Below are 70,561 nucleotides of genomic sequence, written 5' to 3'. Positions count from 1 at the left end.
CTTCTGCATGTGACGCCTTTAAACTTCAAATGCATTCCTTCACTACCAGAGCAACGTCCCAGGAAGATACCAGGAATCCTAATTTTTGGCAGCTGAGACTAACTCACATGGCCAAGTCAGCAAATAGTTTTTGAGCACCCAGGATGTCCAAGGCGCTCACAGCACATCCCAGATATGTGTGTGTGTGTGTGTGTGTGTGTGTGTGTGTTTCATATATACATGTATATTATAAACATTAAATTCAAACTCTATTTTAAAAGTTACACGGTGAAGCTATGTCTCCATCTCAGCTCCCCTCTGCAGTCCTCTAGCTTCCTTCTTCCAGCTGAGGCTCCTTTCTTGTATATTTTCTGGATATAATCTATGCACGATTAATTTCTTTTTCTTGAACCTTTTAGACTTAACGTATAGCCATGGCCTACCAGGTGAGAGCCCATGTGCCTGGATCCACATACTGGGCCATGACTTTTTAGTACTGTGACCTTGGGTGAGTTCCTCAACTTCTCCACCTCGGTCTTCTCATCTCGAAAATGGGGCTGATTGCTCATACCTGCCTTCAGGGTTTCCCATGAGGAGTAAATATGACCAAACATGCAAAGCTTCTGGGATTTTGCCTGCCAGGAGGAAAATGCAAAACTTTTAACATGAGAATGAATAATAAGTAATCGCGTTCCTAGTGTTGTTGCCCCATTCTCCTCCACTGACCTCCTTCCTGATGGAGGTCATAGTGCCTCAGACCATTGCTGGAAAAATAACTGAGGAATTGAGTTTCTATCATCACGGGAACTCTTACAATTTGCAACATTTGAAAAAGGAGGAAGATGCTACAATTCTCTAATCCTGGCTTCTTCCAAATCCGGAATGATGTTTACAAAGTAGAACTGGTCCTTCTGATATTACTTGTGTGCATGTGTGTGTGTGTGTGTGTGTGATATTTCAACAGCTGAAGGAAATGCCTGAATCCAGAGTCTGTTCACTTTGAATGTGGGTGGATCTCAATAAGGAAAGACATTTGCATTGAACTTGAAAATGTTTGTGGTCGTGTTAAAAAGCAGAGTGGCATTAACAAATTCAAATTTAAAGTTTAAGGTTGCAACACAAACTATAAACTATTGACTTTTCTTTTTTTTTTTTTGGTTGGGGGAGGTCATTAGGTTTACTTATTTATTTGTTTTTAGAGAAGGTACTGGGGATTGAACCCAGGACCTTGTGTATAGCTAAGCATGCACTCTACCACTTAAGCTATATGCTCCCCCTATAAACTGCTGACGTTTGAAATGAATTGTTCTGGATAAAAATTCACTCCCTTTTATGAGTTCATTCCAGCATTGTTTACTTGCATTGTATCCTGTTTTCCCACAACGTATTTCTGTGTGGCCGTTGGCAGATGGCCTTTCCTCTGTATTCTTTTGAGAGACCTGGCAGGTTGGCAATGCAGGGCTTTCTCAGGCCGGGGTGTGTGGTTTAGGGCGTGGCTGGAGGTCTCTGTGCCTTCTGGAGACAAGCAGTGAACGCTGGGTTCCTCCCTGAAGATGTATTTTGAAGACGACTTCAGAGTTCTTTGCAAAGATCATTATATAGTTTGATGGTACATGACGCCTTTTTATTTTTTATTTTTTTGGTTATTAGTAAGTAAAATCGCTCCCTCCTCCCTTCCAGGAAAGAAGCCAAAAACATAGGAGGATAGTGAAATCCCAAATATGCTGAGTGTGAACTTCTCATAGCAACGTAAACACAAACGCTGTGCTTTTTCTTTACACTTTGGAAAAAATTCTTTAAATACATAGCGCATGGATTAATATATCAAATTCCTGTGTACTTAACACCCAGAAAAAAAACTTCACATATTAACATGTGGTCATATCCGTTTCAAATCTTTTTTTTTAATAACAGAAGTAAAATATTATAAAGCTGAGGTGCTTTCCCTTTTCTGAAATCATCTCCATATATTTTTTTTATTCTCCTTAGAGGTAACTGCTATTGTAATTTTGGTACCTACCAGCCCTCCACATTTTTATACATTTATAAAATATTTACTTCTCCAAGAGCAATTCAAAAATTTGGTTTAGTTCTTTTTAAAGTTGCATGAATCAATCTGTAAGCAGTTCTATAATTTGCTTTTTTTCACTCAGTGTTGATTTCTGAGTTTAATTTGTATTGGTAAATAGATCCGATATATAATTGCAGATATTATATAAATATATTTAGTTCATTTTAATTGCTATAGCAATTGATTCTAGAATAATAGTTGTGGCTAACACATGCTTAGCACTCTCCATGTGTCACTCACTCTGTTTTAAGCATTTTATATAATGAATTCACTCAATCCTCACACCTAAGAGATAGCTGTTATTCTCATAATCCAGAGAAGAAAACTGAGGCAGACAGAGTTAAGTAACAAGGCCAAGGTCCCTTTGTCTGTTGCTGGTTTTGTAGAATGTTTCCCTTTTCCACCACTGTAAACAATGATACAGTGAACAACTTCGTACCTGCTTTTTGTTCTACACCAGCCATTATTCTATGTGCAAGAGTTTCTATCCAGTCAATACCCAAAGGAATCGCTGAGACTCATGCACACTGCTGGCTTCGCTAAACATTTTCAACGTCACTTTTGCATATGTGATCTTGGGCAGCCTTTGCTTTCCTGAGCCTCAGTTTCTTCTTAGTGAAACGGGGACATCAGAGCTGGCTCGTAAAAGGTTGAGGTGGAGGTTAAAAGAGCTCTCTATCCATAGTTACCACTCACTCACTCGTGGCTGTGATAGTTAGTAATAAAAATATTATCGCCACGTTAGACTGGCGGTATTAAGCAGACTGTAATCAAGGATACTTTTTCCAAAGTTGACAAGTGATCTTTAGGACCAAACTGAACAATTCTTTTTAGTTTTTATCATTTTTTAGGCTTGAAAATAAGCGACAGGAATGTCTGTTAAGTTTTTATATCCAACCTCACCAGACACCCCAGAATGGGCAAAGTGAAACAGAATCTTGAAACACAGAACTGGGCTATTCTGTGTCAGTTGATGACTGTTGTGTGACCCTGGGCAGATCATTCAAACTTTTCTGGGTGTCTGGTCCTCCAGATCTCCAGGAAAAATAATTATAGTTTTTTAGCCTTGTAATGTAAGGCTGTGATGAAGAAACACAGATGGAGGCGTAGAGGTGACTCCTTTTTGAATTATGGAAAATGAAAGATCTGAAGTGCATTTAAAGATATGACTTTCTGTACCTTAGATTTGGCTGGACATCCAGAAACCATTTTTCTGTTGCATACCCATCCAAAACATTTCAGAAAAAAAAATACATCTTAAACTTTTGAAAATGGTTTTCCTTCAGAGATAAAAGGAACAGATTATAATGGTGTGTTACGGAATTTTTCTCCATGCTGTGCCAACTTCTGGTTTGTGAAAATGTTCAGACTTGGTTTTTCTACGTAAACTGATTAAGGAAGTAAAAAGATGAGAGGGAGAGGAAAATACACAGATGCAACTCCATCCAACCGTTGTTGTGCAAACACTTGGTTACTTGCTGGAATTTAGTTGTTTTCAAAACAGCTTTTGCCTGACCAAATTTATGGTCTCTCCTTTGTCTCTCTGCCACCACTGCCAAGACACTGAGACCCCAACTAGTCGTGCTGGAAATTTCTTCAATCAGTTATCAGCTAAATTCAGCTTCTTTTTATGTCAAAAATAGCTCCCTGGTAGCAGAAGTCAAGCCAGTTGGCTTCTCTTCAAACTGGTATGTCTGAGGCTTGGGGCCACAGGAAATGCTCTGGCCCTGCTCTTAGCTGAGACCCCATTGATGTCAGCTGGAGTTGGGCCATTTTCGTTTGCTAATAAAGCCCCAGAATCCACGGTGAAGAACTGATGAAAGATGCTGGCTGCTGCTGGTTGCCGGGGAAACGATGCAACGTATCCTCTGGGGGAAGGGAGAAGAATCAGAAGTAAACTTATCCAGTGGTCCAAACCCTACTTTTGCAGCCAAGTCCTAATGGTATACTGGCTGGCTGAGTTTTCCAAAGATGGTGTGGGAACAGTAGGGGTGGAAAGAGAGACAGAGACAAAGAATAGGAAAGAGAGAGAGACTGCAAGCAAGGTCAATGATGAAACTGATATTTTTGATCTGTATGAATTAGCTAGGAGGAGAATGGAGAATGGACATTACTCAAAGACGGAAAAGGGGGTTTGTATCCTCTGGTGGGGAGAGGGCTGGCATGCTGTCAGCTGTATTTGGGACAGGCTAGGCAGAAACCCTACTTCGTCATTATCGTGATTTGGGGATTAAATACAGCTGATGTGTGTGGGTGTCCAGCTGACAGGGAGTGGCAGGGTGGCTCAGTACTGCGTTTGTGGGAATTTGTATATTATGAAAGTCATCCCTTACTCAAATCTAGCCATTACCTAACTCACATCATGATTTTTTGCCGTATCCAAGCAAAATCTAGTCAATTTTCCTTTTCATTGACTTTTCTAAACCCAAACATCCACTCTGGGCTCATTCAAAGCAATCGTGAGTCTGGTGGGTTAGTCTTTTTAAAAATAATATACATTAAAATGAATATATAAATATTAACATTTTCCTCCCTAAAGTTTACCTAGTTACACTTAAAACCACCTCGAGAATGGCCAGAGTAGAGGCCACTTGAGGGTGACAGTGAAAAACATAGAGTTTGGTGCCAGTCAGACCTGATTTAAATCTCAGCTCTAACATTCAGCAGCTGTGTAGCTTTGTTCAAGTGACTTCAGCATTTTGAGCCTCAGTTTCCCCATCAGGAAAATGGGGGCAGTAGTGCCACGTTGATGGGGTTGTCGTGAGAATTCAATACGTCGAGGCGTGTCAGGTGTCTGCACGGTGCCTGGCATGTAACTCGGCCCTCATCAAGTTAGTAAAAGCACGCTGTGGGCTAAGCTGTGCCCTTTACAAATTCACATGCTGAATTTCTAATCTCTGGTACCTCAGAAGGCGACTACATTTGGAGATAGGTCTTTTCAAGGGCGAACTAAGGTAAAATGAGGTCCAGCAGGTAGGCCCCAAGCCATTATGACTGGTGTCCCCAAAGAAGAGGGGGATGAGGACACAGACAAAAATGCAGACAGAAGAAAGACAACGTGAAGACGCAGGGAGAAGACGGCCATCCACAAGCCAAGGAGGGAGACCTCAGAAGAGACCCACCCTGCCAACATCTTGATCCCAGACTTCTAGCCTCCCATCGTGGGGGAAATAATTTCTGTTGTTTAAGCCCCGGTCTGCGGTGCTTTGTTATGGCAGATCTAGCAAATTCATATAAAGTTTATGGAGTGTCTATTCAGGGAAGTCTCTAGTTTATAGTCCTGGTGATTAGCCATACACAGACCTGGATTTAGGGTCTCAGATCCAAGACAATGACACGCAAACCACAAAACAGAATAGTGGAAACTGGTTTAAAGTAGTGCCTTCTTGTTGCCTTTTTGGCAAGTTCACAGCACCATTGTCACCCAGAGATGTGGTGATCCCAGGAGAAGTGTGACTAATCCCCAGTGATTCTAACTCATCATAATTTTTAGGGAAAGATCTTAGGATCCTATGAAATGTAGTCACTTTCTAATCAGGCTGAACTATTTTTAAAGAACTTCTGGCCCAGATTCGCAATGCAAGATGCAGTTAATGTTGTCAGATGTTTCTCATGTTGTCTCAGCCCTGAGAAAGAAACCAATGTTCATCTGAGAATCTTTTCTTCAATTATTCTCTCCCGACAAATGTCACGAACCCCTCCCCCACCTCACTCCCACTGGCCCTTCCAGTCACCAGCTAGACTATTTATATGGTTTAATGAATTCCAAAAACATTTCTTAATTATAATTACACACCGGTCTCTATACATGTTATCACCATGAACTGTGAACGAAGTTGGCAAGATTGGGCATGTGATGTCATGTAACGTTCCTCTAGAAATAGGGGATGAAGGCTCATGAAGGAGTTGAACTTGGGCTGTCCCCTCCAGGCCAGAAGGAGATAGGAATTTGGATAGGTAGAGAAAGAGAAGATGCTATCTCAAGCAAAAGGACAGGTGTAGAAAAATCCAGTGGCATTATATTACAATCATTTGTTATATGTCCATCTCTTTATTAGACCCTGGTGAGACCATGGAGAGTTGGGACTTGGTCTTATTCACCTTCATACACCTGTTGCCAAGCACAGTCATATAACACATAACCTAAGATAGCAATGATTGTCGGAACCCACGCAGTTCTCAGCTTAGTGGACAGAAACTCAGTTGTAGTCAGTCCACTCAATGGACAGAAACACAACTCAAAGTGGCTTAAGTAAAAAAATAAAAATAAAAGGAGAGGATTTTATTGGCTTATGAAATTGGGATGTCTAAGGGCATGTCGGCTTCAGGCATAGTTGTATCAAGGACCTCAACAATGCCTCTTCATCTTTTGGCTCGGTTTCCCTCTCTGTTGGATTCATCACCAGATAAGATCTTTCCAGACAGTAGTTACTGAATGTTCTGGGTTTATAGCCAATCAGACCAGTGCTTGCTTCCTCCCTCCCTCCCTCTCTCTCACACATATATAAACATACATTTATATACGGATATACACACACATAATTTTTGATGAACCATCTGAGTGAGTTAGAGACATTCTTCCTTTTTACTCTAAACACAACAACATTTACTAAAAACAAGGTTGTTCTCTCAGGCAGTCACAGCGCACTTACCAAAATCAGAGAATACAGTATTGATTCAATCCTATTACCAAGTCCACATTTCATTTCCATCCATTGCCCCAACAATGGTCTTCGCAGTTATCCTGCCTCCTCTGCTCCAACCAATTCAGAATCCAGCCTGGATCCTGCATTCTAGTTAGGTGACGGGGGCTGCTCTGCTTCAGTCTGGAAGATTTTCTGAGCTTTTCTTTGTCTTTCTTGACCGTGACATTTTTAAAGAGTACAGACCAGTTATTTTGGAAAATGTCCCACTGTTTGGGTTTGTCTGATGTTTCCATGTGCATTTTTGCGAGCATCGTGTTCAATCCTTTGGACGGCGATGACTTTCCTGCTAGACGCCTAATCTGGCATTGTCCCCAAACCTTTGGCCACCATGTGCTCCGTGGACGTGGACTTTGGAGGAAGCCCATCCAAGTTTCTTGTGTTACTGGTTCATGGTTTTCTGAGGTTCATTGGCCAAACTTTTATGGATGCTGGGTTTTCAAACTGTTTGGAGCTACCTTAAGCCCACAGGCCATTCTAGGTCATCTTCAGCTAGGTATGTTTCCATAAAACTTAACAGATTTGGGTCACTCTTAAGGTTTGTCCAGGAAGGCAGCCTTCCTGCAAAAAAACATCAAGGTCTTCAGTTTCCTTCAATGAAACGTTGACACTCAAACCATTACCAACGCTCCATATCCCCACTTGTCTGAATTGACTTCATATCCTCTAATCCATTCCAATAACTGAGATTTCACTTACTGGCTGCACAGACCCCAATTATGGTGGAGTTCTGAGGTCATTCTCTGTTAAATCAGATCACTGTAATTCTCTGAGCCTCCATAAACAGGAGACAATAATTATACCTACTCCACAGGTGGCTGTGAGGATTAGATTTGAGTTAAAGTAAGTGGCGCATTTAATAAAATCCCTGATAACAATGCCGGTGCTCAAATCCTTTTCTTATGCCTCAAGCTATGTATTTGTATGTGTATCTGTATTTCTGTTTACCTCTCCATCTGGGTAGATTCCATCCTTTTACTTTGCAAGTAAAGACCCGCATGGTCCTTTCTAGAATAGCATCTGAGAGAGAGTTAAGGATGATGCAGTGGATGCAGAGTTGTCCAAGCTCCTTATTCCTTTGTGGTTGGGCAGCATGACATTAGAATATGAGCTTCTTGAGGACAGAGATAGTCACTGACTTCTGTCACTGTTGCAGCATCTGGGCACGCAACAGACACTCAGCCAACATTTACTTCAGTGACCAGTGCCTGCTGGGTAGCCTTGGAGGCTGGAAAAAGATGGGGTGAGAGGATTAAATGAATTCCAGGTAGAGCCCAGATCTCTTCCAGCTGGTCCAGAAAAATGGCTGGAAAAGATGTTCTCAGTCTTTGACCTGGGAGGGGGGCATTAACTAAGTGCCAATGTAGGAGCTGAAGGGGGAGCGCCAAGGGAAAAGCAGCGAACTAACGTGAAATCAGCGCAGTCACGTGGTGCCTTGATCTGGCCCATCATTTATCATTGAAATTACATGCAATTTCCTGCTATCGTGCTTTCCTGCTGTTTCAGGCACCCCACAAGCCTCACCTGTAATCCTCAAAATCTCCCTGCGAGGTGGACGTTCACAGCCTCACTGTTTCAGATGAAGTCATCAGGCTGAGGACTCAGGGTTGGTTTCTTCGCCTCCCATTAAAAACTATGGGCTTAATCTCAGGGTAAGCACTGCTGTTCTAAGTATGAGACCAGAATCAGAAAGGAGATGCTTAGAACTTCCTGTGGCAAAACAAAACCAACCAACCAACAAACAAACAAGCCAAGAAAGGCCATAACGTGAAAAAAGCATCCTTATAACCCAAGGTTGGAGAAAGGTTTCACATCCCTGTGGCCCAATAACCTCTTGAAACTCAGTGTTCTTAAAGAAAAAAAAAAAAAAAAAGGCCCAAATGCTTTGCTGTGGGTTAAGGGAAGCAGGTTTTCTCAGTTCTACACATGGACCACAGAGAAGAAGAACAATGATTTGACTACTTCTGGTGGCCCTCTGTCAGTGGCACGTTAAGTGATAAACATGAATATATTACTTGATCCTCTCAGCAATCCTAGGAGGGAGGCACCAGTATGTCCATTTTGCAGAAGAAAAGAATGAGGCTCAGAGAAGTTTAATGACTCACCCACGGTCACCAAAATCCACTGACGCCCTGCACAGGGGACATGGCTGCTGAGCTGCACTGAAAATGCACTTTGGCGTTGAGAATTTCTTTCCCACCCCCAACACCCTCCAGCAAGCTCTCAGCCAAGAGGTTCTGGGTTGTCTTCATATCACACTAGAGCCTGCTAAAAGCTTCCCTGTCCCTTTTCCTTTTTCCTCCCTGTCAATGAATTGAGATGTTACCTAGTGCACGGGCCACGGGCCAAGAGGTGTTGCAATATCGAAGTCTAAAGAATTTTCACTGAATCCATGAATGGCATGTGAATACACCTTTCTGGGCATGGAAACTGAGCTATTGCTGGTGTGAGTGACCATCAGCTCGACCCTCTCTGGCCACCCAGATCCAAACAGATGGTAATGACTTTCAGCCAGAATGTAGACACAGAGATGAAAGGCCTTATTTCAGAATACCCAGCCCTTAAGCCAGCCACCTTGACTTTCAGACCATTCTTTGAACCGCCTTCATAATCCAACAAGAGAGGAACTACCAGTCAGCTCCCAGCAAGACCATCCCCCATGATTGCTTAATAACTTCCTGGGGGTCTCTGGGTAGACTGCACCCCCCCACATGGTTTGCTTTCCTTTTTATGAGTGTGGAAGGGGAAATAAAGGTTTAATATAAATAAATGGAGATTAATGCTCCTGGGGAAAGAGGAAGTTGTCCTTGTGATCTGGGCAGTGCAAACACCTTCCTTCATTGAAATGTAGGTTGTTCCAGGTAAATTCCTGAGGTCTCATGGCAGACAGGTCAACACACATTCATTCAGTGTCTCTTTATGTAAACCGAGGTGTGGTACTTGATGAGCTATGGGGGCATGGGGTGGGGGTGGGTGGATGTTTGGAAGACTGGACTGGGACCACCTGCCGCTGTGTTGTTGTGAAACAATGCTTAGATGTCTGCGGGTATTTGAACCAGCCACACCTTGGCTTTTGGGTGCTGAGCTGCTGAAACATTTTGCAGTCTGAGCTTCATTTACTGCTATGTGGCAGGCACTTCCTTGGGGATGATGGAGCATGGGCCAATATCTCATCTGGAAATTTCCTCTTTCCAAAAAAAAAAAAAAAAGTGCCCACTAACGGTTACAAGAACATACCTGAGACGTGTTATTGTCATCTCACTAACACGATAAGATGAGTCCTGAAACTATCTTGATTTTAGACGTAGAGAAACTGAGGCTCAGAGAGTTTGCTAACCTACCAAGGCCACGTGGTTTGTGATTGTCTATCATGGGGCTTGACCCCAGATCTGTGGATTCTAAGCCACACAGCATGCCAGGTTCCTTTGTTTCCCCTGCATGGTGTCATTTATTTCTGATAACACTTTCTCTCCGCTACCAAGCCTCCTACAGCCCAAGAAGCTGATGCTCAGAGGGAACAAGTAATTCTTCCAGGGTCACATAGGGAGAGGCAGATCCAGAGTCAATGCAACCACTTAGTGTTGTTCTTCCTTTTTCAGAAAGCCTGCAGTGTAGACATCGCCCTCCTAAACATCTGTCTAGTCCATGGCTGTCAACTTTAGTTATCCAGATGCTGGAAATGTGCCTGCAGGTCTGGAAGTGCTCTGTGAGCACAGACGTATAACATTCTTGTTATCAGTTGAATTGGGCCCCCCAAATTTATTTGCTGAAGTCCTAACTCCCAGTTCTTCTGAATGTGACCTTACTTAGAGATTGGTCTTTACAATGGCAATTAAGTTCAAATGAGGTCATTAGAATGGGCCCTAATCCACTCTGACTGGTGTCCTTGTAAAAGGGGGAAATTTGGGTACAGACACACACAGGAAGAAAGCCATATGAACATGAAGGCAGAGATTGGGAGAATGTCTCTGCAGACCAAGGCACACCAAAGATTGCCAGCAAACTCCTAGGAGCTAGGAGAGAGGCACGGAACAGATTCTCAGCCCTCAGAAGGAACCAGCTCTGCTGACGCTTTGTTTCAGACTGGCCTCCAGAACCGGGAGATGATACTTTTCTATTGTTGAAGCCACTCAGTTTGTGGTACTTTGTTACAGCAGCCCTGGAGGGGAGGGAGGCACTGAGGATGGCGCTGGGAATAAACATCACCCCAGCTCAACGGATCTGTAAGCAGTACCTTTGGCAGTGGCCACATCTGTGCCTCTGGCGACCAGGGAGCATTCAGGATGTCTCCTTTCGAAACTCCCCCAACTAGAGCAAGTCAAAGACATGCTTGATTAAGGTTAGGATTCTTTTTGCTTGTAAAGACCAGCTTGGAATTTTACTAGTTCATCTGGGAGTATATGCTATACAGTATGTTGACCAGCATCCACCTACACATGGAAAGCATCATATATATCTGCTTATTTTTAGTTACAGGTTAAATATCAGTTACAGATCTAGGGCAATGGTTGCACCAAATTCATCACAGAAGCTAGTATTTATGTATCACTTGCCTGGTAACTTTTCATATATTATCTCCTTCAAACCCTCCTAATAATTTTAAGAGGGGACACAATTATAACCTCTTTTTACATGTGGAAACACTCAGTCTAAGGGATGTCAGGCGCTTGTCCATATGGGCAGGCTCTCTCCTGGTGCAGCAAGATGGTCATCAGCAGCATTGGGCTTTCCATCCTTAAAATTCTAAAAGTCCAGTGGACAGAGATCTTCTCCCAATACTTCTGGCAAAAGTCCCACAATAACCTCTGATTGGTTAGAATTTGGACACATGATTCTTGTTGAACCAATCACTGTGGCTTGGGGATGAATATGCTAATTAGCCATCTCTCGAGTAATTGAAGAAGGGGTTGTTTCGGGGCGGGGGGGGGGGGGATCAGGGTGCTGTAACCAGAGGAGGAAATGGATGCTGTCCACTCTGGCCTGACAACCCATGCTATAGAAAAGCCTGCCATAGTGATTCTCCGAAGGAGCTCACTCATCCTGCCTCGCTAAATCCAGGTCTGTATGTTTTAGATTAACCAGGAAATTGCTTCAGTGTAGACCTGGCTTTACAGGAACCCTCCCTCACTTCTTGTCTGCTCCAGTTTCTATGGTGTAAAGCCAGAAGCACCAATCTATTTCTCATACTTTAAACAACCAACCCTTGGAAACCTGAGCCTGAAATTTGCAACTGGAACCTTGAAATTTCTTTCCTTAAAAACTGAAATGTGGGGAGAGATAGGGCTGGATTTAGCACAAGACCCTGTATCAGCTACCTACTGCCACAATAGTGCTGTGTAACAAGTAACCACCAACACCAGTGGCTTACAAAAATAATGTTGATTTTTGCTTATGGGTTAGCTGCAAGGGTCTGCCAACTGGGGCTTAGTCAGGTGCTTGTGGTCACCTTTAGGTCAGCTGCAGTCAACAGGTGGCATTCCTGATCTTGGCTGGTCTTTCTTATGTATCTAGGGCCTATCTGGGCTGGCTCACCTTTAGGTCTCATCCTCCAGCAGGCTAGCCCCAGCTTCACACAGAGAAGACAGAGGGACAAGATAGCAGAAATGTACAAAGTATCTAGTTGTTCCGTTGGCCAAAGCAAGTCACTGAGGCCACGTTTGGTGTCAGTGTGGGAAGGGGCTATTCATGGGGGTGGGTATCAGATGGAGGCAAAATTAGATCATTAATTGCAATCAATCTTCCATAGGTCCCAAATCTATCTGTTTAGTTTCCTGATAAGGGGTTGCTGTGCCATGATCAGCAGAAAAACAGAATTCTCTGCCTCTTCACCCCCCGAACCTGGCCTCATCAAATGCAGATGCCAGGACTATGAGCCAGAGGTCCCAGTCTCCATTCACTTTCAGCCATTCACTCCAGGAGCATTTCTTGGTGGTCTGGGAGCTGGGGGACGACAATTACACAGTTCCTGCCCCAGAACTTGTGCATCCTATGGGAACTAGACCTGGGAGTCAATGGCTACAGCTTAAGTCCTTAAGTACCCTGCAGCCCCAGGAGGGCCCTTGCCCTGAGATAACGAAATGACAAAGGAGTCACTCCCCTCCTTTCCTCCTGGGACTAGGGGTCGTCTCTGAGTCCCTCAGATCAGATGGTGAGGATTTCTTGCCTCTTCTTCTGTCCTTGGCTTGCCTTCCTTTCCCCAAAACCTGACTCAGAGGAGTCCCTCCTTCCAGATACCGTTAAGTTGGGAATAATGCTTTCCAGCAGACCAGCTACAATGTGGCTGCTGAATCTGGTCCTCACCCTCTTCTCCCTCCTCCTCTTCCCATGCAGGCTGTGCCTTGGGTAAAGCCTGCCTCATCTCATCTTCAGAGGACTGGTATTCTTCAGAGCATTTATCCAGCCCTACTCTAAGCCCATGCCAGATGCCTGACATAGATCATTTCTTCTTCCCACAAATAACCACCTGAGGCTGGTATTCTTTTTTCGTTTGTTTTAATTTGGGGGGGGGTAATTATTTTTAATTTTTTTTTAATGGGGGTACTGAGGATTGAACTTAGGACCTCATACATGCTAAGCACACTGTCTACCACTTGAGCTATACCTTCCCCCATCCCGAGGCTGGTATTCTTATGAGACCCATTGTGCAGATTGAGACACCAAGGCAGAAAGAGGGGAGAGACTTGCTTGGTTCACATAATCAGGCAGTGACAGGGTCAGGGGTCTGAGCCAGCACACAGAGCTTCCTCTCCAGGCCTTTTCTACCCCAGATATTTGCTCTCTCCCCTGTTCCTGGCCACAGTTTGGGTCTAGATTTAACCATATAGAATACAAAATGTATAAATATAATAGGAGAAAGCCCTTCTCCATGAACCCCAGAGAGAGAAAAGGAGAGGCGAATCTAGAAAAACCGGTTTGAGAAAAGCCCAGCAAAGTTCCTTTTATAAAGCTGACTTTTCTCCCAGCTCCCTAATGCTCCCCTCTCACTGGGAGCCCAGTCCTCCTCCTCTCTGTCCCTGGGAGCCTCAACCCAGGGAAAAACAGGAGATCAGTGGGGTGGACGACAGTCCAGCAAGATCAGCGAGAAACAGCTCTTTTTTCTTCTTCTTCTTTTTTTTTTTTTTTCCTGCCAGTGACGGGTCCACACCCAGGGTGCATAAATCCTTTCTTTTATTTTTATTATTATTACAGCTCAGGGTCTAGCATGGGCCATAAACGGATTTAAGAGGCTGCGAGAATATAGAATTTAATATAGTTGGCACCATTAAATGGTGGCCCAGCAAACCCACGTGGAGAAGTGTGACCCCTCCCTCACCACCCCCCCCTCTTCCCCATCTCCTCTCACCTCCCTCCTGATCCCAAAAATCCTTCTGGCAAAGGTTTCCCCCTTGCTGAGCGGGAAGGGCAGAGGGGGTCGGAGCAGAGGCCAGTGGGGAGAGTGTCCGCCACCCCAGTGGAAAGAGGGTTGGGCAAATGGCCAATTAGGGACACTTGGGGAGATGGGACAGAGCTTTCTAGATAAGCGTGGTTTTTTTTTTTTTTTATCAGCCTATAAAAATACCACTTTCACTTATCTGCTGGCTCATTGTCCAGGCTCCTGGGAACAGATGGAAGGGTGCAGAAAAGGGACAGTCAGGGATAGGGGGCACTTGGGGCAGGAAGAGAGGAAGCAGCTCAGGCCTTTGAGGCTCAGAAAGCCAACAATATGGTGCAGGGACATTTTCTTTTCTCTAAACTTATCACCATTCAGACTTCTGTTCTTCCTCTGTGGCTCAGAGCAGGGAGAGGTCTACAGTCCTGGGCATTGTGTGCATTTCATTGATTTCTTATATGTTTGGTCTACATCCCCACATCCTTGGGACTGAGTCCATCTATTCTAAAAGCTTCCTATATTTTATTCAACCAATATTTATCTAGCACTGACTATGTGAAAGGGCCACATGTTGTGTTGAATAAGACAGCCATGATCTCTGTCCTCAGCCATTTAAAGCCTGTGGTGGAGGCAGGCAGTAAACAAGAATGTCGCAAAAGTGATAGGAGGAGAGCTGGGGGCAGAGGGAATGGCATGTGCAAAGGCCCTGGGGTGGGAACAAAGGTTGATGTAAATGAGGAACAGAGAAGGAGATGGATGAAATGTGGAGGCAGAAAGGGAGCAGATGAAGTGGGAGGGGCAGGTACAGGACAGCTCATGCAAGCCTTAAAGATACAGGAAGGAGTTGGGATTTTATCTTAAGACCTTCGAGTTGTCCTTTGGAGGGCTGTAAGCAGGAATGGGACATGATCTGATGCCTCACTTTTGCTTAGGGGCAGGTAACTCAGGTATCCCCGGGAGCTGGACCGGGCCAGTAGATGGAAGAGTGATGATGGCAGGGGTGGTGGGTGTGTGTCCAGTATCCTTGCAGTGTGGTCTGCATGAGGGGCAGAAGATGGGGGTCCCAGTCCCAGCTCTGCTCCAAAATCCTTAGGAAATTTTTCAGTTCCCTTCCCTATCTTTGTGCCTCTAGACCTCAGTTTCCCCATATATAAAATCAAAGAGCTGGACCAGGGATTGCTAAGGGCCCACTCAGGTCCCACCCACTGGATGAGTCTCTGTCAGAGCCCCAGGGGGGTTGACAGGCAACTAGGGAAATTTTGGTTGCAAGGTTGCAAGGCTGAGGGTGTAGCTGGAAAGAGGCTTCTCCCTCACTGCTGCAGAACCCCACCCATCCTTCCTCCTCCTGAATTGGTGATTCTTTGCCTGGGTGGGGCTGTTGAATCCAAGAGTTCTCCCAGAGGAGCCCCATTATGCCTTGGTAAGTGATCCCTGATTGTGCCCAACAATTGCTTCTGCCAGGCTGGGCAGGGGAGCCCGACTCTGACTGCACCCATGTCCAGGCTACAGGTGAGGAGATGAGAGGGTCCAGGGTGGGCTGTGGACACAGTGATTGAATGCACGTCATGGATCAATGGATGTGAGGAGTGTGTGTGTATGTGAGACAGAATGGCCACACCTGTACCTGCGGTGGGTGGCTGTGCATGGCTGTCTGTGCTATAAGTCACTCCCAAGTGGCTGAGTCTGGGCATCTTGTTACTTGACCCCTTGGGGACAGAGGGCGGGGACGGCAGCATCAGCACGGGGCCAGGACACAGGATGCAGGCAAGCCAGCTTCCTCCCAGCACCATGGAAGGGCCTCACTGCTTTCAGTGTGGGGCTGGTGGAAGTGGGGCTCAGTAGCCCAGGTAACCCCATGTTCCCCCACCTGTACTTCAGGAAGGCTGGCTGTAAGGGACTGTGGTCCTGGCATCTACAAGGCTCCAGGAGCAGATCCCCTCTGGAGTGAGCCCAGCAAGCCCATGGCTTTAGGGGTCAAGGTCAAAGGCACTTGGGGGGCAGCCAGGCTGCAGCACCTGATCCCTTGGAACCAACTTTCAAGAAGTAAATGTGGTTGGGACTTCAACTCCTCTTCCCTCCGGGAGTGGGGAGGGCCCTGGAGGTGTGTGCTGGGTGCCTGTGCACACCTGGGGGTGGGTGCCAGGGGCCAGTGGGTAAGGCGTGTGTCAGCGACCCACCTCCTTAACTCCGCCTGCAGAGGGAGCAACCGCCCCGCCCACTGTCCGGTGTGTATCCAGCCCATTTCCTGCGCCTGACATCCTCAACCTGCCAGGGCGTGGGGGCTTCCCCTGAGCACTGGCTTGGGGAGGTAAGAGAGGGCGTCTCATTTATAACACTGTCCCCCTGACTCCCAGGCACCTTTCGCCCAGTTCCCAGGAAGTGACTGTGGAATTCGTTTCCAAATATAGACTCTGGTGGCCCTGGCTGCCTGTGCACGGCCCCTTTGGCCTCCTGGCTGAACGGCAGAGCCTGTGACTGCCTTCCAGGAGGCCTGGGCGTGCAGACCTCTGCTTGGAGCTGTTGGTAAAAATAATAATCATAAAAGTGGCCCATAAAAAAAGGGATGGTGGCTGAACACTGGGTTATGAGCCCAGGACACCAGCTGCCCTGTGATGATGTTTGGGTGGTGGCTGCCCTTCAGGCTGTACACACACACGGGGCATCCCACAAGACACACAGACCCACACCAGCACACACCACACACACTCAGGGCCCAAACACTGTGGCCTCACAAGTGTTTTCATGTAAGGAGGAACACAGAAAAAAAAATCTGTATTTTAAGTGCACACACTAATGCAACAGCAGAGAGGCACACACAGTCCCGCCTCCAATGACACACTGTCATCCAGAGAGACTTAATGATAATGTCATAATCAGCCACAAAGAAGGAGACCCACAGCCCACCTCCCTAAGAGGGCAGCAGAACGTCCAGCTTTGTTACAAGATGGAGGCTGGGAAGGAGATTTCGGGGCGTGGTAGGACCAGCTCTTACCTGTACTCAGATTCAGGTGGTCTGGGGTCAGGCACTCACGCCTGGGTCCTGGGCACTCACCGAGATGCACCAGGAGCCGGTAAATCTCCTCCTAGGCGGAGCTGTTGTTAGTGAATAAAGAACTGCAGGAGAGGTCTGGGGGGAAATCCGAACAACCCAGCCTGGTGTCTGTCTGCCAGGGTCCTGGAAGTGGGGGGTGCATGGGAGGTACCCGGGGATCCTGGAGATGTGGCAGCCTGATGGAGAGCGCATTTTGCAAGGAGGTGGGAGGAATCAGTCCCTGGAAGGCCGCGGGGGCTGGCAGGTCCAGGGAAGAAGGGATGAAGTTGGAGAGTGAGGACTCCTTGTGCGCCTTCCTTTGGGGGCACTGTCCCAGGGTTTGGATCTCAGAGTCCCCCACTTCCTAGGGTAGTCCTTCCCTTCCGAACTTGGACTCGTGGCAGCCGTGCCAGGAGCTGGAGTGGGAGACGTGTGCTCCGGGGCAAACAGGCGGCAGGCAGGAAGAAGGGTCTAGAGGCAGAAATGCGAGGCAGGCACAGCTGGGAGGCCACGGATCGATGCCAGGAGCAGGCCCTTCTGGGATCCCAGGTCTGGAGCCCCTAAGGGGTCTGGGACCTCCTTAAGAACCACCACTGGCACACTCTGTCCACTCTGAGCATGGGGTGTCTGGGAGAAGAAGGCTGGGGACCACAGGCTGGCTCTACACCCTTAGCAGGTGATGCCCACGGGTCCCACACTCACAGTCATGACCTCCCCATCCACTGGGGCAGCGGCTGAGCCCTTTCAGGTTCCACCTGAAGGCACAAAGCCTAGGGACTGGCAGAAGCTGGGAGAATTTCCCACAGAGGCTGTGTGACTCAGGTGAGTCCCCACCCTCTCTGTATTTGTTTCAAAAAACAGAGCCAGGCATATTTCCTGCCCCCACCCCATCCCACCCACTCTATTTCTCTCTCCCGAGGGGACAGTGTGTGCTGGCCTGAAGCTGTGATGACTATGGGCCAGGGTTTGGGAACAGAACAGGACAGGGAACAGAACACTGAGGTTTGGTGAGGAGAAATCAGCCTCTCTCCATCCTCCCTCCCATCCTGCGAAGTGCTCTGCATCTGGGGCAGTGTGCCCACAGGCCCTCTCCTGGGTGCCTCTGCCCCCATCAGTGAAAGTGGAGGAGACAGAGACACAAAACGTCTAAGACTTTATCCGGGGAGTCAAGGACCAATTGCCTTCAGTTTCAGACTGAATGCACTTTGAGGTGCTTAAAAAATGCCCTTTGCACCCTCCCAATCCAATCCAGAAGCTCTCCCCTTGCTCCTCCTCTTCCCTGGCTTGTTGGAGAAGCCCTGTCTTGTAAAAGAGGAGCTCCTGGCTTCTGGAGTCAGAGTACCTGGGTTCAAGTCCCATCAGAGTGTGACTGGCCTAGAGCCACCTTCTCACAAAGCTATTTAGAACCAGTTGAGCTGAGTGAAACCACATTACAACAGCTCCTGGCCGCCATAAACGTTAGCTATTATTGTTAATACCTCCAATGCTAATGGATATTTGAGCCTCTCTCCTTGTGGCTGTGAGGATACAAGCAGGACCCTTCTGAAAATATGAACGCAAAATGCTAGGGAGGAAAGAAGATGGGGGCTTGGGTGTGCTCAGGGAATGCCGGCAGGCTGTCTGCCAGGCTCAGACTGGAAAAAAAGTGGGTAGGGGCACTGCAACGCCAGCCCAGAACTTGGGGGACATTGGCTGCCCCACTGGAAGTAGAGGGAGAGACGTTTTGTCTTTCCCAACAAGCCGGGAGATGAATGAGGTCCACAGCAGAGAGTGAAACAAGGTGGGGGTGGGTAGGACCCGGAGGAAGAATTGACTGCCCACCCCTCCGCCCCGCCCCAGGGGGAGGCTAACTCTCTCTGGCTCCCTAGATCCAGCCAAACACCGCAGTCCAAGCTGATCAGCATCCTGGTTCTTTCTGAGAGCCTGCTGCCTCTAAAATGAAAATAGAAAAGTCTTCCTGTATTGTCCACTGTCCAACCCCACAAAGAAAGCGGGGGCATTTCCCCTGGCAGTTCCAGGAAAAAAGCAATGCAACCGCGAAATATTATTTTAATGCTCTTTATAATACATCCACAACTGAACATTTTTCTCTCTTAAAGGAAAAGGAGTATAATTTATTCTTTCTCTCAGTAAGACCTTGCAGACATTAATGCCACGATTTTTAGTCCCCGGACTTTTCTGCTCCCATTTAGGAGATGCTATTTCAGGCAGGAGAAAGGTTTGCTTGGACGGATGCTGCGGGGAGCCCGGGTGCCGGTGGGGGTGGGCAGTATATGTGAAGAGACTCCGCGATTCCTCAAGTCCCAGGTCTGCGGCTGAGATGCTCCGGGTGCGGGCTTTGATGATGAAGGTACCCCGCCTGCTGCATTCGCGGGAGTCTCCTTTCAACTCAAAATGCAGGCTTTTGCTGGAGACCCGAATTTACCTGGCAAAAATTCGACTATATCTTGATTTTCTCCTCTGTTTAAAAAAAAAAAGAGGGAAGTTTTTCAATCCTTGCCGTGTTGAACCCAATGAGGAGGCTCAGGAAAGCCAAGAGCGAAGGGTGGAAGGAAGCGCCTTGCAGGCCTCCGAGCCCGAAGCCAAAGTGGCCAATTGGCCTCCGGGCACCCGGTTGTTGAGAGCATTCGAGGGGACTCCAGGGTTGCCATGGTGACCAGGAAACCCAGGGCCCTTTTGGAAACAATTGCGAGGAACTTTTCCACCATGAACCTCTCTGTCAGTTGCTCCCCACGGCTGGCCAGCCTCTGTCAGTTTCACCCCAGCATTTTCTGTGATTGTAGTGGGGGAACAGGGCGTTTGGGGGTCCCCGCTTCCGGACCCTCTGTGGGGGCTGCCCCCAAAGGCCAGAAATCCCGCACCAGGAGGCCAGAGGAGATCCACAGCGGCGCACGGCCGGGCCCCGAGCTGAAAGGGAAGAAAAATTAGAGGTCTCGACCAAGCAATCGTTTTGGTGACGGATCCTTCCAGTTTGGGGTTTGGCCACCCTCGTCATCCGCACCCCCACCCGCCTCCCTTCACCTCCTCAAGGTCATTACTAGAGTTTTCACTCGCAGCTCCATGCACGGTGGCCTCCTCCATCCTCCACCTCCCCACTTCCCCTGCACCGGTGCAGAGCACCTCTCTGGCAAGTTGGCAAGATTCTTCTCGAAAGAGAGGAAAAAGGCATTCGAAGTTTAGCCCTGCAGGTTTAAGTTTGCTATTCCAGCATCCGTAAAACAGCCTTTAAGGTTCTCTTAATACATGTAGGCCCAGAGCCTGATCAGACCCTCGGGATTTCCAAAATCCCTGGCCTTGCGCATTGTGGATGTAGGGCAAATGTGACCGGAATCAGTGGGCTGATTGGGAGATATCAAACTGAGCTTTCTTAAAGGGGGTAATTATTCTCACAATTGCCATCTCCTTTGTTTTCTTTGCTGGTAAGGGTTCTGCTTCTTGGCAGGTAGACAGAGGGGAACCATGCCCTTTCTCCCTTAAATAAAAAGCTTTATGAAACATCAGATTAAATTCTCTCCGGTGGGGACACCGTGGCTCTGTGAGGCCCGGTCTGACTGGAAAGAGGCTCACGGGCAGCCAGCACGGGAGAGTTTCGTCTCTGCTTTTGAATTCGGCCCTTTGAGCAAGCTTAACACGTGTGGATTTAATTTCCCTTTCTTTCTTGCTTTCTTTTCTCCCCCCTCCTTGTGAGCAAACAAGAAAAATAGTCTGCTGTGTCGACAGCGCGACACCGTTCCCTTTGCCAAAGAAAATTTGTCTTTCCAGAGTCCCGGAGAGCAGCGGGCTCGCAAGTTTCCATCGCACCCTCCAGTTGAGGGAGGGGGTATCCAGACAGCCCCCCAGCCCCCTGCCTGCATCCCAGACCTGGAGGTATTGGCCTAAATCTCTATCTTTACAGGGTCAGAGCCCTGGAATGTAGTATATTTCCCCCCACATCTTTTGGGGCTGTGGGGACACTCTGGCTGTGCAGACATGGTGACTAAAGGCGGAGGCCTTTCTGTAAGTTCTGGGCTGCAGATACAGTTGGAGTTCTCAGGCTCGGTGCAGTCTATGGGAGAGCACGGGGCGACAGGTTTTCTCAGCTCAGGACCCTCACCTTTCTCCTCCACTGGGGACTTTCCAAATTGGCGGAAGCAAGAACAGGGGCTCCTTTGCATCCCAAGCGTGGTACTGCCTTCTCTGTTCTATGGGGGCTTGCAAATCTCCAGCGCTGATATCCGCCTCGGCCGAATGATGTTCCCACATCCATTTCTTATTTCATTAACCTGACTGGGGTGCTGGTGGTCATAGGGGCATCTCGTCCGCCAAACTTGGGGGAGTGGGGAGGAATACTTCCAAAGCACAGGAAACAGCATCAACGTGCCTAATCAGTAAAATAAGGAGCAATACTAATTCTTGGTGGAAATATTGGGGAAGATTGGATATTGAAATTAATAATAATAATAATAATAATAATAACAACAACAACAACAACAACAACAACAACAACAACAACAACAACAGCAGCAGCAGCAGCAGCCAGGGTTCCCAGATACTTCTGGTCAGAAGGGAGGAAACCAGAAACTAATAAAACATCGGAAAGGAAGATACTGCAATCCCGGAAAAAATATAATAGAGCCAGATTTAACTAGGCAGCAGGGGAAAGTGACCCCCTGAGAAAGGAGGGAATTTCTCACCCTCAGTCTGACCCTTTCTTTTGCAAAAAGAGTTGGTCAAAGTTTACTTTTGCCATCATTTCTCCTGTTGCTGTAATTCTTACTAATTTTCCCAGTCCTATCCGCACTTATACTTACTTTTGGCGTGCAATAGAGACCCAAGTCAGGCGGGGACACATCGGGAGAGAAACGGAAAAGGGGGGGGGGATTCTTAAAAGAGTTCTCTTTGGGGAGGAAAGAAATACAGTGATTTTTGGGGGATGCGGTTTTCTTAGAAAAGGCAAGAATGAAGAAAAAGATTTAAAAATGGTCACCCTTGCTTTTATTCTGTTTCTAATTTTTAAAAATAGGAATCTCAGCTCTCCAATCCACTGTAATATTAAAATCAGGGCAGGAATTTTGCAAAATGAGGAAAATACATTTCGGGAGAAAACCCAGGCTATGGGTAGGTCTGGGAAAGCATCGATCCTCTGAAGGAATAAAGGGAAGTTACGATCCTCTGAAGGAATAAAGGGAAGTTACGCATCGAAGCCTCTCTTTCAAGTTAACTGTCCAAAGCTTGCGAGAAGAATGGAGATTCTCAAATCTAGTTGAGGTCTTAAGTTTATCCTATCCGTCGTGCGGCCTCCGGACCCTCTGCAGTCCTTTGTGAGCCGGTCGGGGTGATTGCGGGGCCAGCGCGGGGGATGCCAGAGAAAGGAGCCAAACGGAAAAGAGCTCGCCCCGCTCAGAGTTTCGCCTTCCCCTTCCAGCCTCGGCGGGGCCCAGGCCTCCGTTTCCCATCCACCTCAGCCCCGAGGTCAAAGAGAAACCCATCTCGAGGTTTTGGGCGAAGTATTTCGGGTTGCGCTCTTCGGCATCTGAGAGCAACTGCTGCACCCAAAGGGCCTCCGATTGGGGAAAAGATAATTATTAATAACGGGAAACGAAAGCAAAGCTCGGGGAAGTCGCTGCGGCCTGGCGGAGAGGACGGACGCGGGTTCTGCTTGCTGCAAGCTGCGGCGTCTGCGGCCCAGCTGGCCCCGGCGCCCGCGTCCGGCGCTGGAAACCACTGCCCGGTCTCCCCGCGGGCCTGACCTTCGCTCCCGAGGCCGCTCGGTCGGCTGCGTTCCTGAGCTTTCTGCTGCCGCTCCAGCCTCAGACGGGACGCGGCCTGGAGCCAGGCCATGCTTCGGAAAGCCCTGGGGGCTGGGAGCGCGCGAAGCCCAGGACCGAACCTGGAAGCCGGGGGCAAGTCCAGATTCCGATGTCCGGCTCCCTCGGGGCCCCTCGCGGGGAACTTACCCTTCCGGGAGGCCCGGCGTTCGCTGGCTCCGTGCTGGGTAGGCCTAGCTCCTCTCTCGGCGTCGCCCGGGGCGTCTACGCAGTACGTTTCGCAACTGAACCTAGTGCGTTTCCAGCTGCGCGCAAAAGCTTGTGCGCATCCACCACGGGGCTGCTTAGAAGTTATGCGCATTGATGATGGCGATGATGATAATGATAATGATAATAATAATAATAATGATAGCTATTACAAAACAAAACAGAGCGCTTGGTCCTTCTGCAGGACCCAGCGCTGTAATTTTTCTCTGCAGAAATCACCCTTCTCCCCCCAACCCCCCTTCCTTCACCACCGACTTGCACCCCGTCCCCGCCCCTGCCGGGCCAGGCTGGGACCCGCGTATCCCCCGACCTAGTTAAAAGAGGATTAGCAGAAAGGACTTTTTCTCAGTAAGAAAACCCTGCGGACTACTCTCCGCTCGTCCTAACGTCTCTGTCTCGTTTCCCCTCCGCGATAACCCAGTAACTACTTCTATGCATGTCTGCAAGTGGGCGCTGAGTTATCGCGTCCCAAACTTAACCAGCTAGAGAGGCGCCTCAATACTCATTTGCTGAGAGCTCCTCCTGGGGAAAAAAAATTTTTTTTAAATAATAAGAAGATGCTCTTGCCTCCTCCAAGAGACCTCGATTACCACCCCCCCCCCCACTCCCTAACTTGATTTCTTTCCAATCGTTGGGCTGAGGTGGGCTCCCACCTCCCTTCGCCAAAAGCCTCCCTCCCCCTCCCTAAGAAAATCGATCTTGGCCCTATTTGTGTCTGATGTCCGCCACCCCCATTTCCCCCAGAGAGCGCTGGATTTGTTTATTTCTTTATTTGTTCTCGTGACCGAGGCGTCTGGGACTTGTGGCTGCGCAGGCCTGGACGGGAGTGATAGGCGAAGACCGAGAGAAATCAACCTCCCGCCGCTGCCCCCCAGTCGAGCGTGACAGCGCGCGGGCCGGTTGCGTGACTCGTGACGTCTCCAAGTCCTATAGGTGCAGCGTCTGGTGAGATAGTCCGTATCGCCTGGTTGCCTCTTTATTTTATTGGGGTATGCCTGGTAATAAACAGTAATATTTAATTTGTCGAAGACCACAAACCAACTTCGAGCTGGGAGGTACATACAACTCTTGACAATCGCTTGAAGAAGGCTTGGCCTAAAAGGGGTCTCTTTTGGGGGGTCCTTTCCAAACTCTTCACCTGAACACCCCCCTTCCCAGCGAGGCGGCACTCAGCTTCTGCGCTGGAAAGAAGAGGTGGGATTTTTGGAGGTGAGTGTCGCCCTGGAGACTCTCTGGAGGGTGGAGTGGAGGGGTGGGATAAGATTCTTTCAGCACTAGCCTGGCCAAGGCCCCCTTGCTTCCCGCCCCAACTCGGACCTGATGAATCCCCCCTCCCAGCGTTGCTAACTTTTCACCGTGTTAATGAGGATGCACTCTTTTGCATTTTGCCTTCAAATGTCACCTAGTGAGAAAAGATTCCCCTTCGAAGTTTCGAAATCCCAATTTCGCTTGGTGACCTGTAGAATCCGCACTCCACAAACGAAGCGAATCTGTCCAGGCAATTACTTGGGGGAGTACAGATTCTCCCTCTTGGGAGGGGGTCTACAGATTATTTATGGGAATTTATTTTATCCGCAAATCTCTGAGAATTTAAAGGGATTGGAGAGCTCGTTCTGGATTTCCCCTTCCTTATGCCAGAGATGTGGAGTCAGGCTCATCCTGGAGCCATGTTTGTTTTCCGTCTTGGGCCGGGGGGTCACCCCCTTAGCAAGCCCAGAGTCCTCTGAGCTGACATTTTGGAAGGGTGAGGGTGTTTTCACAAATAAATAAACTGTCTTGGCTAAAGGCTGTTTGAAAGCAAACCTGGAAGGTGGAGTGAGAACTGTGGCAAATGCTCGGGTTGTATTTCTCCCTGGTTGCCCCACTTTTAGGGTTGGACAGTCCACTTTGGAATTTTGCAGTGATGCGTCAGGCCTGCCCAGGGATTTTAGTCTGAGGGGTCACAGAGGATTACACTGAGGCGGACCCGAATCTCCAAGGCATTTCTCCTCCCTCCATCCCTCTCCCCAGACATTGGCCTGCAGGCCCGAATCTTTAATCAGAGCCCCCAAAAACAAGAGGGTGAGGGAGGTGGGGGGAACAGAACGAGAACCCTGACATTTGTTCCAAGCACTAATTCTTGATTTTCCAATCTGGGTCTGCTCAGCCGAAGACTTACTGACTGTGTTTACGCTTCTATTGACCTCTTCAACTCGACCCTCAAAATAATACATTTCAGAGAGGGGGAGGGCAGGGAGAGGAGCCGAGTGGAGATGAAAACTCCAGCCAGCCCCCAATGACTGTTTGATTATTTTAATAAAACTGGGCACTGCCTTGTGTACACCTCCAGCCAGGGAGGTCTGGTGGCCCTGGGGGGTGGGAGCAGACGGCGATTTCTTGGCATCTTTGATCTCAGTCCCCATCCCTACGCACCTTCACCCTGCCTTCACCCCGGAGTCACTGAGAGTCGGGGTGATGAGTGGGGAGGGGGGGGAGATGTCAGGGCGGCTAGCTGCGGCAGGCTGGGCCAGGCGGGGTCATGCAGCTCTCCGTCTTGAGGTCAGCGTTGGAGAGAGAACGCGGGCGACGCTGCAGAGGAGGCTCCGGCTGTGTGTGTGCACGCAGAGTGCGTTCAGACTCCGTTCTCTGCACGGCCGCGTCACCGAGATTACTTCCCGGGCAGAAGCCGACCGGGTTTGCGATGATTTGTGCAGGATTTTTTGCAGCCATCGAGCCGCGCTCAGAGAAGCAGAGATGGATGGAGGTTGGGAAGGGGGTGGAGAGAAGGGGGTGATCTCGAGGTCTGGGTTTGAGAGTCCTGTTGTGATTTGAGTGTTCGGGAAATCTAATGGAAAAGGTGGTTGGGGGAGGGAGTGGTAACGGAGAGGGAGGAGGGAAGATGGGAGGGAGAGAGGGAGAGAGACAGAGGCAGGCAGCGTGCGCTGGGAGCTAGTTGGATAGGCAATTTCAGTACTTTGTAAGCATCAGGGCTGCCCAACGTCACTGAGCTCAGCTGAGTCGGCTTGTATTTCTGAGAGAGAGAGAGAGAGAGAGAGAGAGAGAGAGAGAGAGAGAGAGAGAGAGAGAGAGAGAGAGAGAGAGAGAGAGACTGACTTACCTCAGATTCCGGAACTTTAACCCTGAGAGCTGTGCTCAGAAAGGACTTTGACCATTCCCACGGCTCCCTCTCATCTCCCAACTTTCCCTCCCTGGGGGTGCAAGGGAGAAGGAGGGCACTGGGATTTTAATATTAAAGGTGCTCCTGGGGACTGCTGTTTTGCGTTCTCTAGAGCCCTTCTGGCGCCTGACAGCTTGGAAGTCTTTAGGGAGAGCCAGCGCAAAGCAGAGGAGGTGTGTGTGGATGTGGGCAGTCCCTGCCGCCGCTCCCGCGGTGGGTGCTCCTTTGTAGGCAGCGGTAGCCGCTGGTCTGGGCAAGCAGCTCCCCGCGTAGACCCCCGGAGCCACCATGCCCGCGCCCCCGCCTCGCCGCAGGCTTCCCTGCTAGGAGCCAGAAGGGATGTGGTGAAGGCACCGGCTTCACCGAGCGAGGTAACCGTTCCGCAGATGGCCCGGGAGGCTCGGGAGGGAGCCCCGCCAGCCGAGTCGGCTCCAGGAGGCGCGAAAGGCAGCACTCCAGCCGTGCCTTGGAATCTGCAGGGCCCCGGCTTGCAGAGATTCTGCGCGGCCCAGGGCTGCCCGGCGCGGCGCGAGGAGCCGAGGAGGCGGCCGGGGCTAGGGGAGCGGCGTTGAGGTTTTGCAGAACGCTCGGCCTGGTTCTGTCAAACCGCATCTCGTTCGGCCCTGCCAGCCCTGAGCTCCCCGGGACCCCAGCCAGGGCTCGGCGTGAGATTGTCCCCGCAGCCAGCGGTGAATGGGAGCGCACGTGGGGGACGCCATCCCCGCTTTCTTTTGTTGTGAGCAGGCTGCGGGACTCCCATCACCGCTTCTTTCAAATCCCAAGGGCGTGGTGAAGGATGCAGCTTGGGAGTCGGGTCTCCGAAGCTGTCGGTCTCCTCGGCCCCATTTCTGGGTCTCCAGCCACTGCGAACCAGGGTGGGATCTAGCCCTTTGCTGAAGCGGCTGCTAAGATTTGGGGGGTGGGGGGGCATTTCTTGCGCCTCCTTCCGAGTCTTCCCAGGTTTTGAGGGAGGAAATCCCTACTTGGGAACGTAGAGGAGATTGGAAGGAGATCAGAGCAGGAGGCTGGCTCATCCGGGCTGAACCGTTCTGCGGCTCTTATTTTGCGTGTTCCAACCTCACTTGCCTGTAATCCCGGGCCATTCTACAGCGTTGCGCCGGACCTCAGCGGCCAAGGAAGGCCGAAAGCCCAGGATTTATCTGGCAACCGCTTTGTCGTCGCTAACCTCGAGCTTGGGCCTACAGTTCCAGCGAGCCAGGCCGGGCTGCAGCTCAGAGAAGCTCCCCTCGGCCAGGCGGCTCGACAAAATGCCCGTCTCGGGCTGGAGAACCGAGAAAGCAAGGAGAACGCGGCCCCTGGGCCGGCCGCCGAGCGCTGGCCTCGGGCACCCAGCAGCGCGCTGTCCTCCGAACTGCAGCAGAGCCACCTTCCTGCCCTTTCTGTTCGGCGATTTTTTAATTTTTAGCGTCGCTTATGGATGGGGGCAAGGGAAGGACTCTTAATGTTAAAGGACTTTTAATTTTAAGGCCTTAACTGATAAAAGATGAACGTGAATTCTCCGACCTGGTCTCTGGATCTGCAAATCTTTCCCCTCCTACGGTTTTGGTTTTGCAAGAGACGGGTTATTTCAGGCATCTTGCCTGCTGCAGAAAAATATTCCTCTTGCAGGCTTTAATAAACAGAGCTCTGCTGGCCTCCAGTAATTTGATGAAGCAAAAAAAAAAATCTCAAAAGGGCACTAGGTTTGTGTTTTGTTTTGTTTTGGGTTCATACCCAATGGCTTCCAAAAATACCCAGGCCTTATCTTTATTGGCTCTTCCAGAAGTCCAGACAAATTTGACGGGCAGCTTGCTTATCACGGGGAGCCTGCGCAGGGGAGATGCGGGCCTGGCCTCCTCTGGGTCTGACGCGGGTCTTGCAAGAGGTTGTGCGTGGTCATAAAGTAATAGTAACGAATAATTAACAGGACCTTCTGCAGCCTCCTTGGGCTGGGAACTGGGGTGGTGGTAGCTGGAAACTGCTGGTAGCTGCCTAGTAACTGCTCCCTCCTGTCACCAGAACAGTGCTTCCAACCTTCTGTTTTTCTCTCTCTGCACCCCCTCCCATCTGTCCTTCTCTTTGCTTCCCATTCTCAGAGCAGGACCCCGAGCGGTCGCAGGGCCCCGGGCTCACCATGGCCGACGCAGATGAGGGCTTTGGCCTGGCACACACACCCCTGCAACCAGACTCGAAGGATCTGCCCTGTGACTCAAAACCTGAGAGCACGCTAGGGGCCCCGAGCAAGTCCCCTTCGTCCCCACAGGCTGCCTTCACCCAGCAGGTAAGAAGACCTCGGGCCTCAGGGCCCTTTGCAGAAACCAAAGCCCCTCTGTCTGGTGGTTGGGAGGGGGAGCTCCGTGCCCATAATTGCCCCTTTTCTTTTTACCTCACTCAATTCCACCTTTCTCGGCCTTGTCTCCCTAAATGCCAGTATATTCCGATCTGCTTTATTGTGATGATTATCTGTATGGCCAGAGGATTTTTGAAATATATTGAAGTTGTCAAGGATGCCTTAATTACCTGGCTATTTGGGCCGGCGGACAATGGCCCAGATCATTTCTTTCCTGCTGCACTAGGTGTCAACTCGGCCTGAACGCCTCATTAAGGGCCAGGTCAACGGCCGCTTCAGGCCGGCATGAGCGATGGCTTGACCCCGCTTCAGATCTGCGGTAGCCTTCGCCTCGGCCGAGCGCCGCGCGGAGGGACCATTCGTCCGGCGGGCAGCCGGGGCCTGGCGGGCTGGCGCGGCCCGGACGGCCGGCGGGGAGCGCACAGGGCTGGGCCAGGAGGGCACGGTGGGCGGCGAGCTCGCCTGGCTGGAGGCCGGGCCAGAGCCGAGCATGAAGCCTCGCCTCTCGCTCTGCTCCCTTCACCTGGGCGCCTGGGGGGCTCAAGGCTTCCACTGCAGACCTTGACGATTTCTAAACAGGGTGTCAGCTGGCGGGAAGCGGGGTGTCTAGACCAGAAGAGATACTTGCAAGTAGCTCAAACCCTTCTTTGGGATGTCGATGCCCTTCCTGGCTTTTTCATCGCCTGTTTACTTCGCCCTTCACGGCTCAGGAAGGTGCGGGTTTATTTGTAGAGAGGACGTGAGCAGTGGGCATGCACTTTTGGAAACTTAGAGGCTTTCTTTTACTGAAAAGCAAATCCACTGTTAGATGTTTACAGATTATTGCAAAACAAACACTTAGTATGTAACTTTTTTTTTTGCATCGGCTTTATAAAACAACTTGTTGAAAGCGGAAATGTTAAATCGTTATGCCTGTAACCAAAACAGCTGGTGGTGAACGAAGCTAGATGCGAGGAGGGCCTAGAAGATATATTAATTAATCTATATAGACATTTGAGAATTGATTTTTGTTGGGGACTGTGGGAACCTCCTGTAATATATAAACATTAAAAAAATTAAATTTCACCTATCTCTATATAGGCACTGCTATGGTGAGAATAAACAGGCACATATACAGCATTGCACATCTGTCTGTTTTCCTGTGGACGTCTGGGTGTCTACATAAGAATATCCTGAGTGGGTTTTTTGAGTTTGAGGTTTTGGGGTTTTGTTTTTTCTCTTTTAGCTGCCTCTTGGCTAAAGCAGATTGGGATTGATTTCCTCACCCCCTCCCCGCCCTTTTTTTTTCCAGCCCCCTCCTCCCCATGTACATTCTGAAACACCCTGATGGTTAAGGCTTTTTCTCTAGGCTTGTGTTGGTGGCATTAGAAGGAACAGCACTACATTGTGGAGATAAGACCTCCCTGGGACAGAGCATACATAAGGATTCCTGGGCAGGGGCTGTGGGTGATCCAGAGTCCCTACACTGCTGCAGTGGGCTGGGGGCAGTTTTCAGCCTCTGAGCCCACTGGCTCCAGAGGGAAGGAGAAACCTCTGTGTTTGGGGAGGGAAGGCTTATTGCCTCCAGAGCTCATCTGTGTGGCTTTCTCTTCTTCCTATAGGGCATGGAAGGGATCAAGGTGTTTCTCCATGAAAGAGAACTGTGGCTGAAATTCCATGAAGTGGGCACGGAAATGATCATAACCAAGGCTGGCAGGTGAGATGGTCACCTCTGTGGAGGAGGCACGGGAAACTTGGGGGAGAGACGAAGAAGAAAGATGGCGTGGGAGACCAGAGAAAGGAGAGAATAGAAAAGAGGGGAGGGAGAGAAAGAGAGAAAATATGAATATATTTTGTTTACCTAAATTCTGGTTAAAGAAGCAGGGAGAATTCCTCTAGCAGTCTCCATCAGTGTTGGGGGGAAATAGTTGTACTGAGTATTTCTTCCATCTCAGATATAAGAATCAAGAGCTTGGGCTATCCGGATACATTAGTAACTTAAAAAAGAGGGATGAGGTGGGAGAGTGAACCAGAGAACAGAGAGGTTGCAGAGACACAGAGATGAGGCCAGCTTTGGTTTTCATAGGGTCTCAGACTTGAGTCTTCGCCCCGACCCTCCTTCCCATCCTCCCTGACCTTGGAGTGGTTCCGGAGTCCCACTCGATCGCCAAACTCAGAATACTTGAATGTACTCGCTACCTCTTTCATTGTTTACAGAAAGCAGGCGAAGCCTTTGAAACTGAACCGGGGCTCGGCCGGGCTCTATATACAGACACCGATAAACACGGTAGTTTCGTTAAGACACTCACTCCGGAGCCCCTCCTAAAAGCTCGCAGAGTTGTAGCTAGAAATGCGAGACTTCTGGGGGAGGGGGTGGAGGGTGGTGCATCTCCGTAGCTCGGCGTGTGAATGCGCGCGGGCTCGCGCCCAGGCCCGGGAACAACCTCGCCACGTCCCTACCGGTGCCGGGCTGGCCCTGCCTGTCCCTAAGGAGAGAAAGCCCCAGTCTGATCAGAGCAGGCGTGTGAAGCCAGAGAGCCGGTAGGCCCAAGCCACCGAGTGTGTGAAGGGGGCGGGTGGAGCCGCCTCGCCAGACGCCCACCGCTTCTCCAGCCGAAGCCTCCCGCAATAAACTGACAACAGTGACATTTATTATTATTTGAAATTAAACAACGTCTGTTCCCCAGCTCGGCCTGAGTGAACTAGGAGGCGGGTTCTGTTTATACCAAAGAACTAAAGTCTTCTTCCCATTCCGCCGAGGAAGGAAAGGAGCGGCCGGGGCCTCCTTTTCCCCCCCAAGACTGAGCCGACAGTATTTAACTATAAAAGGCCTGCGAAGCCTCCCTGCGCTCGCTGGGGCAGATAAACACTGCTAGGCGAGGCTCCAAGGCCAGAGAAAGAGAGGAGGCTCCACTCACCCCTTCCCGCCATCCCTGGGCCAGCCAGGATCTGCAACTGGTCCTTTAGGAAGGCTTGCTTTCCGGGGCGCACTCCTCCCCGCGGAGAGGGAGCGGGCCCAGCACACGCGGTACCGCGGAACTGCCTTCCACCCCCCACGTGCTCGAGCAGGGCCCAGCTCTTTCTGAAACCAAATCCGCGTGGGTTTTGAATGGCTTTGCAGGAGGGCCAAAGAAAGAAGGAAGTGTGCCAAGTGCCTGGGAGAAATCGTGGGGGGCATTTAGGAATAAATTCCTGCTCCAGACTCCTGTCACAGGTCACACACCCACCTGGACCCTGGGGGTGGAAGACTGAAGCCAGGACGCGAGGTGTGTGTGGGCACCCACGCGTGTGCAGTCCCAGGGCGCAGCCACCTTGGTGCCCATGTGACACATGGCGCTGCACAGATTGCCCAAAGCACCTGGCTGGGCGGAGGACGCCAGCTTTTTTTTTTTTTTAAACGTGATGAGCCTTTTCCTGCCCCCAGATTAAAAATTAGTTGTCTGGTTCTGAAAAGAGCACTTAGCAAGAGTTGAAATACGGAGTCCCTTTCAGGCCTTCTTCAGAGCCAGTCTCTAGAAGCCCTCGCCTCCTGGTTTCTATTTTCTCCTATGGGTATCGTCCCAGCCTGCTTTCTCATCTCTTGACCGATCTCTTCCCCAAAACTTGGAGGGAAACGTGGGATGGATCTTGACAAGAGTGGAGCAGGGTCCACTTTTCTCTTCTACGGCTCTTAAAAGATCAATTCTTCCATTGCAATGTGTGGACCACGATTTTCACAATATTTGCATTAATTCCTTCTTTCGCTGTCTCTCTGTCTCTCCTCCTGCCTCTCCATCTCTCCTAGGCGGATGTTTCCCAGTTACAAAGTGAAGGTGACCGGCCTTAATCCCAAAACGAAGTACATTCTCCTCATGGACATCGTTCCCGCCGATGACCACAGATACAAGTTCGCGGATAATAAATGGTAGGGACGGTGCAGCAGGAGGACAGGACAGGGAGGAACATGCAAACCCAACTTCCTCTCCCCACTGAACCAAAAAACATTTTGAGCTCCTACTGTGTGCTAGAGGTTTTTGCTACCCATTCCACCGTATCCTCCTGACCTCACCCTGAGAAAGAAAAATAGCAGTCATTAGCCCCCATTTTATAGATGAGAAAACTGAGGTTCGGAGAAAGTAATGTGCCAATGATATCTGTTGCTACTCCCAGAGTGTTGTGGATTTTTAAAAAGGGTATTGTTACCAAGCATTGGAGCTATTTCTGGGGGGCATAAACCATTAACAGTTATTTTTTATGAGTTACCTGCTTTGAATACGCCTTTTTTTTTTTTTAATGAAATTGCAAAATCAGCCCGGGGTATTTGAGTTAAACAAGCAAGACAGGAGAGGCCCATTCTTTGGGTACATTGCTCCCATGGCTGCCAAGAATACAGAAGCTTGAAGAGGAAGCCTCTTTTGAAAGCCCTCGAGGAGTTTTCCCGAGACTTTTTGCCACATCCAGGCTTTCAGAGCCTGCCAGTTGTTCATGGGCAGAGATGCTGGGAGGACCCCACAGCACCCTTGGTGCTGAGGAGGAATTAGGTGGAAGGAGAAAGATCCGGGTGGGGAGGCTCTTTGGCCACCGGCACCAGGTTTTCTGGGCATCTGTGACTGGAGATGGCCCAGCGAGACCTGAGGGTCAGGCCATTTCCAGATCCTGCTCCTGGTGCAAGGACCAGCCCGCACCATGGTGTGCTAAGTCTGGGCCGGTCGCGCCTCTCCTCGGTCTAGGTCTGTGACGGGCAAAGCGGAGCCCGCCATGCCGGGCCGCCTCTACGTGCACCCAGACTCACCGGCCACTGGGGCGCATTGGATGCGGCAGCTCGTCTCCTTCCAGAAGCTCAAGCTCACCAACAACCACCTGGACCCTTTTGGGCATGTGAGTACCTGGCGCAGCAGCCCTTCCTTGCACCTGCAGGTCCACACCTTCTCTTTCTGACTTGGCCCCTCCCCTCCCCTCTCCCTCTTCTCCAGGAGTTTCTCTCTCTTCTTGGATCTTTGCACCCTCTCTTGCTCCATTTCACCCACCTGGGTGTTTTTCTCCCTCTGCCTTCCTGATCTTTCTTTTTCCTTTCTCTCCTCTTACTCTCTTTTCTCTTCTATTTCTCGCACCTCCAATCCTTCCTCTCTGTCTCCACCTCTCTCCTACTCATACGTCCTCCCTGGGGACCACTGTTCCACACTCTGGGTGTGTCTTTCCTGGGGGGCTGGCAATTGGGTCCCCAGTTCTTCTGGCCTGGGGCTCTCACTGCATCCCTGCTGCCCGCAGCACCCAACCCATACGCCTTTGTTGAGGGGTGGGTGTCGTGGGGTGACTGAAGCTGTTCACTTGGAGCCTGGAATTCCTGTTGGTTCAGTCTCATTTGCGGTTAGGGGTAGGGGACTGTGTTTCAGTCCTGCAGAAGACATGGGCCCTCTAGCTGAGCGGGTACTCAGCACAGACCTCAGAGGCTGGACCATGGAGGGAGCTGTAAACCTTACCTAACTCCTTCCAGATCTTGCCTTATTATTGGGATGTTCTGCCTGACAGGGAGACTCTGGCCACCTGCTTCCTCTTCCTACAGGTGGGGAAACCAACCCACCAGAGGCGAATATAGTACCTGTCCCCTTTTAGCTTGAAACTCTTGGGTTCATATGTTTTTCCCCCCTAGCATCCAGCTTTCCCTCCTCCTCCCACCGTGCTCAGAACACGAAAACCCAGATCAGGGTCCAATACCTGGAGTCTAAATTGGCCTCCGTAGAGAGGGGCTAGGTGAACCCCCCTAAACTGCAGGATATTGAACATATAGTCCCCATCCTCCGAGAGAATGTATAACTTCTAGCAGATTCTCCATTGGGTACCATCCTCTCTTCCCCAAGGAAAAACAAAACACTAATTTAGAGAAAAATGTCCCTAAATCTCTTCACTGGAAATAATCACCAGGACAGAATGCAGTCTCTGAATTCAGTGTTTAGGACCCTTGGTTTGACGATGCCACCATCCAAGTGGGCTGGTCTGTCTTAGGGCATTTGATCCTTATAGTGGCTTAGAGAGGAGGGCAGAAATACACAGCCTTTGTAGCTGGGAGTCCAGGGGAGGGGAGGTGACTTGCCCGAGGTCATATACGTCAAACAGGGGTTTGAGGATAGATCTCTAATTTCAAAAGTGGTCCATGTCCTGCCACATTGTCTCTTTAGAGAAAATTAACAAACACATGGTCCCCACTTTGGGGGCCTGCGGGGACTGGATGTGAATGCATTTGACCAGGAGGAGGGAGGACGGTTCATGAAGGTCCAAATGAGAATCTGCTCTTGTGGGGCCTTAAGGCTGAAGCACTGAGCCCACGATGGTCCGTGGTGGGAAGGACACGGCTGGGTCCTCCACTGATGCGCCCGAATGCCGCTCCCCACGTGGTTGGTGTGAGAGTGGACTGCTGGCCACTGGGGAAGAGAGAAGGAAGGCCCATTCCCTTTCTATGCTGTAGAAAAGGAGCAGAAAGGTGCAGAGGGAGGCTTTCTAGGCAAAATGCCGGGCCTCCTTGGCGGGGTGTTTTGCCTGCAGCATTTACGTGCGGATGCGTCCCAACCCACCCGCCACCTCCAGCTTGCGTGGGTGTGAGCTGGCCCGCCGTGCTGCGTACCTGCGGATGCTGAATGGATTCTTTCGGTTATGCGCTGGGGAGAGGGGACCATTTTGTAAAGGTCCCGCTTGCGCCATCCGAGGTGGCGTCCTTCTGGAGGTTAGGACCCCTTGGTGGGGGCCTCCGCGGAACCTTGGTGCGGGGAAGCTGGACTGACCTCCAGCCTCATCTCTGCTCCTTAGCTTTCCCTCCGCGCGCCTTGGTGTGCCTTAGGGGTCGCGCTGGGGCGGATGCCTGGGGCGGGAGCCTGCCCGAATCTCTGGCACCCCTGCGGGTTTCAGGTCCTTCCGAGCCCGCGGAAGAGGGAGCGATGCTCCGAGCGGCTCCGGGCTCCCCAGCTGCCACGCATTCCCACCCCAAACTCCGGACTCGGAGTCCGCAGCCTCCCTAATGAAATTAAGGGCCATTAGATCACCCTCGCGCTGATGTCTCCACACTGTCCCAGGCCGTCAAAGCAATTTGGCTAAGCCGGGACGATGGCCGCGCCGGCCGGGGGCTGCGGCGGCCGGAGGGGCCCCGCTGCGTCTCTCTGTCGCCACGCCGCCCAGGCCGGCGTCGCTATCGGCCAGGGAGGCGACCGGGCCGCGACGGCCAGAGATTAGAGCCGCGCGGCCCGGGGGTCGGGGAGCCGCGGGGTCCCGGGCTTTCCGCCCCTCCCCCGGCCGGGTCGGGCCGTGCTCCCCTCCCCCTCCTCCAGGCGGGTCTCGAGGGTTGGCCCAGGAACCCTGCCCCAGGGTCATCAATGCAAGTTATCAAAGACACTGAGACTATTTCCATCGCTCAGTTTGCGGTCCTGGGGAAAAAGCAGGCCAGATTTCCCGCCAGCGAAACGCGGCAGTTCGCCCATTCGGTGGGTAGAGATCAGAACGTTTTGGTAAATATTAGCGTTACCCGCCGCCCGGCAGCATCAAACCCCAGGCGTCATCGCAACAACAAACTCAGTTTTGTTAGTAAAGTTGCCCATCGCCTCCAGATAGATCTGCTCCAGCAAGAGCGTGGGGCCTGCAGGCCCCCCTCCTAATATTAACAATGGTGGTGGCAGTAACAGGACAGCTACAGTAGTGAGATCCCACTTGTCCCTGGTACCCCCCCCCCTTCCCCAAAACGTGGAGAAGACAGAAGGGAGAAAGAATATTCCCCCCAAAGCAGATGCCCCAGTCGTGTCTGGGGCCAAGTCTGGACATAATTCCAGTTGGTCGTTGATCCCGATATGTTCTCAAGTTGGAAAAAGGGAGCCTCAAAGAGCAACCAGGCTCCATTTGATGCTGGGGGTCGGAGGAGGGGGTGCTTCCCTCTCCCATCGTACCTCCTTAAAGGTCCCCCTTCCCCACCATTTTCCTCTCTTCTTCATTGCCTCCACTTTGCACATTCTCCAAACAAAGGACCAATCCTGTGATTTTTGTTCCAGTTCTGCAAATGCTTGCGTTTCTTCCTTTGCATCTATTTGTTTTTTGGGGTTTTTTTTGGGGGGGGGATTATTTGTATGTTGGCTTGTTTATTTGTTTGCTTTCTCTTTCATTTCGTTCCAAAACTGCTGCCCAGTCTTCCTGGGAGGGGAGGGGAATGTGCACCAGTTCCTTGCCCCAAACTTGCTTCACTCCCACTGGGGGCGAGAAATGCCCTACGCAGGGGAGTTAATTTATTAAGCAAACGTTATTAAGATTTCTGATTTACTGCTGTGTGTGCTTTGGGTAGATTCCTGGAATATTACCCTGGCTTTTTCGGATGGAAATTGTCATTTTTGAAATGTTTCTTTTTAATGAAATCACTGGCTCCTTTTCAAACACAAAAGAAAAAAAAATCTGGACCTTTTTTTCAAGAGCCTGTTATAAGGAACCTAATTTTTGGGGCGGAGGGAGTGGTTTTATGGAAACAAAGGGGTTTTGATTTTTCTTACAATCTCATTTTCTTTATTACTTTTAGATTATTCTAAATTCCATGCACAAATACCAGCCCAGATTACACATCGTGAAAGCTGACGAAAATAATGGATTTGGCTCAAAAAATACCGCGTTCTGTACCCACGTCTTTCCTGAGACAGCGTTTATTGCGGTGACTTCCTACCAGAACCACAAGGTGAGCCCAGTTCCTGGGAACCAGTGTGCCTGGGGCTGCCTCCTGGTTTGCATGAAGCCGTGGGGGTCTCCTGCTAAAACCTTAAGCTTTATGGGTGCTTTCATTCCTCTGCACAGTGGGCACCAGCTTCCACCCCAGGGGACTGGAGCAGCGACAGAGCTGAGCCCTAAGGATCCCATCTGTTTGTAGTGTATTCTTGGGATGGCATGACAGTCTCTCTCACCCAAGCATATACCAGACAGAAACAAAATTGTCAAACCATAGATGACCACATCAAATGCGTCAGGAAGGCATCCTGCTGCACTCAGTCAATTATCAGTGAGAAGAAAGGTCCCTGTATTGGATGGCTCTGTGCTCTTGGGCGGGGCCCTGGTGCCACCCTCCCTCGGGCCACCTTTTCTGTTGGGGTCAGTCCTGACTTTTGGATGCACTTCAACTCCGATCAGGGCAGGTGTTGCTGGAAACCTTGAGTTTGGAATTTTTTCAGATGCTTTCCTAATTGTTTCAGTGATTACTGACCCTGGACCGATTACTCAAACAAGATTGGCATTGCTAAAACCAAACCGAAACCAGCCTGTGCTACAAGCACCCTAGATCAAAGCTCTGGGGACTTAGACAAGATCCTGCAAAAACATCGCTTGGTGGGGGGAGGTAGGCTCGTGACCAGTGCTTCCTTTGGTGGCTGCAGTGTTGTGTAGAGGTGGGATGGTGCAGATGGATTGTGTCAATGTCAGATCCTACCCTCCTCCAAATCCAGGCCCCCATTTGGGCATTTAAGGCTAGACAGTGATACTGGCACAGGGTGCCCCATAACTGCAGTTTGAGGGGAGTATCTTCTATTCCTGCTCAGGACAAAAGGTTTATCTATAGATTTGTCATGGTTCATGCCTGTTCTTTTAGAAACCTGAGTGCATGTGGATTCATTTTATTGCAGGGGAGGGTGGGGTTGAATGATTCCTAAGCCTTGTTATGTAAAGATCTAGAATTGGGAAAGGTAAGATAAAGGGGTGTGTTCGTGTGAGTTCTGAGCACAGTCTAGGAGCCCTTGCCACTGTGGGGTTGTAGACGATTAGGAGCATTATGAGGTGATTTGGGGTTAGATGGCTGTGGGAGGGGAAAGTAGGGGGGTATCCATATGGGATCACTGAGGGCAGGTCATATGGACAATTTAACAAGATGCCCCTCCCCCTCCACAGCTCCCATCCCTCCCCCACCTTCAAGGAAAGAGTGGGGTTGGGGGGAAGTGACAGGGGCTGGGCAGCCAGGCAGGAGAGGCCAGGGTAGGGTGAGAGATGGGCTTAGCATCCTAAACCTCCAGTCACCCCATGAAGGTCATTTCATGCAGGCTGGGCGCTGGTTAATCTGCCCCAGTGAAGCCAGGGCAGTTATGAAATGCTGTGGGTAATATCCAAATTCAGATTGTCAGTGACCAGGCCAAGCTGTGATGGATGGTCCCTTCCCGGCCACACAGTCTGTTTGGGATCCCAGGTCTTGAGAAAGCTTCCTTTCAACAGAAAACTCACTCACCCCAAATGCAATTTTTAAAGGGAAAGGATTTTTTTTTTGGAGTTCTCCTTAAACTAATAAGAGCAAAAATGGTAAGGTCAAGTGCCCTGAAATTTGCAACACTATTTCAGGCTAATTTGAGTCTGGCTGCTAGAGACCTGTTTCCTCTAGGGTTGCTGAAAACCTGTGTTTAAGTTTGCGGTGACTGTCACAGGGGAAAAAATGGAAATAAATAGCGCCCAGGATGCCCAGTTCCCCATGTATGTATATATAGGCTTAGAGTCTCTCAGACCTGACAGAGGATCCAAAAATATGTCAGATTTTTTTTTTCCTGCCACGAAAACCCAGGGTCATACAGGAGTGGAAGACATATGAAAATGACCTGTTAAAGACACACGTGGGTGCTCAGGTCCTTTGGGGGAAACTCCTAAGCTTTCTATAGTTCTGATCTTAGAATCTATCAGGAGTGGGTAGACCTGGGGATGTCCACATTCTTTCTCTCTCTGTTTCCAGCTTTACTGAGGTGTAACTGTCCTACAATAAACTGCAATATTTGAAGTATACAATCTGTTAAGTTTGATCTATGTATCTTCCTTTCTTCCTTCCTTTCTTCCTTCCTTCCTTCCTTTCTTTCTTTCTTTCTTTCTTTCTTTCTTTCTTTCTTTCTTTCTTTCTTTCTTTCTTCCTTTCTTCCTTTCTTCCTTTCTTCCTTTCTTCCTTTCTTCCTTTCTTCCTTTCTTCCTCTCTTCCTCTCTTCCTCTCTTCCTCTCTTCCTTCCTTTCTTCCCTTCTTTCTTTCTTTTCTCCATGAAACTATCCCTGTAACCACTTAAGAACATACTCAACACCCGCTAGATTTCTATTTTTTTTAAAAGTCCTCTCCAACAAATATATTTGGTGATCGACATTCGTGAAGGAGGGCCTGCCCAAATCAGGTGTGTACGTGTGAGTTCTGAGCACAGTCTAGGAGGCTGTCTATCTAAATGCTGCTCGTGGGTCTCAAAAAACGTGAGTCTCCAAATATGCATTTGGACCTGTGTATATTGTTTTGTCTTTGCATTTTCTTCCAGTGTTAGTTGAGATTATAATTGACATCCAGCACTATATCAGTTTAAGGTGTGCAGCATTGCGATTTGATTTAACCCACAGCATGAAATGAGTACCGTTAGAAGTTTAGCGGTGGATATAAGTGTGTTTGCTGACTGCAGAGGAATTGCTGTTTTTCTTTGTTGGGCCAGGGAGCCCAGTTGAGCTGTACATGCAGGTCTTTTTAGCCAGCCTGGCATCCAGAAGAGGAGACATTTCCTAGGAGACAACTGGCAGTCACTCTCCTGCCATGAGGTTCCCCCCCACTTTTTAGTTATTGAGTACCAAAGGCATCTCTTTTCTTTGTCAGGAGTTAAGTCTGAATCAGTGCACTTTCCCAGTTGAATCCAGTCCCCTGCGAACATTCCCTGCATGGATCTATGATGTGTGACTTAAATAAGCAGTCAGGTTGACTGTGATTTGTGGACTCTATTTTTTTACTTTATTGTCCCACCTGGTCTGGGTGTTGAGATTCCTGACTTCATGGGTAGAAGCCACCTGAGCTCTTACTCACCCAAGTGTGGGGTTAAGGTGAGAGTCTGGAGGCTGACTGCCTGGGTTCACATCCTTTTGACTTGGGTAAATTATTTAACTCAGTTTTCCCCATCTGTATAATGGTGATAATAAGAAACTTTTTTTTTTTTTGGTTATTATCATTGTGGGGATTAAAATGAGATAAAATAAAATGATATGGAAAGTGTGTCAGGCAGAGCCTGGGACAGAGGAAGCACCAAATTGTTAGTGATTAGTCCATTGATTAACCACTTAACTGATTAGTTTATTAACAGGGCAACTCCACCTGAAAACGCAGGTTCTGGAAAACTCTTTGCTTCCCCTAATTGAGAGTCTGAAAGACTGGGATTTTTAAATCAGTTCTTATTGACTGTGGTTGAAACACAACTACCAATGTTAGTGTTTGTGGTTCAGCTGGTTCATTCCCTAATCGTGTTGTCGATCCAAGGACTGTTTACCAAACATTATGATGCTCTGGGTTTAAGTGTGCAGAGAAAGAAAAGCGGTCTGTATGATTAAATTGCCAGGACAATTTGGAAGAACATGAGCCACCAAGTTTTGGTCTAAAGGGCTCAGTGCCTCCAGACTGATGGTTGCATACAGGTACCAGGTGGAGGCAGGTACGTGGCCGAGTTCATTTCTTACGCTGTAGTCGGTACCACAGGGTTCCTAATGACACGGCGTTATTTCCTCAGCCCAGCTGTGATCCCAGGCTGGATTTGGGAGTTATTTCCCCAGATGGTTGACAGCTTGAAAAAGATATTTAAACACTCGAATCTTCCCCAGCGACGTTCACTCTGTGAAACACGTTTTTGTAAGGTTTTCCCTGCAGTTGTCAGCAGCTCCCAGAGCAGTCCCTAGAAATATTTAGGTGTTAAAAAAAGGTCACGTGGGCATTTCATTGCCCCGCTTTTTGCAACAATGGCTTTGTATGCAAGCGTGCCTCTCCCCCGATATTAACTTACTTTGCCATTAAAATGCATTTGCCTCCTGCTTAAATCATTGTGTATGGAGACCGTATTTATGAGGTACGAGCCTTCTGGTTGGGACCAGGAAATGAACCCCTAATAGAGAGACATAATTAAGATTTTTGGCTCTCGTGAGGGTTTTTTTTTTTTTTTTCAAAAGTAAGAATTCACAACAATTATTCTCATTAATTTTTACAACCTCTGTCTCACTGGTTGGCGCTGGCATTTATATTTGTTTTTCCCCCCACCCAAAACCCCTGCCCCGGATATCCGGTTTGGTGCTGATTTTGGAAGGAGTACATTTGTATGATGAATGGAAGGCAGTCTGAGTGGAGCCTTTTGGTAGAAGGCAGACCTCCAAGTGTATCAGTGTGTGCCCCCGTGAGTGACTAGCTGACACGCAGCATATTAGGAACGGACTTTGATAGACAGGGTTATGGTCAGTGGGGGGACATGTATGAAATAAGACGGACATTTTCATCTGCATCTAAGCTTGTATGTGAACATGTTTCAGGGGTGCTTCGTACATCCCATATGCATCTACACTCAAGTCCACAAAGCAAGACATAGTTGAGATCAACATCAATGTGTACGTAGAGCAAATTGTGCCTATCCTATGCAATCATATTTTTGCCATTTAAAAAATATTTTATTTATTATTTAATTACTTAATTTTGGTATAGGGGGAGGTAATTACGTATGTTTATTTTTAGAGGAGGTACTGGGGATTGAACCCAGGACCTTGTGCATGCTAAGCACATGCTCTACCACTTGAGCTATACCCTCCTCCCATTTTCACCATTTAAAAAAAATGGATGTATAGTCAGTTTGCTATGTTGTATCCGTTTCTGGTGTACAGCATAATGTTTCAGTCATACGTATACATACATATATTCCTTTTCATGTTCTTTTTTGTTATAGGTTACTACAAGATATTGAATATAGTTCCCTGTGCTCTACAGTGGAAACTTATTGTTTATCTATTTTATATATAGTGGTTAGTATCCTAGGCAATCATATTTTTGGAAGCTATGGCAAGATGAGCAAGGATTAGGGAGTAGGTCACCTGTTTGAGGTGCAAGGAATGGGTTTGAGCCAAAGATTTTTGCTGATAAAATACCAAAACCCAGCCTTTTGTTTTTTATCTCAGGATAATTTTTTGTCCTAAGCTCTTGATGGAGCAGTGACATCATGGACTGGGCACTGATTCAGCCCTGATGCCTCTCCCCGATTTGTTCAGTGCCTTCAGGGGCAGGCTTCAGTCACTGGGTGGGTGGGGTGGGGGTGCAGGGAGTGGGGCAAGAATTCCTTCTGCCTCTTTAAAAAGTGATCTAATTTTTACTTAACTTTTTTTTTGAGAATTTCCCCTCCTTAAAAAATGATTTATGGTCAATTGGGTTGCATCCTATTGTCATAAAACCTGAGTGAGAGAGAAAGCCCCTCTAGGTGATGGGCTTTGGGACTTAAAATAGAACTGGGTTGAGGAGTGCACATTGTAAAGACAATTAAAAATTTTTTTTTTTGCGGGGGAGGTAATTAGGTTTACTTATTTATTGATTTTTTTTTTTTAAGAGGAGGTTCTGGGGATTGAACCCAGGACCTCATGCATGCTAAGCATGCACTCTACCATTTGAGCTATACCCTCCCCCTAAAGATGGTTTTCCAAAGAGATTTTAGATGTTTTTCTACTCATTCTGAAGAGTCAGTTCAAGATTAGAAAGTTGTAGGAATGGGTACAGTTTAAAAAAATGTGGGAGGAGGAAATGTGTATATATAGAAATACTCACACATATTTCATAAGTTTTTAAATCGATTTTATATTTTAGAGCAGTTTTAGGTTCATAGCAAAGTTGAGTGGAAAGTACAGAGAATTCCCGTATCCTCCATCCCCTTCAACACACAGCCTCCCCCACCATCAACATCCCCCACTGGCGTGGGACATTTGTTACAGTCGGTGAACCCGCATTGACACATCATCACCCAGAGTCTGTCGTTTGCATTAGGGTTTGCTCTTGGTGTGGACATTCTGTGGGTTTAGACAGATGTATAATGACATGTATTCACCATTATGTATCATACAGAAAACTTTCACTGCCGTAAAAATCCTCTGTACGTCCCCTGTTCTTCCATCCCTCCCTCCTAACCCCTGGCAACCACTGATCTTTTTGCTGTCTTCGTAGTTTTGCCTTTTCCAAAATGTCAGATGGTTGCAATCATATATGTTAATCTTATGTATATTTTTATTGTGAACACACACACATGTATATAGTTATTTTATGTTCGTGATAGTCTTGGAGTTAGAAGGAAACTTTATAAGGCCATCTCTTCCAGAAAACAGAGCATACAAGAATGCTTGTCCCTAAATGGACAAATTGTGGTACCTTCGTTAATTACTCCTACTTTATCAAGGCAATTACTCGGTTTCTCTAAGTCTATAAAAATACTACCCCGGGTGGCCAGGCAGTTGGGGGGATGGTTTTTGTGAGCATTTGAATATGATGGACTCACAGAGAGAAAATTGTCATTGTTTCAATCATCTTTACATTCATCTATCAGAGACAGAGAGTCAGTCCAGTACCAGTTTATGTTAAATATTTCTTTACATGTGTTGAATTTCCCCTTGCAGGAAAGAGAAGGAAGGCCTTAGGTTTGGAACTCTCTGTGGGAACCACTAGAGAGAATTTGATATACTCAGTTTCTTTTCATTAAAGAGGAGGTGATTCCACTTTGACATTTAGAGAAGTGATATGATTTTTTTTTTCACAAAATAAGTTTAAATAAAAAGTGGTTTGATTTAAATAAAAATATTAAGCAGACCAGTGGAGTCTGGGGTTACATAGATAAAATAATGATGGTGAAGGTGACCTTTGAATGAGTGAACTTTGATGAATGCTGGGCTGGTGTCTATAAAGTGATTTGATATATAAAAGTTCAGTTTACACACAGCTTTTAGGGAATACTTCTAGCAAACTCCATGCACTTTTTAACCTAGATCTGCTACTCTACACTCATGCTAACAGAATCTGTGTTGATGGTTGACAAGAAAATTCTGGACCTTGAACCAGAGACCCTGGTCTATCACCAAGTTTTCTACATTGCAACAGAAATTTCTAAGAAGAGGGCTCTCTCTTTCTTGCCTGGACACTTAAAGAGGTTTGGACTTGTTCAGTAGCTGTCATAAATGTTATAATTCCGTACGTGGGTGTTTAATTAGACACCATTTTCCACCGGAGCTAGCCAACTGTACCTGCGATACTATGAAATGGATGTGAAGTGAGGCATAATAGGATTTTGTGTTTTTGGCTTGTTTTTTGTTTTTTATTTTTGGTTTTGATTGAAGTATGGTTGATTTACAATGTTGTGTTAGTTTCAGGTGTACAGCAAAGTGATTCAGTAATATATATATATATATTCTTTATATATATATTCTTTTTCAGATTCTTTTCCATTATAGGCTATTATAGAGGCATGGGAGGATTTTGAAAGCAATGATCAAGTCATTCCAAATGGGGGCTGTCACACTACGGGAAGTTGACATTGTGTCAACGTGTACAATTTTCCAAAGGGAAGAAGGGTGGGGACCAAGGGTTGAGGCTTACATTGTGTCTGAAACACAAAATGCTAAGATTAAAAAAAAAAAAGCCAACCGGGCCAGAATGATGCAGAGTATGAGTCCAATTAATAGGCAAACTGAAACCAGGTTTTTTCCCCCTTTTAAAAGCAGTCTGATGGAGGACATTTTTCCAAAGCCTTCCCTCAAATGAAGTGGTGGGTCCCCGTTGACGCGACTGGCTTAATTTGCTTCTTTGGATTGCCCAAGGCTGCGTTTCCATGACATTTATTATTAGCCGAGCCTCAGGTAGTCTTGTAGCAATCCCGTGAAAACCAACTCTCTCTTCTCTTCCTTCAGATCACCCAGTTAAAGATTGAGAATAACCCCTTCGCCAAAGGATTCCGGGGCAGCGATGACATGGAGCTGCACAGAATGTCTAGAATGCAGAGGTAAGAAAGCAGATTCCTGGGCTCCGTCCCCCTCTGCATCCTCTCCTGCCTCCCCACATCGCCCAGGTGAGCCAGCAGCACCCTCCTGCCTTCCTGACCACAGAGGAGCAGGCACAGAGAAATGGGACCCCGCTCACCACCGAGAAAAAGGAGAGCCTCTTCAACCTGACTCTGATAACCCTCAGCTGTGGTTTCCTCTCGCAGGCAACCTGGAGGGCGTATCTTCCGGGGGTGGGGAGCGTGTCCGAGGGATTCAGGCGGTCTCCATCTGCCTCGGGAACAAAAGCTACAACTTCTTCCGCTTTCTCTGCTGTCTCCCTCCCTCGAGTGAAGTCCTCTCTCCCTTTCTTCCCATAAGTCACAGCCGATGAATGATTTTCCTTTTGGCAACAGCTCTTGGTCAATGAAAGGGAAGTTAATGGCTTGATTTCCTGGGGGTTATATACAGACAAACTTGACACAAGGCACGGTGGGGAGAGGGGGTTATATACAGACAAACTTGGTATCCAAGGCACGGTGGGGAGAGGGGGCGGGGATTGGAAGCTGGTGATAAAAATTGCTCGGTATTTTTACATATCCTGTGGTCTCAGTCGTTGATATGATGAATAGAAGGGGTTGGAGCGAATGTACAGAGTGGGAATTTGGTCTGATTTGAAAGGCTTGTACAAGCATCGCCAGTTTTGTTAAACATTCTCTCTACCTCTCCATAGGCTCCCAGAATAACTTACCATATGGCAAGAGAATTAGAAATACATCTTGATCCCTTTGACCAAGAAATTTTTTCCCTCCCCCTTTCGTTGGGTTTAGTGTTTCAAAATAAAACGAGGTCGTTTAGGAAGCTTTCCCTTATCCTTGCTGGAAGACACGAACAGGGAACGCTGAGTAGACGGACAGACATACTCATTCAAAGGAGGACAAGAGATCTGAGAGAGACAGAGAGAGAGAGGGAGAGAAAGTCCGCGGCTTTGTGGTTTTAACGTTGGGTTTAGAAATACATGCCATGGAAATTATTCGTAGATAGCAGGCTTACTAGATCTAATTTTGCATACTTTTAAAAAATAAATATGCTATTATCTTCAGGTGCGACACGTACCCCACGCTCCTATGAATTCCCGCATTCATAACTGGTTTCTTTCATGATTGTGGATTTGTAAGACGCTTTTATGTGGAGAAACTAAGTTCTTAAATTATCATTTAAAAACATTTTTGGCTTTGAGTATCTACATTTTGAAAGTGGAGTTGGGTTTAGCCTACGGTCGGTGGAAAAGGGAACCACAAATCTCAGGGAAAGCTGAAAGAGGCCAAACTATTTTCAGCCCTGGGCCTGGGGTGCCAGGTTTTAATTTCAACAGTGTCCAAACCCCCATCCCATTCTGATGAGGGTCATCTGTCATTGCGGGAGCTTAGCTGTTGATGGACAAAATCTTGACCCGGTCCTCCTGCAGGTTAGGGTCCAGGCTGTGCAGGGAGGGACTGGATGGAAGCTACCCCGTTGCAGCCTAAAACCAAAGGGTTTTATGCATCCGCCCACATCGTCCCTCCTTCCCACAAGTTCAAGAACTTGTGGGATCATGGATTTAAGGTGTTGCAAATTATCCCTTCAGACTTAACTAGTCTCCAGGTTCTGTGAATTCTACCTTCTTAACCTGTATCGGAATTCGCCTCCTTTCTTCTTCCAGGCTGCCTATTCCAGCCACCAGCATCCTCGCCCCGCCACAGCCTCCCAGCCCACTTAGACCTGACTTCAGCTCTGTTCCCCTCCCAGACATTCTCTAGGCGGCTGCCAGTCACATCTTTGTAAAACGTAAATCAGACACGCTTACTTCACAGCCTGGAACTCCCAGGCTTCCAGGTGCCCTCAGGGAAAGGTCCCGAGTCCTTTGCGTGGTTGACCACGCCCTCCCTACCCGGCCTGGCCACGCCCCCAGCTTGGTTCCTCACCTGTGTCCCCCTCTCCCTCTCAATCCTGCTGAAGGAGCTGCTCCAAATCTGTCTTCTTGCCGTGATTTTCGGCCCTTTGAACAGCAGGTGTAGTCTGCCTCAGTCTCCGTCCCCTCGTCCCCCGTCACGTGGCCATCTCCTGCCATCACTGAGGTCTGCTTGTAGATATTCCTTCCTCCAGGAAGCTCCCCTGGGCCCGGCTTGCATCGTCCGGGTTGAGTCTATTCCCAGGAGCCCTCACTGCTTTCCTGCGTCAGGCCAGGGCCCTGCACTTGGGAAGCCAATGTTTGGACAGATGATGGACATCGAAGGAGAGACAGGCGGTCAAGTCCAAGTGTTCAGGGGCTCAAATGTCAGCAGTCCTGGAGACTCGCTCCTAAAGCCCTGGACAACAGCTGGTGAGCTTTTAGGCAGGGGACTCTCCTTTGGTCTGGACTGGCTGCCCTTTCCATCCCCTAGTCGATTCACTGAGGTTGGACAAGGTGTCATTCCTGGGTAGGCACTTGGGGACGGAGGGGAGGAAGGGTGCTTGGTCATCAGTAGGTCCTGTGATTACCATATTGGATCAGAACTCTCAGCCCGAGAGCCATGTGTGTCTTTGTGGCCAAGTTAGGAGTTACACTGGGACCAAGAGGGCTGAACTGACCACTCACCAGGTGGGGAGAGTGGACAGGATCATCTGTCCGGCTCTCTGGAGAGGGGCCCTGGGGAGGAGAGGCAGTGAAGCAGTGGAAGGCTTTGGAGTCAGACAAATCTCAGTTCCATCCTTGCTCCACATTTATCAGTGTGTGACCCTGGGCCAGTGAGTTAAGCTCACGGAGCCTCAGCCTCCTCATCTGTGAAATGGGCATGAACAAATAGCGCCTCCACTTTCTAGGGTTCTTAGAAGAGTTTCATGAGAAGATGCCTGTAGAATGCCTATAGCCCACGCTCAAAAAAATGATCTGATTTGGGGAAACATTCCTCGTGACTCCCAGTTCTGTCCTTGTTCAGAGTTTCTTCTCCTGGGCTGTGGTCCCAGCTCCCAGGTCGCAGTAGGTAGTGACAAGTGGGGAAGATGGTTCTCCGGAGACGGCCCTGATAACAGCCCGGCTGGAACGGCAGGCTCCCTGTTAATCTTGTCATCCTGTTTCCTGTCCCCCACACACCCGGTGACAGCTGGCTCAGGGAGCGAAGCAGGAGGAATGAAATTTCCTCTAATTCTGACAGTCGCACGGAGGGCGAGGGGTGGGCTGATGCAGGGCTGAGCACTGACGTGCAGTGATTCCACATAAATAACTTTTGGATTAGCTTGGCAAATGTCTGGGCACTCACCCCACTCTCTCTCTTCTCCAAGTAATCCGTGTTTGGAAAATGCAGATGGTGTCTCTGTTATTTTCCAACATTTATTTATGGTTTCTAGTTACAGAAGTAATAACTGCTTACCATGAACCCGAGGAAGTGATGGCAAATCACAGAGAAGAAAATAAAACCATTTGCAAAGCCGGCCTCTAGCCGGCTGATTAAAATATGTGCCCAGGTTATTTCAAAAGGTTAATCTGTGGCTTAAAAACGTCTTATCCTCAAAACCAATATTTCCCGAATTGCGGTACCCTGACCCTGGTGACAGAGGAGATAACTTTGGAGGGCGTGCAGACACGGAGGCCCATCAGATGGATTTCATAGGCTTCAAATGAGATGAAGTTCTAAGGAAGGAAGGAAAAAAGGAAAGGAGATGGGGAAGGAGGGAGGAAGAAGTGTTCAGGCTGATTATTTATGAGAAATGATTGAGAAGCAGGAGAGATGGTAGAAAGATCTGGCGAACATTGTCAAGGTGATACATAAATGACAGAAGTCTGGGAATACACCTGAATTCTCATTCTATTGAGAAAGCGTGGGAGCTTCCCTGCTGTTGGAAATGCTCTCGGCCCTGGTCTTTCATAGAACGTTGCTTCCTTTGAACTTTGCTTCCATCTTGAAGATGTGTTCAGACCAGTTCTGAACTTCTTAGGAGTCAAAGGGGCTGGCGGGGCCAAGGCCAGGGCCACCAGGGAGTGGGGAGGGCGCCTTTCTGGAGAGGATGGGAGCCAGGCGTTGCAGGCTGAATACAATTTGACTCTGTTGGGAAGAAGGGTTTTCTGGGTTGGATCGGAGAAGTGGACAGGGATCTACAAGTCTTGGGCTCCAGAGGACGGGTGAGATTCTGAAGATCTCTGAAAGCCAGCTGGCGTGGCTCACTGACAGGTGACACTGTCAGAAGGGCTGTCCCTGGAAGCATGGGGGTCTGGAGGGAGGAGTGGTCCCAGGAGGCAGCATCTGGTCCAAGCTTCCCTCTTTTGCAGAAGGGGAAACTGAGCCCCGGAGAGTCATTTATTTATTTATTCAGTTTTTGATCTGCTGCTTTTTTATGAAGTGCCCTCTCTATGCAAGGGCTGGGGACACAAAAGTGAATCAACCCACTGAGGGAGGGGCAGGGCCCACAGATGGCTCTGGAGTGGGGTCCGGGCTGCTGCACTGAGTAGCTCCGGGGCTCCCCTTGTCCTCTGAGCTTCCAGCGCCTCGTCAGTAAAACGGGAGATAATTATAGAACCTACCTCCGGGGTCGTGGCACGGATGAAATGAGGTAATGCGTGTGTCCTAATTACTATTGCCATGAAACAGATTACTCCTAAATTTCACGTGGACTGGCCGAGGAGCCCCGGGCTCAGAGCTATGCCATCAGCTCTGTGTGTGTGAGACTAAATCCAGGGCAGCCAGAGCTCTGGCGCCGAGCTTCCGATGGAGCTGCAGCCCGCTAAAGGGGCGGGAAGTACCAGGCACCCTCAGTCATTCCATGATGAGCTCCCAGTGCTCCCAGTTTCATCCAGTTGCAACCTGCTAGCCCTCAGGAATGCTCCATAAATCCTATTCCTCTGGAAAGATCAGGCATCCCCTGTTATCACTGTGTGTGGGGCAAAGCGGGAGTCCCGGGGAAGCACTTTGGACAAGTTCATGATGTTGGGAAGTAAGTCCACAGGTTGGGAATTTGGGAAGGCTGCATCTGGGCAGTTGCTGCTGGCGGTCAGGTGTTGGTGGGGGCGGCGGGTATCTGAAGGCCTGACGGGCTTGGACGTCCAGGCTGGCACACCCCCACGACTGGTGGTTGATGCTGGCTTTTGGCTGGGAGCCCATCAGGGTCGCCCGCTGGAGCGTGTGCAGGTGTCCTGCCCAGCGTGGCAGACTCAGGGGGGTCAGACTCCCTCCGTGGTGGCAGGCTGCCCCCGGAGAACCAGCCGGAAGCACGGGACTTTTGCTCACTCGATCTTGGAAGCAGGTAGTGTCTCTCCTGCTGCATCTCCTTGGTTGACTGGGACTCATTAAGGAAGACCCAGATTCTGGGAGGAGGGGCAGGGAACCCTCCTCTAGGTGGAAGGAGAGACAAAGAGTGTTCCCACGTGTTTTAACACTGCTTCAGGCTGCGCAGGGGTGCCTGGCGCCGGTCCCCGGACCAGGGTGATGCTGGATTGTGTTAGATGTTGAGATGGGATCTGGGTTCTTGTGAAGCAAGTTGACTTGCCCCGGGCCACATAGCCAGTCCAAGTGCAGAGGCCTGGCTGTGAGCTTGGTTTCTTCAGGATGGAGAGAGTCCCCCGTTCTCCCCTCAAGGCTGCTGCTGGTCCTCTTGGAAGGACAGACAAACCCCAGAATAGGAACGAGCTGCAGCAAAGTGCTCCCCCCAGCGCTTCTTGCTTTATTTCACACGCAGCGAGCAATGCCTGGTCTTTCCAGCAAACGCAGCATTTGTGGAGCGTGACTAGGGTAGCAGAGTGCAGCTGTGGTGGCTTCAGAGGGCTTCATGATGGGCTCCCCGTGTCTTGGCAGGAAGTGGTCTCTGGAGCTGGGGTACCTGGAGTCTCTGATGGGCGGGCTTGGATGTTGAGTCCCCCAACCACAGAGCAGATAGGAAAGCTTGGAGCCTGGGATGTCCCATGTAAAATGAGTAGGTTGGTTTTATCAGCCCCAGGCCATGGACGTCTCTACCCACCCTCATTAGGAACTGACCATTCTCCCCCACCCACCCCCTTGTCTCTGTAGTGTTCTGTCATCTCTTCTGTCTTCTTCCTTTAGGGTCGGGCTTCTTAATTAGAATCTAAGATTCCTTTTGAAAATCCGCTTAAGCAAGGAAGTCTGGAAAACTCACTCTACATTAATAGAAAAAAAAATTCGTACAATCTTAGGGGATTCATGGTGTCCGGGACCTTTAAAAGGTTAAAATCCTTCTATTGGAACCGTCCCTCCTTTTCCCACCCCTTCCTTCCTGATTTTAAATGACTGTTCAGTGCCTAACCTCAAATAGTCATTTTTCAAAAGGAAGGTGAGCGCTCTTATGTTCTCATTTGTGTCGTTGAGGGGAATGCCCAACTAGTGAGTGATTTCCAGGACAACAATGTGGAGATGGCATGAACTCCCCACTTCTCGCTGTACTTTTGGTGGCTTCCCCTGGAAAGTGTGAATTTATGTAAAACCAGAAGGCGGTTATGTTTGGGAGGCTGAGCCACCCCACATTGTGAAATGGTTTGTCCCAAGAGGGTCCCCTCTTGGGTCATGGTTGTCCTTCTTATCCATCATCATTGAACTTTTTCCAGTCTTCTGCAACAGTGTCCTCTCCCACCCCCTGCCCCAGCTCTTCAGGGACAGTGTCCGTGGGCAGATCACTCACTCATTCTTGCTTAAGCAGCATTTCTCAGCCTTTGGGCAGATAATTAGCTGAGGCGTAGGAGGCTTGTTAAAAAAGTGGATTCCTGGGTCTCACCCTCAAAGGTGCTGAATCAGTGGCTTTAGGGAGAGGGTCAGAAACTGCCCTTTAACAACTTACCTGATGGAAGGGTTCCCCTGGTCACACCTGGATAATCCCCTTGGCCCTGCAGGAGGAGCCAAGACATGCAGATTATGCGTGACCTTATTTTTCTGGAAATAGAGCCCACGTGCTGGGCTGTTTTATAAAAAAGAATCCTTTTCTTTATTTGGTGCTCAACTTTGGCTGAACATCAGGAGAACCTGGAGTGCACCTCCACGCACTATGAAAAATGTAAGCCATACAGAAAACAGGGCAGAATTGTACAGTTAGCACCCATACACCCACTGATTAGGTTTTACAGTTAATATTTTGCTGTGTATTTGCTCTGTGCTACATCCAACAACCAATCTGTCCATCCATCCATCTATCCACCCACCAATCCATCCATCTAATTTTTTTGATGCATTTCAAACTCAGTTGCAGACATGAGTACGTTTCACCCTTGTAGACTTCAGCCTGCATGCCATTAGCTAGGATTCAATTTTTGTTCATGATTCTCTCTTTGAGGTAAAATTTCCATACAGTAAAATGCACAAATCTTAAGTGCACCATTCACTTTTTGGCAAAAGCACATACCCGTGAAACCCAGGCTCCTATAATAATATAGAACATTTCTTCACCCTAGAACGTTCCCTCAGGTCCCTTCCCAGTTAATTCCTCCTCCACCTCCCCACCAGAAACAATCAATATTCTGATTTCTTAAAGCTATAGGTTAGCTGACTTCAGAGCTGCAACTTGAAACCACCACTCTGATATTCACTAAGGCAGAGATTTCGTAAGGGAACCCCAAGATCTCAAACCAGCGTTGCCGCAAGCGGTGGGTGCTCATAGCCAGAGCGGGAGGCGTCTTTAAGTTCCTCGGTGTCCCTCAAATCATACAGCCCTGGCTGAATCAACGGTGGGACATTCATGTCACTTCTTTGTGTCGCCCCTGGTCTCACCAGCGCGATGGAATAGGCAGCATTCACCTTGCTTTTCTCCAGCTGGCTGGTGTGATGTGAAAGGAGTAATAAACTGGTTGCGAAGCACTCTGTAGATGGGAAGGAGAGAGCGATGGTTATTTGCAGAGTTAAATCCTGCCTGGGGTGAGCTGCCCCCAGTCCCTGGAGTGTCCACGCGCGTTAGATCAGAATAACTTCCCCAAGCGTATTAGAAAGTTAATAAATCAAGAAGGCTCTCATGGGATTGTGCTCTGTCCACCCCCGCTTTTCATTTTAATCACAGATCAGCGTGCTAGCGAGAGGAGGCACGTGTTCCCCGAGAACGGAGATTTTATAGTCCCCTGCCTTGCCCCGGCGCGAGGCTTTTGTTGTTTGAGAAAGGCTGTCAGAAATTAAGTAAGCATCGCCGGGGTGGTGGAGGTGGTGGGGCGACAACGGACAGCCGCCAGCACCCCAGCACCCCAGCACCCCTGCCACCTGCTCCCGTGAAAAGGCCGATTCAGTTGGCTGCAGTGGAAAACATTCTCCGGGGCGTTCGTTAGCTGGCGGCAGGCGGCGGGGCCGTTTGGCCGTGGATTTCAATATTCCCTTGTAACGTTTTACAACCCAGACCCGGCGACAATGGCGTCATTCATTGCATCCGCTCACGTGGAACAGAATGTGAGAGGGGGCGGAGCCGGGGAGAAGCTGGTCTGCGGCCCTGACAGCCAGGAGGACCCCGGTGGGTGTTCCGACTGGGCAGAGCGTGTCCATGGCCGTGGGGCTGATACAGTGGGGAGCAGTGGGATTTGACATTTGGGAAAATGAAAGGCCCCCCAAACAGCAGGACCGATTGACGGTTTGACTGGTAGAGGTTGCCACGGCCCGGTATCCAATACCCAACTCTGTCATCGCCGAGGATGCTCCATGTGACAGAATGGGGGTGTCGCCCAAGTGGTGGTGTGAAGGCAGCAATTCCCTATTACCAAGTGTAAGTCGTCAAGAGCTTTGAAATAGTTCTGACCCCGGGAGGCAGCCCAGATTTACCTCTTCTTGGCTGAGAGATCTGGGGCAGGTTGCTTAACCTCTCTGAGCCTCATTTTCTCCATGTCTGCAAGTAAACCTAATCGTACTGATGGAATAGGATTCTTGCCAGGATCAAATGAGGGAAAGCATGTAAGTCAACCAGCACAGTGGCTGGAACACAAGGAGACACGGACAGGACAATGTGAATGAGGAGGAGGAAGATGAGGGTGAGACTGGTGAGGATGGTGAGATGGTGATGATAATGATGGTGGTGGTGATGACGATGAAAAAAAAGCCCTTAGTCGCTGGCCCCTCTTCCCAGATGCACAAGGGTTTTTCAACTTTCACTATAATTCTCTGGGACTCTGGATTCTTCAGTGATGCTGAAGAGGAAAACAGTTTATCTTCTCATCACAGGGACTTTGGAGACTTTGGCTGGATGGCCACCCACTGAGTTCCTTTGATGGGTCCATCGATGAACCTGGGGAAGATTACCCCAGTGTTGTTTGCTGCTACCATTTTCTTCTCTTTGTGTCTGTTAATCCCACACTGATGGAGAAGCCACTCCCCTCTCCTGTGACTCTCTCCTGACACCTGTCAGATGGATTTGGGGATGTTGCATCTCAGGTGGTGGGGATGGTGATGCTTCAAGCCCCCTGGAGAGAAAGAAACTGTGAGGAGCAATGGTTTTGGGGATAATAGGGTTTCCCACTTCTGTGAGTGTTGGTAATCAAAAGCAGCATTTGGCCTTTCCAGAGAGTAACCTTGCAATTCGGCAGTGCCTGAAGGGAGAATTCCACGGAGTCCATTGATACATTTTCTTGTAAATTCCTTCAGCCAACATTTTTTAAGAGTTATTTTCTTTAATTAAGAGAAAATAACTGTCCCCATGAAGAATATCAAAACCAAAAGAGATTTTCCCCTTCTTATTGGATCCCTGACATCCCAGTACTTAAATCAAGCACGTCCTAAATAGAATTACCAGCGACATTCAACAACTTTAATGTTTTATTATTATTATAATTTCTTCTTCTTCTTCTTTTTTTTTTTCCGTTACGTAGCTTCAGCCTCCGAGCGAGGCCTACAAAGCTGGTTTCATTCCTTTCAGCCTCCTGGCCCCAGGGAGAGATTCTGAGTGCTGGAACTGCTCAGGGTGGCTCCAGCTTTGGTTCTGAGATGGCACAGACCATAAGAAAGCTGGGCTAGGAGACCCCTGGGTGTCGTACCCTCGTGGAAACTTGGCTGACACTCTGCTGTCCCCTGCCTGGTTACTCTGATGTGTTTTCACATGACAAACAAAGGCAGGGGCCCCAGGGTGGAGATGGTCACACCCCTGGGGTGGGGGTGGGGGGAGAAGTGGAAGAGGAGTCTTGGCCCTGAAGCCATTCACCCCTAAAAACATATTATACTTTAAACACTGAAAGAAGTAATTTGCAGACTGTCTAGAAGTGATTAGGGGACTGTTGGGTTTGAATTCTGGTCATTTCTCTTTCTAGCTCTGTGACCCTGGGCAAGTTACTTAATCTTCCCGGGGCCTCAGTTTTCTAATCTGTAAAATGGGGACCAAAGCAGTACTCAACCCACAGGGTCACAGATGGGACGAAGAGGGTTGATGCAGCATCCTTCAGAATGTGCTGGGTGTAGTGCTCTTTGTATGGGAGATGCTCTTGGATTTTAATGGGGAAGGATTTTCACTGCATCAAAGGAACTGTCAACTACCACCACGAATTCCTAGTTTCACGAATATTCTTGCTCAGAGGGAGGCCAATCTTATTTGTGTAAAGAATTAATTTTAAAAATGGAATAAATCAAAGAATAAGTGGTTCATGGCAAAAAATCACAGCTCAGTTCGGGATTTCCTGATACCTATTTCCTCTAGGGAGGGGTTCTCTCTCTGTCTCGGTCCATGGGCTTCTCTGGCAAGTCTAGTGAAACTTCTGAATTCCTTTTCAGAATAATATGATTAAATGTATAAAATTAGGTGCACAGATTGCAAAGGAAACCGATTATATTAAAATGCAGTTGTCCAAATATTTTCTAAGTGGCAATATAGTAATATACACCCTCTACGACTGTCTTAAGTAATAGGTGGAGAATGACTGTAATTTTGAAGTCGCCGTGAGCATCGTGGTATCTGGAGACGTGGACCACAGGATGTGAAGTTACTTTGTTTTTGTGGGTGGCAGTCACTAGGGCTGCTAATACAGCTGTGGCTTGTTGCCTACGGCCATGACAAGAAAGAAATACTAAATTCCAGTTCAAGATTATTGAAAATAAAGATGTCATTTAAAAAAATCCAAGTTTACACCCTCAAGTTTCCCCAGAGTGAAGACCTCCAAGTGAAGGAGACAGGCTTATGGAACTGCTTCCTCCCGAGAGATTTTTATGAGCTGAAAGCACGAGTCATTTTGTAACTGGAGTGCGTTGTTGGATATGTTCAACAATCGTGGGCGATAGCAGGCTCAGAGAGGTTAGGTGCCTTGTCCAAGATCACACAGCTAGTAGACGGTAGGTCTGGCATAGAAGTCATACTTTCCTGAATCGAACACCTTTATGCTTCCCACTGTTCGCTGATTCTTAGAAATTCAAGTGAAAATCAGAGTCTGGTGGGTGATCAGGGAAGGGCAGCTGTCTGGGGGACACAGGGCAGGCTGCTGTGGCTTCTCCAAACCATCTCTGTATTTTCCCCATTTTGCAGATGTGATGACTGAGGCCTAGCTAGCTGACCTGCTTTATCTGAGCTCTCAGAATTGACAAGGACATGGGGCTGTGTGTGCTACAGACTCGGTGTGTGGGGGCGGGGGTGGAGGACTTGTTTCTGGGGGTTGTGTGAAGAATGGACGTTTCCCCAGATATAGCAGCTTTTCTGAATCCACAGGTGACTTGGGATCAGACTCAAATCCCGTCCTGCCCCTCCCACTCCCAGGGTCGCCTCCTGGGGGGAAATGCAGTGGGGACCTTTGAGTATATCTTCATCTTCATTTTAATTTTGCTTTCCAGCCAAGCGGGGTTTCCCCTGTGGCTCTCAACCCTGTTTCCATTGTCTTTTGTCACCCAAGGAGATGTGGTGGGTGAGGGACATGGGGAAGATGAGTGGAGACCCTGGAGGGTCACATGTCTCTCCAGGCAGCTGTAAGCACTTCCTTTACTTGTGGGTGTATTCCCCTAATCTAGTCCTCCTGCTCCATTATAATAATAATTATTATTTTCAATGTAGAAATATTCATATAAACTTCATAAATGCTCACTGTGAAAAGAGTCAAGCAATGCACACTTGCAAAAAGTAATGAGTGACCGAAAAGCTTTCCCATAACCCCAGCTCCTGGAGGGAACCACTGGTAATCATTTCATAATTTAGATCGTGTTATGTCTTACCTCTTGCACAGATTTCTGAATTTGTACATATACAGTTTTCTCCTTTTTAAAGGTTGCATAATATTCCACCATTTAGCTCTGCCAATGTTTACTCAACCATTACTGAGAACGTTTAAATCGTTTCTAGTTGTTGTCCTTGTTATAGACAATGCAGCAGAGAAAATCCTCATACATATGGCTTTGGGCACTCACCTAAACAGCTTCTTAGGAAAATTCATGTTCATGGGATTGCTGAGACCACATTATTGTAGATTTTAAAAAAGGATACTGTCAAATTGCCTTCCAGAAAGGATGTGGCAGATCACCCTTCCATCAGCCTGCACTGTAATAGTTAACTCTCCTGTTCAAGATTTCCTTTCCTTTTTTTTTTTTTTTTTAACATTTTTTATTGATTTATAATCATTTTACAATGTGTCAAATTCCAGTGTTCAGCACAATTTTTCAGTCATTCATGGACATATACACACTCATTTTCCTTTCCTTTCCTCAATCTCAAACATTGGCAGCCCCCTTCCCATCCCCCTTGGGTGTGGGAATGTTATGGGTCAAGGCATTCTCTTATCCACCTGGATGCTCCTCTCAATTCTCCCTTTTATCTTTGAGCCATCTCTCCTCTCAGCTCCTCTGCAAACTCTCACTCTGATCCCTCCTCCACCCACCTGGTTTCCTTTTGGGATGTTGGTGATGCTCAGCACCACTTCCCTCCTTTCCAGGAGAGGTTTCTGGTGAATTTCCCAAGTTCTCATGAGGAAAAAAAAAAAAAAAGGAATACCTGGTCTGAAAGCTGAAGGTAAGGGAATGTGGAGGACCTGATCCTAAGAGTGTGAGGGACCAGATTTTGGTCACTTTGGAGGATGCTGTACGTATGGCATCATAAACTGAGGTGCAGAAGATGGTGGTCCGGAGGTCTGTGAGTGATCGGGATGGGACCTGAATGTGGATCTGCCCTGTGGATCTTAGATCCAGTGCTCTGTTTTCTATCTCTTGTCCTTGCTCTTCTGTCTTTCTCCCTTTTCTCTCTCTCTCACTCTGTCTCCCCAAAACTGTGACAGTCATGCCCATGGCTGTTACTTGTGGAGCACTCTCTGTGTGCCAAGTACTGTTCTAAGTTGTTCACGTGTGTTAACTCATTTCTTCTCTCAACAACCCTTTGGACTGGGAATTTTTTATTGTTCCTCTTTCAGAGATGGGAAAAACAAGGCAGGGAGAAGTTAAGTATGATGTCAGTGGTGACAAGTCCAGCAGCTCAAAAGGAAATTCTAAGGCACCAGCAGCAAACTCTCCAGATTAGGGTAACCTAGGATGTTACGTGGCTATCCTAGGTGGTCAGCCATCATTCATTACTAACTTTGGGCAAAGACCTCAACCCCATTTTAAAGATGGAGACGCAGAAGTTAAGTCTAAGTGACTTCTCTGCTCTTCAGCTTTTGAATTAGGAAATTCAAAGACATCTAGAATAGACTGAAATAGTTCAACTGCCATATGTATTTATTGGTTATTAAGAGGTGTTCTGAACTGGGGGGGGTGCTCATTTATATTTCTGCACATCTATATTCATAAACCTACTTGCCTAATGTATAAGGCATGAAAAAATGATGACTCAATATTTATGTCCGTGGCATAGGATGCACTTGAGTATACCTAGATCGCCTCATTCATCAAAGATCCCCTCTGTTTCTTATTCTGTGATTTTTCTGGTGGGATTCTTTGACCCTGTGGTTCGGCCAGTGGGAGGACCTATATCAGGCCACTGATCGATATTATTTCGTATCTTCTCTCTTTCAGTAAAGAATATCCCGTGGTTCCCAGGAGCACAGTGAGACAGAAAGTGGCTTCCAACCACAGTCCTTTCAGCAGTGAGCCTCGAGCTCTCTCCACCTCATCCAACTTGGGGTCCCAGTACCAGTGTGAGAATGGTGTGTCCGGCCCCTCCCAGGACCTCCTGCCCCCACCCAACCCGTACCCGCTGCCCCAGGAGCACGGCCAAATTTACCATTGCACCAAGAGGAAAGGTGAGTTTGACAGCCCTGCTCAACTTGCCATTTTACTTCTTGCTGCCTTTCCTTGAAAAAAAAAAAGGACACATAACTACATGTGTGTGTTTTTTTTTAAATGTAGCCAATACAAAATTATGTAGAGATTATAAGAGATTCAAACCATTCTGGTAAACCTAAAGATTCCTTTGACACATCTTCCCCAGGTTCTAGCCCCTTCTTTGGGGAAAACTTATTTGAAATGTCCTGACCCATTTATTTGTTGACACACATGGGTGCATACAAATACAATGAGTTTTGCTGTAACTTTTAACAGCTGATATCATACTATATGTGTTTTGCAACTTGCATTTTTTTTTTAAAACTTCAGAATACATTGTAGGTATCTTTTCTTGAACCTAGAGTGGCCTCATTTTTTTTTCTAGCTGCTGAAGAGGAAATTATTTCCCCAAAAAGGTGAAGCAGGGTTTCTGTTGCCACTTCTGCCAGTGGTCAGGGAGTGTCCCAGCTGTATTATAAGCCACATTGCAGGGAACCTCCTTGTCGCTGGCTGTGCTTCTCTAGTTCATGTGCAGGGTTTCTCCCAGGCGGATTCTTGGTTCTTCCCTTTTCCAGATCAAATCAACACCTCCCCCCACCCCCACCCCCCAAAAAAAGGGAGGGGAAGGTAGGGGAGAAAAGAAAATCGCATCTGATTTTCCCTCCTGCATATCCCTCTTTAAGTCCACCAAGCTGGTCCAGGACACTCCATAATTTCCTTTGCTGGATGAGAAATGGATGACTTTCCTAAGTTACCCAAGTCCAAAGGGGAGGTGAAGGAAGTAAATTTCTGTTAGCACGTTTTCCGAGTCAAGAGTTGAAGGGGTTGACGTGGGCTGCGAGGCCAGAGAAACGCAGATTTGAGTCTCAGCCCTGCCACCAGCTTCCTGCGTGACGTGACCTCAGGCGGGTGTCCTCGCCCCTCCGTGCCTCAGTTTCTCACTTTGTAAATGGTGCTAAGTCCCCTGCAGCAGTGGGTGCTTGGTGAGCACCCAGTGAATGGCCGCTGCGATAGAATAAATAGCAGGTAACCCTCCAGAAAGTGAGTGCCAGGACGAAGCCAAGAGAAGACTGCTCGTCTGGGGTGGGGTGGGGGTGGAGCTTGGGAAAATGGATGCGAGGGGAGGGGACCACGGACCCCAGTGCTTACTCCTGTCGTCTCCAGAGTCAGACAGGTGAGATGAATCCTCCCTTTAGGGGCAAGTTACTTAGCAAACTCCTCGAACCCTCACTAAAAAGCACCTACTGACTTGGGCTCATGATCAGACCTGCCTTGAAGGTTTGGGCTGAGTGTCATGAAATCCTGCTTGTCGAGTGTTTATCACGGTGACTTGATAAGTCGCCACTATTCTGCTCCAGCAGACCCAAATCTTAGTCATTCTGAGTGGCCTAGTGGACCTCACAGCCCCAGGAGCCAACACGATGCCTTTGAAAGTCCAGTGCTCAGTGCCTGGAACTTCTTTAAAAAAAAAAAAAATCAGCTCACTATCCAGAATCCATGGTGAAGGAGGCTTTGGCGCCTTTCTCTGGGTCTGGGGTTACATGAGGAAAGGAACACAGCCTGACTATTTGACATTTACCAAAATTGCCTTTCAGAGGAGGGAAGAGCTGTCATTGGTCCAAGCCTGGGGCTGGGGAGCTGACCTGGGTGAGACTGAGCTTTTCAGCCTTACCTGAAGCCCATCCAAGCTCCTTGGATGGCGAAGGCCTGAGCAATATCACCCCAGCAGGCCCCCCTGGCCTGACTCCCAGCACGTTGGCTGCCAGATGGGCTGGAAACCAGATGCCTGCAAGCTTGTCCGCCTCCTCAGGCACAAGCAGGGGTTAAGAATGTCCCAGGGAGCACAGGTTCCCTGCACAAAGATTCTGTTTTATATTATATTTAAGGGTGGCCTGCCCAGGTTCTGGACCACAGCCCTTTCTAAAACACTATTAAGTAGGTGCTCTTATGAACCCACTTTACAAATGGGGAAACTGAGGCTCACAAAGGGAAAATCATGTCCTGATGGTTCTTGAAGGCAGAATTTGAACCTAGGCTGGGTCTGCAGACTCTGCCTGGGCCCTGGACGACCACCCTCTCTGTCTCCGCCTGTTCATGCCTTTGCTTATGAGCTACAGTCTCCAAATTTTATCCTCTGCTAGAGATCTGATCTTGAGACTGGGTCAAACAGGCTGATTAAGCGCTCACCAGTTTCGAATTAGAGAGCTCTTTCGATTAAATTAATGCCAGACCAAAAGAAGAGGAGGAAGAAGTTAAAAGAAATCAGGGCACTGTTTTAGGTTCGATGTTCACAGCAGCATTCTTGTAAATGCACTTGTGGGGGATGCAGAGGGGAGGCTTTGAGTGCAAGGCTCAATGCACCTCTTTGAGTGATGTGAGCAGCTCGAGTGAACTCAGGATCAACCTGAGCTGGCCCCTGGGGAAGCTGGAGTCAGCGGCTGGTCCGTTGCTGTGCGTCCCGGCGGCTGACACTTTCCAGCAGTGTGATTGTGGGGAACTTGCTTCAGCTTTCTGAGCCTCAGCTGCCTTTTCTGCAAAATGGGGATAACCATAGCACCTCCCCTGCAGGGTTGTTGTGAGATGAAATGAGATAATCCAGGCAGAGCACCGAAGACAGTGCCCGGTACCTGCTCCATGAACTCAGCCAGATGCCGCTGCCCCGCCCTGGTGAAACCCACACTGTTGCAAGCAGCTGGGACAATACAGGGCTAATTATAGAATTGTTTGATGAAATGGTGATCAGATGGGATAAGGCAGATGTGCAGCATGCTAACAGAGTTCAAAGTGGGGTATCGGACCAGGAGGGGACATCCGGGGAGAATTTCAGCTGAGAGTGGGAATTGGATGGAGAAGCAAGGAGCTGAGGGGGTGTCCAGGGGTAGAGAAGAGTGTGTGCACAGCTCCTTGGAAGATGGGGAGTCCCACCCCTGCTGGGGGTGTGAACAAAAGGCCGGAGTGACTGCAGCACAGACCAGGGGAAGGTGCTGGGCAATGAGGCTGTTCAGAAAGGCAGGGACCAGCGGGACGCCAGCCAGCGTTAAGCTGTTTTGAGGAGTTTGGACGGGCAGCCATTGGAGGGGCTTAAACCCGTGAGTGGTGTGATTCGGGTTTTGCTTTGAAGCAGTCACTTTGCTGTGATATAGGAGGACTAGATGGATGTGTGGGCCCTTTTGAGAGGCTTTTGCAGGCTCTGAGGTGTGAGATGATGGTGGCTCTGACTGAGGTGTGGGGAGAAGACCCTGAGGTGTGGGTGGAATCGGGGCGTTGTGCCTGGTTGCAGATAACAAGGTGAGGAATTGCCCTGCTTTCACAGAGGCGGAAACTGAGGCCCGACATTGAGTACCGTGCCCAGTGTCACCCAGCTAGTGGGCTGTTTCACCTCAGTTTCATAGTGAGGTCTGTGCGCTCACTTTTGCAAAAACCTCTGCCCTTCTCTCCACCCTCCACCCCCAAGAGGGAGCTCCCAGAGATGGAGAACATCCCAGGCAAGCCCCATCTGTCCTGCCTGCCTGCCTCGGAGACGAAAAAAGAAAGCAATTCATCATCAGCCTCCATTGTAAAGTGATAAGGAATCAGCCGAGGTTTCCTTCCAGTTTGGGATTCCCGTTAAGTGATAACTCCATGGGTGGCTTCCCCCCCCCAACCCCCGCCCCAGCCCCTGCCTGCCCCACTATCTGACTTCCCTTCATTGTCTGTCTCCTTTCCAATGAGCCTAGGAGGCAGCCCCAATGAAATGTCAAAGGGCCAGGCAGGCCAGAGGGCCCCTTATGTTTGGACCCAGCTGTCTCCAAGCTATCTCTCCCGATGGATAGAGCCAGAAAAGCTGGGAAGGTCTTTTATCAACGCCACTCAATCAAACCCAGGACCCCAGGGCCTGGGAGAGCACTTGTCTGTCTGTCTTTCTCCCTCCCACCCTGACAACTCTCCCCGCCATTGGAAACCCAAATAAAGATTTTAGCAAAGTCATTTTCTGCACTAGATCCTGACAGGGAAGGCAGAGACGGGAGAGGGGGTGGTAACTGGATATAGCAAAGGTGTTTGCAATTTCTCAGTCTATGCCGTTTTCAAAGCAATTCCATCATCCTTTCCTTCTCGGGATGCTCACTGCAGTCTTTGAGCCACGGGAGATGCCCTCATCCCCGCTTTGCAGGGGGCAGATAGAGGGCTAAGAGCTTGGGTTAGATTCCCAAGGTTATGTGGCTGGTGAGTGGCAGATCTGGGCTGCATTCATCAAATAAATATTGGTTGCGCACTTAACTTTGTCCTGGGCGCTGCGCTGCATGCTTAAGATAAGGGGAGAGCAAGATGGTCACGGTCTCTGTTCCCATGGAACTTGTATCCTCGCTGGGGGAGACAGATTATAAGCAAGTAAATAAATTTAATGGTTTCAGATAGCGGCTAAGTGAGATCTGAACCAGAGTCTTTTGATCTTCCCACGATATCACCCCAGTTCTTTTTACTTTAAGCTAAGAGCTAACAGAATGGGGACAAAGACACACACAGGCATCCATCTATCCACCCATCATCCATCCATGCATCCATCCATCAGGGTCAAGGTTACTACCTTTTTATGTTCTCTGAACATACTGGGTTTCATGAAAGCTGAAAGGCTGGGGTTGTCGATCAGAAAGATCACCGTCTGGGGCGTCAGAGGTCTGAATTACTGCTCTACGCCTCACTTGCTGAAGGTCACTCAGCCAAGGAGTGGCTGCTCACCCTTCTGCCTCCAGGGTCTCTTTCTGTGAAAACTCCACAACGGTCTTTTGCTAGAATGAATGCATCAGCAAGGGAGATGCCCCGTCTGGGAATGATGACAATGTTGGCTCAACGAGATCAGTGATTTGAAAGCAGCTCTGATAGTTTTCCAGCTCTGGCACCCACCCACCCAAATGCCTTTAAGTACCGGGCAACCTTCACAGAGCCATCTATCTAATCGTCTAGGAGGGGAGAGAGAGTAGACCCTCGTTACTTGAGCAGAGAAGATTTGAACACTTACTTTGTGTAAAGGGAAGATAACACAGAAACTAGACTGCACTGTTCTTATCTTAATTAAGGTGTTATCCCCAAGTACAATCAAGAACTGAGATCAGAATGGTCCAGTGGTTCGCCCCAGGTCACACAGGCAGTGAGAGTCAGAGACAACTCTGTGCCCTGAAGATCTGCGTTCTGGATTCATCCTTAAAGCCACTTTATCTGGAATCTGCAGCATCTAGAAAAATGCAAGGCACCAGGGTTTTTCACAGTGTGGTGTGGTGATTGGTGGTCAGAATCAGGAAGAGCTTTACTGTTATTCAGGAGGCTCCAGTTGGGTTTGGGACATCCGACGTACACTCTGATAACTTTCTAAAACTGAGAAAACTGAGCCTGTGGACTCATTTCATCAAGAACTTGACCCTTGAGATAAATATGACTCACTCGGGACAGAGGTCTTTGCTGTTGATCAGTTATCAGGCTCCCAATAAAAAGAAAGAAACCAAACCATCACCAAATTGAGCAGAAATTACACCCTAAGCATCTATCACAACCGACATGAAATTCGGATCCTTGCTTTGAAGGATCCCTTTCTTTACAATGTGAGGAGGGCCAAGGGCCCTTGAGAATGCCCAGGTCCTGTTTTCATCAATTAGCCAGCCCTGAGTTTTTCTTAGGATTCTGCATCAGATCTTTGCGGGTATTAAAGACTGGAATGTGTAATTTTACGATTTTCCAAAATGTGTTCTGGCCTTTTTCATATTATTCTTCCTTTTTAACTTGTAACAAATCTGGAAGGGGATCAGAAACTGGGGAATGGTTAGTTTGCCTTTTTTTTTTTTTTTTTTCTCTTGCCAAGGGTACCCTGCAGCTGTACTTTCTATTATTGAAAAGGGGGGGGGAACACCCTGGTTAAATGGAAAACCCAAAGGTTACGATTCCAGCAACAATGGAAACATTCAGATTTATGGATCCGGGGGGGAGGGGTGGATGGAAAGAAGGATGGGGGGAAGGAATCAAGGGAGGAGGTGACGAGGACAGACAAACAAACAAAAAGTTGAGTGTAGCAATGTCTTTAAGACGTCAAAAAAAAAAAAAAAAAAAACCCAAAACAAAACGTAACGCCCAGTTAAAAGGTGAAAAATGTGGCCACCTGCTCATCTGGATGTCTTCAAACATCTGGATGGTTGGCATGATGTGGACAGAGCACCTGGAAAAATGACTACATTTTTCACTTTTTTTTTGGACCCGTGTTTGGGCGTCCTGTGGGTCCCAGATGTGTCCCAGAAAGAGTCTAGCTAAAAATAAGTCTGCTTGCTGTTGGGTGGGTACGATGCTAGCCTAGATATGTGTTATTTGGAGAGATTTTTTTTTTTCACATGGGGGTGTCACTCAGACAATGATGCAAGTGGAGGTCTTTGGTGAGACTCACACCCAAGCTACCCGACCGGAATGGGGAGTTGCTTTATAAGCCGGTGTGAAGCCGTAGGACTGACTGTGGGAAGATGGGCTCACTTGGAACTTTACATCCAAGGAGCACCTGCTATTCACAAAGTGTCCACCTCCCTCCCTCCCCGCTACTCAACAGATGTTAAGGAGAGGGGCCAGGGATGTGCACCAGCAGGACCACACCTGCCCACTGGCCAGCGCCTGGCACAGTCCTTGGCACTTGGGAGGGGCTCAGCCAGTGTCTGTGGGATGACTGGGTGAGTGGCGTTGGATGTTAGGAATCCAGAGAGTTGGAAGCGAGGGGTGGGAGGTGGAGTGAATCAGACCTGGCTTTGATTCCAGCCTCCACTCCTTCCCACCTGCCTGACCTGGAGCAGGTCCCTTCTCTGACTTCAGTTTCTGCCTCTCTGAGATGGGAATGACTGTGAGATTAGAGTCAGGTCACTTAGTAGGTGCCTTATAAATGATGGCTCTTATTTTGTCCCTTATTCAGTCCGGTGTCTTGCTCTGATACTGTCAGCCATCACAGTGGTCACAGTTTTGGGAACATCCCAGTGTTTCATTTTCCTTCACACTCCCCAAAGACAGGTATAGTTCTTAATGTTATTCACTAGAAGAAGATTGGAAGTGAAGAAAGAAAATCTCCAGTTGATCGGGGGGTGGGGCGGGTAAAACTCCAGCCAAGGAATGAATCTGTGTGAGGTTTACACCTTGGCAGAAATTCCCATGTACTGCTTCCCCTGAAGGAAACACCTGGAGCTGTGTTATTATAGATGAGGTCCGCCGTGACACAGGCAGTGTTACCCTGGCAACAAGGGCTGCCCTGGGTGATGGATATCAGGAAATTTACATGCTCGGTTTTATTTCTTCACTGCCCAGTGAGGTAAGTATCGCTAACTCTGATTCAAACATGATAAAAATGAGTCCCAGAGATGGCAGATGCCCTGCTAGTCCCAACTTCTTAACCTGGGGTCTGGATTTTAGGGAGCCTTTGAGCCCCTGAATTTGTCGGCATCACTTTGGTATATTCATACAGTTCTCAAAACTTCGTGTTTCAGTGTATTTTCCTAGGAGAGAACCAAGCACTTTTGTTGGTCCCCAGAGGGGTCAGTGACCCCAAAGTGGCTATGGAAGACCCTTTTTCAGAGATGGAACTATGTCCCCTGCTCTACACTAGGGATTAATTAGTGCCTATAGAAGGCAAGTGACTAGCTCAGGAGGGAAACAGTGACATACGAATTGGTACCAACTCAACAGATGCTAACTGAGTCCTTGTTTACATAAGGCTTGTTTACGGGAAAGGATTGGGGATTCACTCAAGCTCCCCTCCATGTATCCACTTGTCCATCCATCCTTCCTTCCATTGCACAAGTATTTCTTGCACGTCTTTCTGTCTAGCATGATACTGAACAGCAGAGAGTTTGTCATTCGATTACCTGGAGTCTAATCCTAGCTCCACTGTCGATCAGCCCTGTGAGACCACGGGCAAGTTTCTTAATCTCCATGTGTCTCCTTTCTCTCATCTGTAAAATGAGTTGCTAAGAGAACCCGCCTGCTGGGGTTGTTGTGAAGATTAAATGCGTAATGCTATGGAAAGCACTTAGAGCAGTGCCAGGCAGAGCGGACTCTGTATGGGTTTGTTTTTACTGTTACTGTTGATGCTGTTATGATTTTCGTCGCTAGGTATGTCCTGGCTTCTGGGAACATAGCGATGGGTAATGCAGATAATGTCCTGCCATCATGGAATTTATGTGCTGGGGAGGAGAAAAGATGATGATGATGATGATGATGATGATGATCATGATCATCATCATTCATAATAATAATAATAATAAATGCTATTTATTACTTCCTTGTACCAAGCTGTGGACCAAGCGCTTAATCTATATTTTCCCATTTCTTTGTCAACAATTCCCTTTCTCCAAGTATTACCCTTTCCATTTTACAGATGAAGAAACTGAGCTCAGAAAGGTCAAACTCTTTGCTTAGAACTCCGTCGCCCAGGGTCTTAGCTGTTACAGCCCTCCCCCCATTTATCAGCAAGGAAATAGCAACACATTGGTTGGTACCAACCGATACTAACTGGGTCCTTGTTTACATAAGCCATCAGGAAAGGGACTGGGGACTCACTCGCGTTCCCATCCACGTATCCATTTGTCCATCCTTCCTTCCATCCGTTGCACACATCTTTTTGGCATGCCTTTCCGCCTAGCACGGTACTGAAGAGCAGAAACTCTGTCATTTGCTTCCTAGGATTCTTACCCTAGCTACACTATTAATCAGCTATGTAAGACCTTTGATCAGACTGGAGGTTGGAGCTCACTGTCTCCCAGATTTAATTCTTCAGGCCTTGGGCCAAATGGCTGTCTCTGCCTTTGGCTGTGGGACGCCTGGTCCTGGCCTCATTGGTGTCTCTCCTCCTGTCTTAGCAGATGAAGAATGTTCCACCACAGAGCACCCCTACAAGAAGCCCTACATGGAGACGTCGCCCAGCGAAGAGGACCCCTTCTACCGCGCCGGCTACCCCCCGCAGCAGGGCCTGGGGGCCTCCTACAGGACAGAGTCAGCCCAGAGGCAGGCCTGCATGTACGCCAGCTCGGCGCCGCCCAGCGAACCGGTGCCCAGCCTGGAGGACATTAGCTGCAACACCTGGCCCAGCATGCCTTCCTACAGCAGCTGCACCGTCACCACCGTGCAGCCCATGGACCGGCTCCCCTACCAGCACTTCTCTGCTCACTTCACCTCGGGGCCCCTGGTCCCCCGGCTGGCCGGCATGGCCAACCACGGCTCCCCGCAGCTCGGGGAGGGGATGTTCCAGCACCAGACCTCCGTGGCCCACCAGCCTGTGGTCAGGCAGTGTGGGCCTCAGACTGGCCTCCAGTCCCCGGGCAGCCTTCAGGCCTCAGAGTTCCTGTACTCTCACGGCGTGCCAAGGACCCTGTCCCCGCATCAGTACCACTCCGCCGTGCACGGGGTCGGCATGGTTCCAGAGTGGAACGAGAACACCTAAGGTGAGGCCTGCCTCTTCGCCGACATGGGCTCAAGGGACAGGGGAGAGAGGGAGAGAGACAGTCGCAGAGAGAACCCCACGGACGAGATGTGTCATTTCACCCCGTGTTCACGTCTGCACTTGCGATCCCCAGACACTGATGTGATCAGTAGCTTGAAACCACAATTCAAAAAATGTGACTTTGTTTTGTCTCCAAACTTAAAAAACCAATGAGAGGAAACGAGTTCCCCACAGCCTTCCATCCATCCCCCACGACCACCATAATCATCAACCAGCCACGTTCACATCAACTCCAGATGTCCTCCCTGATTCCTTCTTTTCTCCAGAGTCTTGCCTCATGGAGTGTTTTATCCCACTGCGTAGTTGGAGTCGTTCCCTGTCTTGGTGTTAATGTTGACATTGTTATATAATAAATAATAATATATTTTTTTCTTTCAATTTTCTTAACGGGACCCAGTCCCTTATTTTGGGGGAGGTCTGAAGCAAGTATGTTTCAGAATATTTGTGGGGTTCCCCTCAAATACTCCACCCCCAAACCTAAATTCACCACCTTCCCCTTGACTAAAGAATTACCTACCTCTGCCGTATGATATTTCTGCCAAGTTTCCCTGTGTCCAAGATTCTCTCCGATTTTGTCCTACCCTCCCCATCCTTGTGGAATCCAGTTTTGCCTTCTCCCCACCAGTGGAGTCAGGATAACGCTGGACTCCATCTGGCGTCATATCTCACTCAGCCCTCCCATCTTCCCAGCTCCACATCTTTTCCATCCTGCTAAAACGTGGCCTATGGCTTCCCGACCGGAAAGCTTGCTTTGAAAAACTTAAAAAGCCCTAGTTTACAGGCGGGCAGAACTGTGATAAGCAAGGCGCAAGTTCTGTGCTGACAAGCGCTGTGAAAAAGCCAAAATAAATATTCGTCCTGATAAAAAAAAAAAAAAAAAAAAACAACCCAAGCCAGCCCCCAGCTTCCAAACCTCCATCGCGGACGACCGATTTGGATTCAAAGCAAACCCCATGATCCCTAAAGAAGAGGCAAGACGTACTCACGGATGACTTCTCTCCAAAGAAATCGCACAAGCACCAAATGCAGACACGAAAACTGTGGTTATGGAAAGCGGAAAATGGTATTAAAAAAACAAAAAACAAAACGTGTGTAAGTAAAACGTTATTGCAGGGTTCTTCAGATGTAATATGTTACTGGTACTATTTATTTATAAATAGGAGTTCTAATTAAGTAATGACATGAAATGAACCCCAGCATGGGAGCTGGCCAAGAGCTTTTAACTTTATTGATACTCAAAACCAAGTTTGCGTTTTTTTTTTCCTCCCCTTTCAAATGTGCTTTGCTTTCTTGATAAAAAAAAATTTTTTTTTTTAAATTTTTAAACTGACCCTAATAAAGAGAACAGGGTAATACGTGAGGCTGTGTATGTTCAGGTATGTGAGAGTGTGCGAGTATGTTTGTAATGTGAGTGTCTTGACGCGATTCTGTCTTTTTATGTTGCTACGTGGGGGGAGGGAGGGGAGAATTAAGTACTCGTTCCATATATTTGTGTGCCAATTAATGCCCAATAAATACCATGTGCTTAAAAAAGTACAAGGGACTTGAACACCCATTT

General features: G+C 48.6%; 1 protein-coding gene and 1 long non-coding RNA gene across 5 annotated transcripts; one reads left to right on the top strand and one right to left on the bottom strand.

The window, feature by feature from the left end:
- Window positions 1–19,185: 19,185 nt before the first annotated feature.
- Window positions 19,186–23,865, bottom strand: LOC116660913. Of its 3 annotated transcripts, none has more exons than XR_004316558.1 (3): window positions 23,090–23,865; window positions 21,247–21,513; window positions 19,186–20,060 (listed from the first exon to the last, which is right to left on the bottom strand). It is a non-coding gene; the product is annotated as an uncharacterized LOC116660913 (long non-coding RNA). The 3 variants fall into 3 exon arrangements; XR_004316559.1 differs by lacking the exon at window positions 23,090–23,865 and adding an exon at window positions 21,944–23,082; XR_004316560.1 differs by lacking the exon at window positions 23,090–23,865 and adding an exon at window positions 22,883–23,082.
- Window positions 23,866–25,660: 1,795 nt separating this feature from the next.
- On the top strand, window positions 25,661–69,074 carry TBX5 (T-box transcription factor 5). Of its 2 annotated transcripts, none has more exons than XM_032471501.1 (9): window positions 25,661–25,910; window positions 28,421–28,605; window positions 30,276–30,370; window positions 32,438–32,557; window positions 33,363–33,510; window positions 37,175–37,327; window positions 45,310–45,401; window positions 59,265–59,491; window positions 68,363–69,074. In XM_032471501.1, exons 1-9 carry the CDS (start codon window positions 25,901–25,903, stop codon window positions 68,941–68,943), a joined length of 1,611 nt encoding a protein of 536 aa, XP_032327392.1. In that variant the 5' UTR covers window positions 25,661–25,900; the 3' UTR covers window positions 68,944–69,074. The 2 variants fall into 2 exon arrangements, with proteins under 2 accessions (XP_032327392.1, XP_014417786.2); XM_014562300.2 differs by having other exon boundaries at window positions 25,664–25,910; window positions 68,366–69,074.
- The last annotated feature ends 1,487 nt before the right edge of the window (window positions 69,075–70,561 follow it).

Source organism: Camelus ferus, chromosome 32 (assembly GCF_009834535.1).
Source record: "Camelus ferus isolate YT-003-E chromosome 32, BCGSAC_Cfer_1.0, whole genome shotgun sequence".
NCBI classification, from domain to species: Eukaryota; Metazoa; Chordata; class Mammalia; order Artiodactyla; family Camelidae; genus Camelus; species Camelus ferus.
This window is presented reverse-complemented; position numbering and strand designations above follow the sequence as displayed.

Coding starts and splice junctions, on each gene's coding strand:
- TBX5 (XM_032471501.1), top strand. Junction 28,606..30,275: donor AGGCTGCCTTCACCCAGCAG/GTAAGAAGACCT, acceptor TTCTTCCTATAG/GGCATGGAAGGGATCAAGGT. Junction 30,371..32,437: donor ATCATAACCAAGGCTGGCAG/GTGAGATGGTCA, acceptor CATCTCTCCTAG/GCGGATGTTTCCCAGTTACA.